At 33.9% G+C, this 72,089-nt stretch overlaps 4 protein-coding genes and 1 long non-coding RNA gene across 5 annotated transcripts; 4 read left to right on the forward strand and 1 right to left on the reverse strand.

The window, feature by feature from the left end:
* The first annotated feature begins 7,957 nt into the window (after positions 1–7,957).
* Positions 7,958–11,823, forward strand: LOC134271579 (mitochondrial glycine transporter-like). Its single transcript, XM_062753785.1, has 10 exons — positions 7,958–8,207; positions 9,085–9,206; positions 9,320–9,410; positions 9,517–9,587; positions 9,701–9,806; positions 9,943–10,012; positions 10,100–10,198; positions 10,989–11,155; positions 11,300–11,392; positions 11,491–11,823. Exons 1-10 carry the CDS (start codon positions 8,199–8,201, stop codon positions 11,515–11,517), a joined length of 855 nt encoding a protein of 284 aa, XP_062609769.1. The 5' UTR covers positions 7,958–8,198; the 3' UTR covers positions 11,518–11,823.
* Positions 11,824–22,183: 10,360 nt separating this feature from the next.
* LOC134271569 (methionine-R-sulfoxide reductase B1-like) lies at positions 22,184–27,715 on the forward strand. The gene is made up of 4 exons (XM_062753773.1): positions 22,184–22,297; positions 22,601–22,743; positions 27,244–27,361; positions 27,488–27,715. Exons 1-4 carry the CDS (start codon positions 22,243–22,245, stop codon positions 27,499–27,501), a joined length of 330 nt encoding a protein of 109 aa, XP_062609757.1. The 5' UTR covers positions 22,184–22,242; the 3' UTR covers positions 27,502–27,715.
* A 283-nt stretch (positions 27,716–27,998) lies between these two features.
* On the forward strand, positions 27,999–29,572 carry LOC134271570 (uncharacterized). Its single transcript, XR_009993052.1, has 2 exons — positions 27,999–28,292; positions 29,372–29,572. It is a non-coding gene; the product is annotated as an uncharacterized LOC134271570 (long non-coding RNA).
* A 152-nt stretch (positions 29,573–29,724) lies between these two features.
* Positions 29,725–33,019, reverse strand: LOC134271574 (uncharacterized; the record flags this gene model as incomplete). Its single annotated transcript, XM_062753777.1, has 3 exons — positions 29,725–29,962; positions 31,500–31,585; positions 32,895–33,019. Coding segments are annotated over 3 exons (345 nt in total), but the record flags the coding sequence as incomplete, so codon positions are not given.
* Positions 33,020–33,574: 555 nt separating this feature from the next.
* Positions 33,575–40,229, forward strand: LOC134271581 (protoheme IX farnesyltransferase, mitochondrial-like). The gene is made up of 6 exons (XM_062753786.1): positions 33,575–33,716; positions 37,315–37,777; positions 37,894–38,018; positions 38,272–38,342; positions 38,743–38,975; positions 39,630–40,229. The coding sequence occupies exons 1-6, from the start codon at positions 33,660–33,662 to the stop codon at positions 40,052–40,054; spliced, it is 1,374 nt and encodes a 457-aa protein (XP_062609770.1). The 5' UTR covers positions 33,575–33,659; the 3' UTR covers positions 40,055–40,229.
* Positions 40,230–72,089: the final 31,860 nt, after the last annotated feature.

Genomic DNA, 72,089 nt, shown 5'->3' on the forward strand with positions numbered 1-72,089 from the left:
TGCTGCTCTTCTTACATTTCAGACGTGTTGGGCAGAATAACACCAATAAGATACTTTTCTGCTTAAAATGTATATTACATTGCACTTAATGTTGGGGGTCTTTTTCAATCGAAATATAATTCAGTGCAAAATACAAGTGTTTTATCTTGTTTTATAAGTTATTTAACGTTTTACTATGTTTTTTACATAATTTATGGAGGATTTCAAATCGAGTTAATTTACGACGTGGGACAAAAATCCGCAGTTTAATTATATAAGTGTGCATGCACTAACTCGTTTCTTTTTATTTATTCACAAGTACTTGATTTTTTTCATACCAAAAGACCTTAAATTATTAATATACATGTCGCTTTCTTCCCTTATATTAAAATGAAGTGGATACCTCCATCTCTCCCATTCCGATTCTTTTTTTATATATACATATATAATCAATTGGCATACTAGTAAATTATTTTTTTTAATGAGTGGATCAAAATACATGTAAATCAAATAAAAACACAGAAAATACGATGCATATGTTACATTAAAAATTTAAATCTAGTTTAAATTTATCTATAAAAATTATCAAGATAAGTTTAAACTTTAGATTTAATCTTCGAATGTAACACATATATTATTTCATGAATGTATTCAATTAATCAATTCAATTGCTCTTCTCAATTAAGTGCATTATTTTAAGTAGTGTTACAATTCAGTTCATTGATATATGCATGTACAAACAAATAAACACTATTAACATGATTAAATAGAAACATATTGCCGATTCTGGGAAAGTTATACATGAGTACTGTAACTGATCCCCCCCCCCCCCCCGCTAGGAGTTAATCTGTATATAATCTTGATGGACAGCCGAGCGCAACAGGTCACGCAGTGGAAAATTATAGCATTTCTCTTTATATATATCGAGGTTTTGTTTATATATATATCGCATTTCCTTTATATATATATATATATCCAGGTTTCCTTTATATATATATATATATCGCATTTCCTATATATATATATCCAAGTTTTGTATATATATATCGCATTTCCTTTACATATATACAGGTTTTGTTTATATATATTGCATTTCCTTTACATATATACAGGTTTTGTTTATATATATTGCATTTCCTTTATATATCGAAGTTTGCTTTATATATATCGGTTTTTCTTTATATATAGAGGTTGGCACTAATGGGCTTCCGTAGATTTCAATACTCCTTTTACTGTTATACATACACTCGATTTTCGTGAACGCAGATCCCCATTAATTAAATATACGTGGCGTGACGGTAGCTATCACGAGCTTGTAGTCCGACCCAGGTTATTATATTATAGTGGATTCCCCATGTCTTAGCGAACTAAAAAAATGTTGGCGAACGTACGCACACATATACGTCTAGGAGTTTTATTTACTGTGAGTTTCATTATGTAATAAACTGGCAAACCTTTATGAGTCAGTTGTTATTGTTGATGAGCGTGACTTGTGTAAATAAGTATACACATGCATATCCTTACAATTGTTGTATAACAAGAAGTACTGGTATACCAGCTAGTGTAAATAATTGGTATCATGTCTTTGACATAGAGTTCAAACTTACATATTACAATATTAATTTTATCACTGATACATGTATGCGTGAGAGGAATATGTAACATACATAAAATTAATTTAACTATATTTCTAATTTTAATATTAGTAACTGTGTAGGAGGTTTGACGCGATCTATCGTTTACAATGTTAATGAACGAACATAGTTTACTTAATTAATAAGCTAACATTTTTAGAAGAACAGTTGGTGTTGACATAATATTTGGAAATATACAATATGCAATTTTCTTTCATTTCTTTAAAAACTTGTTTGTATTGTAAAATATAATTTATAGTAAAAGTTGCCTCTCTGTTTTCCACACAAACGGTATTTCCTGTTATCTCTAGTTCTCAGTTCCCCCTGACCCTTGTGACCTTTTCAAATGGTAGAATATAGTTTCTTTTTAATTAATTTTTGGTATATTTTAGGATGAATATACAGAACTCGATTGAAGAAGTTTCACAACTGCACAAACAGTCAAGCAATGAATTTGTGGTACTTTAGGGATCGTATATCTTTGTGGTGTTTAAAAGTGTTTTTTTTTTTTTTTTTCACAAAACATTCAAGAATTATCCCTGATCAGTTAGTTTCCATTACACAGAACCTATGTAAAAAATGTATGTAAAAAAAAAGCATGCATTATGAAATTTGATTTTAAAAACTTGGTATTTAGAGTAAATGAGTCACAACTGAACCCCATCATATTATATTCATTTGTAGGTAACCTGAATCAAGTCTCCATATGAGTGAAAAATTATTGAGAGGGACGTTAAACAACATACAGTTATTAAAATGAAACTTAAGACAAGTACTGTCTACATAAAATTGACATCCAAAACTTCCGGTGTAGATTAAAAGGTACATGTAAATCACATCTTTTGAATATTCAATATTTATTACACTTTGATTCTCAGTTTTATTGAAACTGTTCTACTGATTTTTGTTTAAAACTATATATATATATATGTATTAGCCTAGTACTACTTATTCAATAACTTAATTTGTCCCCAATAACATAAAATTCATTTCAATTTTTTTCTTCGTAGAAGTTCTATGATTCTTATTACCTTCACCCACCTTTCATTTTTCCTTGCTTCGGGTAAATAAAGCTACCATGGAATTAAAGCAAACCTGTTGTATTACAGAGAAATGTTAATGAGTATGTACAGTTTTGATTTTGTAGTGTGATTAAAGTAATTAAGACATGATGAAAAGACATTCCTCTTTTCAATTAAAAAGAAAACAAGTTGTGTTTGTGAAACACTACTCCACGCTGGTAACACAGTCCTGGAGTGGGAAGTAGACTGAAGTGGTATGTACATACACTTCCCCTTCGGCTTGACAGTGCAACAGTTGACAAACAGACAGACAAGACAAAAACAATATACTCTGGGATTTTTCGATCCAGGGGCATAAAAATATCCAAATTTCTCACTTATTATTTCAATGTCAATAAGAATTTCGGGGTCATGTGATATATATGTTGATCAGTGTCCTATCATGTGACGAGCCAACAGACTAATTCCTGGAATATTGTTTTGTCTTCTACGCGTGGCAAGGTAAGTTTGTTTTTGTTTTTCTAAAAAACCCCAACATTTTTCATAAAAATATAACGTATGCCAATATGATTATACCTATCCAGAATTTTCAATTAAATTGGCATTTTGCGTTTTTAAACTCGCCTTTTGTTTGTCTATTTGTTAGGCCACCGCGGGTTTAATACACATCTTTTTATGATACGAAAAATTTGGAAAAAAGTTCAAGAATCTGTATCATATCCTTCATAATGACGTGTATCACAATCATCCCTGACCTCCCAAAGTCAGCAGAACATTAAAGTATCATGTACGGGGAGGCTCATATGTCAGACTCGGAATTCTTCTGACATCAAAGAAACAAAAATAATAATAAAACAACAAGATGTGCATGTGAAATAATATGTCCCCGATGTTATCATAATTCTGGAGTGGGACGTCAAAGTGGTATACACTTACCCTTGACAGCGCAATAGTTATGGGTTTGGTTATAGTTGACAACAGACAGACAAACATACAGACAGGACAAAAACAATATACCTCCGGGATCTTTCGATCTAGGGGCATAAAAATAACAAGATTTGTTTTTGAAACACTGACGCCCAGCTCATGGTGAAATCTCTTGACCTTTGCATTTGAAAAACAATTTAACCTTCACTGCGAGCGGGGTATCAGTGTTTCACAAACATGTACATCTTGTTATATTTTGTAAAAACTTCATGCCCTCGTAATCGAAGATTTGCAGGCTTATTGTTTTGCCCTGTCCGTCCATCCTTCTGTCTGTCTGCCCACTAAAACTTTAATCCATATCTATTGATTGAATAAAACTTTGGCTTTGAATTTCTCAGGAATTTCTTCTTCTGGCATGACTTTTCTTTGGACACGAAGATATTTGACCTTTTAAACCTTGTAGATTTACCCATTTCTGCAAAGTTTGCCAGGTTTTAACCTTGGTCATGATTTTTAAACAGTTAGTGCTAGAGCTTTTATTTCACGGTTGTATCTCCTGTGGTAAGACAATTATGACTCTTTGATCTTGACCTTGCAGTTTGGCCCACTTTTGTAAAACTTTAACCTTGGCCATTTCTTTAAAATGGTTAGTGTGAATGACTTTTATATTTAACGGGTGTGTTCCTTGTCATAAGATCTTTCCTCAGGTATCTAAATATTGCCTTTTTACCTTGACCTTGGATTTTTGACCACTTTTGAAAACGTTTTTATCTTGACTAGAACTTTTGAGGGGTTGGTGCTTTCATATTTCGCCTGTGTATTTCTTTTGGAAAGACCCCCCTCCCCCCTTGGGTCCCAACTTATAACTTTTGCTTGATCTAAGAGTTTGACTCACTTTTGAAAAAATTTCATCCTGGCCGTATAAACTTTTCAACAGTCAAGGTACTAGGACTTCCAAATTTTACCTGCGTTTTTCTTATGATAAGACCACCATAATTTGTCCTTTGACCTTGGAAATCGACCTACCTTTTGCAGTATCATAACCTTGGTCTGAGTTGGTCATAACTTTTGAACGGTTTGTGCCATGGTTATCATTTTCACATGTTTATTTCCTGTGATAAGACCTTTCTTTGCATGTCGACAATATATTTGATCTATCAACCTTGTTCGACTTAAGTTTGACTTAATTGCATTTGAAATTTTTTAATCTTTGTCATGAGCTGTCATAGGAGGACACTTTTTTTTTTTTTACAAACGCATCTTGTTTTACTCTAAAAGTGTTTGAAGAATCTGACAAAGAAATACACATAAATGTTCGATATTATAGCAGAAGTACGTATACATACTACCAGTATATAGTGTGTCATAATACATATGAACCAATTAAATTATTTGGGACGATTTAAAAAAAATCAATTTTCGCTTTTCTGATCATTGTTTAAGAGAAATTGGATTCTCATAATTCCAGTTTGGTTTTGATCTAACAGTGAGTTCAGTGCTATAGTCTAGCATGATAAGGGGGGATGGTGTGACGGCTCTATCACGAGGTCTTAGGTGGCTGTTGCCGTTTATGGTAGCTAGACAGGTCAGCATGTTGTCAATGTTATCTGTTAAGTCTTCAGAACTCTAACAGGGCAGGAGAATTCGGGGCGTTACATGAAGAACACTTTACATTTATACTTTAGGGTCCACGTGTGGGCACTGCCTCTGGTAGCTGCTAGTCTGGGGGAATATGTCGTGGCTTGTCGTAAAATCAGAGGACGTCAAGGAATGGCTCGTCTCACGACCCGGCACCAGTGCTGCGCTCTCTAAGGTGATTAATAAGTGTTTAAAGCTAAAGTTTTCAGTTTTTCGTGGATGCAGAATGAAAGTATTGGTGCATGCAATTTATTAGTCCAAGACGACCGAGACATTTTGATTCAATGGTGTGAAACCGTTTTACCTCAGTGTATGCATAAAAAACCATTCATAGAACTTATAATTTGCATTATTTAAACTTTTAAATGAGCACTGCATCAGTAATATGAAAGAACAGCGTTGTGAGAAAGAAGTAAAGCTAAAATGTCAATATTTCTAATATACACTAAGCCGTTGTTGATGAGAATTTAATGCTGATGATAACATGTCACACAATCTTAAATTTCGCTTCAATATTGACTTTTTTTGGTAATGGGTCCCTGGAAGCCATATTTTATGCATACAAGTAATTTTGTATTAATGTAGACCTTTATTTAGACTGAAGTAGCTATAAAATATAATGAGTTATGGATATTTTTTCCCTCCTGAGAATACATGCAGACCTAGCTACATCTTGATTTCCCCATTTTTATGTAAATATTGTCGTTGTGGATGTTGACACTAAGTACTGAGAAAAATTCGCATTAAAGAGCAAAACCCACTTTGCGCCTTATTTGGCCCTGAGAATTTCTGAAAAATCAAAACCGCTCAGTTTATATTGCAAATGCAGTAGATATATTTGTCACTTGGAGCACAGGAGTTCGCGTACCTATCAATTTTGCCGAAATTTTCGGTAAATAAAAAAGATACGTAATACCTATAATTATTATACGTATTACGTATTTTTTTTATTTAATGAAAAATTCGGTATAATTGATAGGTAAGCGAACTCCTGTGCTTGGAGTGTTGGTGACCACGTATCTAAATCATGACGTAATTTTCCCTCTAGTCAGTATATTATGACGTCGTAAATGCGGCATGTTTTCCCCATATCCTGTAAATTCCTCTTAAAGTGGCCTAAAGTTGAAGTATTTTTTCAATTAGCCCCTTAAATTCACGATAACTGCGATACTACACATTTGTAGGGCAAAATAATAATGTTTGGCGGAGTTTTTGTTGACAGATAATTAAATAATTAAACAATTTCTTTTACGTCATATTTCACCAACTATATCATTTTGCCCTGCAAAAGTGCAGTACTGCAGTTACCGTGAAACGGTCTATATTTCAACCTCTGATCCAAAATATGCTAATACATGGTAAAAGATCTGTTTCTAAAGATCAGAAAACATGTATTTTTTTTAAATCATGGGCTGTGCTCACATTTCAATTCTTTGCTGAAGGTAGTCAAATACGCATGTTTTCTGCAAATTTCAAGAACATTGCAATTTCTCAAAGCCTGTTTTCCAATATCTGGATTCTCAAAAAGAAATTTTATTATATATGAAAGCACCAAAACTTTTAGTGTCTACTTTATTTTGATATTTAGAATGGGAAAGAGGGTGCTAGTTAATTGATTGATATAAGTACAGGGCCATATTATGCATAAATTAAGTGAACCTAGCTCTTTATTGATGCCATTTACTATAGAATAGAATAGAATAGAATAGAATAGAATAGAATAGAATTTATTACCAATCAGGGCCCATTAGGCATAAACATATAACATAAACATATATGTTATACTATTCATTAATGGCTTATTTTTTCCTTGTTATTGTAAGAATCTCATGCTTGTCTGTTCTGGGCACTAAATTATAGAACACAGACATTTGAGCGAATTGTATGGAAAATACAAATGTTCTGTTCTTTTCTATTTTTACAGAAATAAAGAATATTAAATTAATTTATATTTTGTGGAAAAATGAAACTGGGATTAAAAAATTGAGCTCTCTAAGTTTGACTAAATTAGGACCCCTGAGCAAGCGTCCTTTTCTTGGTAACTGTCTAGTCCCCATGAGCCCTGTGGCTGTGTAGCCAACTGTGCGCACATTAACCTATTTGATAACTAGATCTGTAGTTCAGTATAGGCTCAGTAAAAATAAAAGCCTGAAACATGGAATTAATCTTTTTAAAGAAGCGTCTTAACAAAAGCACCGTTGATGCGGCATCACCTGTACATACACCTGTACACTGCTGTCTGATTTTGTAATTTGTTTACAAATTTCAAGGTTAAAATAACTTGACCTGACTTCAGGTCACACTGGTACGGACAGGTCATTAAGGGGTGCACAGGGGGGCTCTAGATGTGAAGGTAACTATAGCCTAGTATCAAGATCCAGTTCAATGTTAGTAATTTATTCGAATACACAATAACTGCAGCTCATTAAAATATATATTGGCCATAATGAAAATGTAGGCCATTGCAGTCATAGGGTGGACCGCAAGTATCTGGTTGAAACTGGAATTTGTGTTTACTCCGCTGTGTCGAATATTGCCCTACCAAAAAATAGTGCACTGATTGTTTGTTATTGGTAGTTATGCTTTTGCTCTATCTTAAAAGAAAGTGACATAATTATCTCAACAACATTGCTCTCTTAGTCACTAAAATTATTTCTTGAGATATGAGGAATATAATGTACATTGGCTAAGTGCCATACCGGCGTAGGAATATCTGAGTATATAAGAAAAACGGGATCTCATTTCCGTTCATAACACAAGGCTTTTTGCATTTTAGAGAAGAGTTACGCCGACATTTTTCTTTTCGATATTTTGGAAGGTTTTCGATTTGAATAATATATCACTGGAATCACTAACTCTTTTTAACCATGTGTGTCTAAACGTTAGGGGTAGGTGCCCCTCGTTGTAAGCTGCACAAAAAAGCTTCAACATTCGAAGAACTGTTCCAATTAGGACCGATTCGACTACACGTTTTTGGAATTGAATATTTGTAAACAACATGGATTTAGTGAGTAAACAGAACTAAGTATAAGTGTTTTTTTTTTTAGTATTTTATTTAAGTATAATTTGGATTAGGATAAAGTGGATTAGATCTAGGCCTAATGTTTTCTTATGATGATCGCAAGATGGCCATATCATGTGATCATGTGATAACAGGTCCAGTACAATCAGTACATTTAGCTACGTAGGTAGAATTACCTACGTAGCTTTATTTACCTACCTCAGGTAGCTTTATTTAGCTATTTCAAAGTAATTTTTCTTTTTATGGGAAAGAGACAAAAAATCGCAGTTAAATGACTATTGATATTTATACTAAGGAGACTTTAAAAAACATTCCAAAGCAGAGATAGTTTAAACATCGCTGTGTTTGGTCAATATAGAGCAAAACATGTAATTCCATTGTTTGGTTATCTGTCCGTGCGGTGAGGCATGACTGAGTATGATTACTTCACATTGTGCTGAATAATTACCGACCTATTATCATGTTAACCAGAACTGGACTTCTTTGTCATTTCATTCAAGGAGTAACTGTTCTAACTGTCATACATAGCCCCAAAACTTTCAGAACTTTGATTGCAATTGTGCAGAAAAAGACATTTCTTCAAGAGGGAAATTTTTTATGAATTTTCAGATGAGTTCAAAGTTGAAAATGATCACTGCATCAAAATGATAGTTTTTAAACATCCTGAGAAAAATGCTTTTTCATAGAAATAAATTCATTTGGTAGCTAAATCAAGCTACCTGAGGTAGGTAAATAAAGCTACGTAGGTAATTCTACCTACGTAGCTAAATGCACTGATTGTACTGGACCTGGATAAATGAGAAATGTCACGGCACGGCGCACAGTTCGTAAATCGACAATTCATTGATGGTATCTTTTTCAGTCGCCAGTTGTCAAATCTTTTGTCGCTGGATGTTGTAGTGGGACATGCTCTACACTTCTGTTCCAGCCTCTGGATTTGGTGAAAACCAGAATCCAAATCCACGTCCCACTGGCATGTGCAAGGTATGTGATCGATCTTGTAAAAAAAAAAAAAAAAAAAAAAAAGAGGTAAATGTTCCATATGGCAACAATGTTTTGAGGGTAGTTAATAAAATATTACTGTATTTTTGTTGCAGTGGGGTGAGTGGAAGAATTGGGATGGTGTCTGTTGCAAATGCTGTGATCAGACAAGAGAATGTGTTGGCTTTGTGGAAGGGACTTGTACCAGTGAGTATCGCCTGAATGAGCATGAGAATGTGAATGATGAAATTTGAAACCCATTTAAAAATGAACTCTGGGTAACTGTATAATGAATCTTGTTTTTTCTTTTTAGTCTTTGTCCAGATGCGCCCCAGGAGTTGGAATTTATTTTTCATCTATTCAAATGCTGAAGTCAAAATTCCAGTAAGTTTTCAGTAAATTGAACTGTGAAATAAGATTTTTAATCATTCAAAAGCTTTAACGGTGTGGTCTGATAAACATTGTCTCAAATAATTCCCTGTGTTTTTACTTTGCAGGTCAAACCAACAACGTGCACTTGAATCAGTCATGATTGGAGCAGTTGCTCGGACAATTGCAGTTGTAACCCTTATCCCAATCACGGTTTTAAAAACGCGGTATGAGGTGGGTACAAAAAAAAAATAAATAAAATAAAGCCAAGTATTTAATCTCTAAAGTTCCCTATAGTTTGGTTGTAGTGTGGAATTTGTTGAATTTTTGACTGATAAAAATTCAAGTTAAATAATCATGTGTATTTCAGAGTGGATTGTTTGACTATAAAAGTATTTCAAGAGGACTTCTCCATATGTATAATACAGAGGGCTTGAGAGGTAAAACATTTTCTCCTGTCTGTAATATTCAGTATTGTAAAGCTTTGTTTATGATTGAAGACTGATTCACTGATTTTACTTTTGCAGCGCTCTGCAGTGGGATGGCACCGACATTGATAAGAGATGTTCCATTTTCAGGAATATACCTCATGTTTTACACCAGGTTTAAGCAGATGGTCAATGAAAGTAGGTTTACAATTTGATTTATAACTCCTTCAAATATTTTTGTAAAATTTTAAAGTTGTAAATACATATATGAGGTAACATTTTAATGCTTTGGGATTTGCTATGATAACTTTTTTGCAACTTGCAAATTGCTTGTTTTATTTTACAATTATATACTTTGAATTTGGTTATTCTTCTGATTTTGAATTGGTGATTATCATTTTGGTATCAATCAATGACATTTTTGTTATGTTTCTCAGATTTTAAAAATGATTATCATTTTGGTATTTTTCTCAGATTTAGAATGGTGATTATCATTTTGGTTTCAATCAATATGACATCTAGCCATAAATATATATATGATATAATGACTATTAATACTTGTTTGGGTTTCCACATTTAGATCAAAATGACATGAGCACTTTGGAAGTGCCGCTGAAAGTTATCAAGCTGTCCTTACTTTCTAGTCAGATCTGGTGTTCTGGTGACTAGATATTATGACTAACTGAACTTCTTTTTACAGATAGATTGTTAAAGTACCTCAAAAGTCCTCCGTAAATGTGAGGTAACGTTGGTTTTGATGTTTTCACAGAATCCTCAATCTTCATGACACTGCACACAAACAGTATGCTACAGTTAACTGTTGTGTCAACAATTGTAGAGCTGTTGTGGTAGTGTTGTGAAGACCTCATCTTGCCATGTTTTTGTTGCGTCATCGAAGATGGAGAAAAGTGCATGTAGTTTAAATGTTAGTTATGTAAATAAATTAGTTTACGGAGAAAGCTTAGCCTTGTTACGTTTTCCCTTCCAGGGGTGTATGATCAAGCCCTTCAAACACAAATGTACTTTGCCTGTGGCTTAGCTGCTGGAGGCATTGCAGCCATTGCAACTCAACCAGCTGATGTCATAAAGACCTACATGCAGACAGACTCCAAGAAATATCAGAGGGTCTTAACAACCATACTATACATCTATCAGGTAAAATTGCTTTCTTCCCCTTAACCTTGTAAGAAGTAAATAAAAAAAGGAAAGTTTTCCTCTTTTGAAGTAACCAAATATGAAAATTTAAAAAAAGAAGTAATGCTTTACAAAGTTAATAATATCCATTTTTTTTTACCACAGAAAAATGGCTTTAATGGATTTTTCAAGGGAATTGTTCCCAGGACACTTCGACGGACTTTAATGGCAGCCATGTCCTGGACTGTATATGAAACTGTAAGTTTCCAGTTCCTGAATCAAAAAAGTTCCAAATTTATTCTTAAATGCATGAATGATGATTTGTATTCATTTTTATTAATTTTCTTGTATTGCAGGTTTCCAGACAAGTAGGACTGAAGTAAAGATCAATGTTATATTATGAGCAATATACAATACATCTATGCTATAGTGTTGTCATGAACTTGCACCATATTGGTACCTCATGAAAAGTCTTTTAATAGAGAGAAAAATTTATATAGTGTTATATATGGAAGATTTACATGTTCTTCTTGAATTTTATGCATTGTGTGAAAGATTTTGTGATGTTGTGGAATATGTGAGCTCAGAAGACATTTCAATTGTTTTTTCAATTGTTTTACTTCAGATTGAATGTTAAATTCCCATGGAATACTTGAGAAAATGTGAAATAAAATTTGAATCATTTTAAATGTGTCTATGTTCAGTGGTTTGCAGAGGAAGTTTAGTTATATATATGTATTCCATGCCCAAACTGTAAGAGAAGAATCTTGCCTTTAGATACAAGGTCAAAAAGGAATTGGCAAATCATGAATTGGAGGAAAACGTGTGCTTGTATTATATACACGTTTGGATTATTGGTAATTTACTTGAGAATTACGGCGGAGCTCTATTACTTATTTAGAGAAAGTGCATATTAAATACAAAGTCTCTGTTCCTTGGAAATTCAGCAAAGTAAGGTTATACATGTAGTTATGAAGAGGCACCGTGCAAAAGCAGGTGCAAACGTAGTTACGGTGAGCGAAACTGCTTCCAAAATCGTAAGACTGTGGCTCAGAGGAGGTAGATCCTGTAATAGGACGTGACTTTATAAATCAGTTCTTCAACAAGAATTCCAAGGGCCTTAACGGTCACCCGAGTAAAATACAACAATATCCATAAATGATAAATGTGACACTTGCCTATTGTGTCATTCCAAGGGCCTTAACGGTCACCCGAGTAAAATACAACACTATCCATAAAGGATAAATGTGACACTTGCCTATTGTGTCATTCCAAGGGCCTTATCGGTCACCCGAGTAAAATACAACACTATCCATAAAGGATAAATGTGACACTTGCCTATTGTGTCGCATTGCATTTTCTGCATTTTCTCCTCTCCCGTTACACTTTTATTGTCCTTGAAAAAGGTATGGATCTTGTTCTGTCATACATTTGTTGATTAGATATCTTTTCAGCCAAGAAGTGTATATTTTAAGATCCTCCTAAGGCATTTCCGATGGAATGTGTCTAACTTTCTCTGTTGTTCTCCATAGTTCAGAACAACACAGCAACACAGATATTTGTGTTGAAGATCTAAGTTTGGTCTTAGTGCATATTGTGATGTCTTCCATGCTTTGGTCTGGGATGCAAAAGCGGTCCTGGTTACGCCTTGTCTTCTCCCTATGTCTGCCCCAGTTCTCGTCTTGTCCATTGTGACACCCAGGTAGAGAAATGTTTAAACATCTTCTATTTCTTCATCACTTAATCTGATGGCATCACTTTTCTGTCCATTCATTCTCATGCTTTTTGTCTTGTAAATAAATTTTTAGGCCTATATGCTAGTATTTAGCGACATCATGCAATCTCCTGGTCTTTTCTTGCATGTCGCTCTGTTCGCTGGAAATAAGTGCAAGGTCGTCTGCATAATCAAGGTCTTCTAAAGTGGGCATAAATTTCCAACGTATGCCTCTCTTTCTATTATGATACTTTTCATTATTCAGTCTTCCACAATTGTGAACACGAACCCAGACATAACACATCTTTGCCTCACTTCTGTCTTTACATTGTACATGTACTTTGAAACAGTTTGTTGTTCTTCTCTTAGCTATCTCCATGTATTTGACGAAAACACATTTTCCGTCGTATTATTTTTAAGGATGTTCACATATACTTCAGGAATCCCATATTACCTTAGTATGTCCCAAATTTCTCTCTTATCATGTAAAGGGCTTTTTTAAGACTATGAAGCTTATGTTCAGTGATACTTGCCCCCTATTGATTGTTCTAAGGTATTTCTTAGAATGGAAATCTGATTAATGTTCTCCTTTCTCTTCTATATGCAGCTTGCTCTGTCTTCTATTCCATCTTCAATTCTGTAATCACTATTCTGCAAAACACTTTAAAAATACGGCTCTGATAAGAGTGAGATTCCTCTATAGTTGTCAGATCTCCTTTCTACTCTCTTTTTTGGTCTGCCATTTTAACCTCCTCCCCTCTCTTATTGGTGTTGTGTCAATCTCGAAGTTGGGAAACTTCGCTCAGACGGTTTGTACATGTATTTAATTGCTGCATTCTCTGCTTGGTTAGCTATATCCTCCAAATGTTTTCTTTGATCAGTATTTGATCTTATGTTCTTTGTCTTTGGTCTTCTATTCCTTTCCCTTGATTTCCTTTACGTATTCTCATCGAATTTCATCTCCCTATTTCTTCTTTTAGCTTTCATCTTTCATCTATGGGTCTGTATGTTTCTGCTGTAAACCAGACCTTGTGTTTCTTTTTCTTCTGACTCAAGATTTTTTCTGCTGATTTATTATACTAGTACTTTTATTATACTAGTATTCTTTCACGAGGATCCTTTTTCATTGACTATGTTTTCCTCTTCAGAAAGTTGCTGAAATCTATGTCTTAATTAAATTTGGAGTTCTTTGCTTATGCTTGAATCTTTCAGCTTGTTGGTCAACATCTTACTCCTTCCTATTGTTCTCCTTCGGCTTCAAGTTTCTACAGAACTTCATCTTTACTTTAATTTACGGTGATCTGAACTGACATCAGCACCACGTACATATTTTGTAGAACCTTTAAATCGCTTACAGATTTCCTGCATCTTTCAATCACCATTACATGAACATCTCTTCCAATTGGATACTCCCATGTGATCTTGTGTATGTCAGTATGCTTAGAGAGAGTTCTGCAGATCATTATGTAAATATTTATTTACTAAATATTGTAAATACTTAGAGCCCACCTTCCGGCTAACGTCATGCCATTTTCATTCATATTCCAAGTATCCTTTTGTGCCATGACTCTCTCCCATCCTTTAGTTTGAAATAGGCCAACAGAAAGAAGCTTAAGGCATTTGCATCACCCATTATCATCACTATATCATGCTTTGGCGCTTTTATATAATCTCTCTTTGTAACTGTTCGTAGATGGTGTCTTTATCCGATTCGTCTGCTTCGTTTGTTGGACTGTATATATGTATTACTGTTATAACTAAGCAAACTGGGAGACAAAGCATTCCATTCCAGCAAGCTTTGTGAACTTTTCCTGCAAAGTACAATTTTTCATAACTCCTTCTCCTCTATGATGTTCCTAACCTCCGTAGTACAAGATGGTATCCCCAGAGTTCATCAAAGCCTGCACATCTTACTTCGCTCAGTCCCATTATGTCCTGCTTTAATATATTAAACTCTCTTACGATGTTAGCTGTTTTTCCTTAAGTTCCAACATCCGATCTTGGTGATGTTGTTATGTATGGAATCTCCGTTCCTTTCAGGCCGTAGGGGTCCTCTCAGCTTATCCCAAAGAAGGTAATCGTCATATAGAATCTCGCATGACGCGCCTGTCTCTCCTTCAGTGCTACTAATGCTAATTGTTGTAACTGTTTCCTCAGTCAATTGTTTGAAATGGAAGGGGGTAATTAATCTCAAGTCCAACCTCCGAGTTTATGGGGGGGGGGGGGCAACATTGTGGTTGCTAACAGTCTCCTATTTAATTCTGAAAGCGAGAGGTGACAAGCACAAAAACACCAACACACTATATATAAACTCAGTATATAGACGCATCACACCACATTTAGCATATTAAAACAAACAAATTAAAACTAGAGAATAAAAAATCAACAGCATGTATAAATTAATGAATTTTGCAATTTTTTACTATGCCGGTGATCAAAGATTCTGGTACATAGCTTTTGTCCTGTCTGTCCGTCTGACTGTTTGTCCACAAGAACTTAAACCTTGCCCATTAGTTTTGAATGGGTGGGGCTATGGCTGGTATATTTCACAGGTGTGTTCCTTGTGACAGCACCTTTCTTCGTGCACCATCAAATTTGACCTCTTGACTTTGGAGTCCAACAGAACATGACGGTCTTTCTTTACAGTTATTTGATAAGTATTAAAAATTGTTTATTCCCATGCAAGATGATGGCTTTTATTTACAGTTATTTCAGTTCAAAGACTAAGAGATGGCAGTTTTAGAGAATGTGATTGGTATACTTTTTATTTTGATGCCATTTTACGGGTAGTTAGTAACACATGTTAAAGTAATAACACTCAGGGAAGTGTAAGCCTGTAATTGATCTACTTTATGATCTGATACACAATACTGCATCATCATCCAGTATTTGTTCATCCCCGAGCATAATATTTCTTGCAATTGGCAACATTTTTATATTTATATTTAGTTTCATTTCAAAGTTCTATCGATCCTTTACAGTATAATTGTGAATTATCATTAGATGTCTTGACCTTTGGCAGTTACCAAACCTTTATAACCAATTTAACGATATCCCCTGATTTGACGTTTTTAGAATTTCATTTGTAGCGTTAGTGTTGAGGTCATTTAGTCTCGTGTAATATTATCAGAAAAACTGATATCGTCCAGTTTATCTCAATTTATTGGTGATTATTTGGCAAATTCTTTTGATAATCACTGTAAAGTAGATTAGATTATAAGCAAAGATCTATAATTCAGAATTATAGGGTATTGTATAATACCAAGACATTTTTACAATTACTAGGGACAGGCACAATGATGTTATCGAAATAATTATATATCAGTGTTAAGTAGCGAAATCGTTGGTTCATTTCAAAAGCTTATAGCTACATCATGTACATGTAAGATATCAAACAAAAATCCCTGTCGCCCGCGTTGCGCAGTGATAAGAAAGTCTGCTCTAAAGTCGCGGAGTGAAGAGTTATTAATATTTACGTCGCGGGCTCGAATCCCACTGTGGGAAGTGGAGACCGGATCGTATAAATCGAGGTCCCGAAAAATATCATTCACTGCTCAATAGTCCTAAGTGTCGATTATAGGACAAAATTTTTAGCTCCTCACCGGCAAGTGGTGGCGTCTTCATATGAGTGAAAAATTCTTGAGAGGGATGTTAAGCAACATACAGCGTCATGGACTATGACGGAAAAGACAGAGAGCACGGTAAACATACAAGCAAATTCAAAGAATTGTGGTCCCCCTCTTTCGGTGTCTTTGTGAGTGAGATGTCATTTTATGACAAATTGTCTCAAATATGAACGCCCTATCATATGTCATTTGGAAATTATCACTGAAGTAGATTTTTTTAATAAAATAAGGTTAATTGTGAAGCTCAAGGTCAATGAGTCAGAAATCATAGCATGCTCGGAAATATCTTGTCACAGGTAATGCGCATGTCAAATATGAAAGCCATATCTCTTTTCCAATTAAAGATCTTGTCACAAGAAATTAATGTATGCAGCATGAAAGCCCTAGCCCTAACCCTTCAAAATTTATGGTCAAGTTTTGTTTTTTGAAGTAGGTCAAACTCCAAGGTCAAGGTCAAAGGGTCAAAGTTCTTTGTATCCAGTGAAAGGTCTTCTCACAAGGATTACATATGTGAAGTATGAAAGCCCTACCCCTTACCGTTGAAAAGTTAAGGACAAGGTTGAAATTTTTCATAAGTACAAACATTTCTAAGGTCAAGGTCAAAAGGTCAAGATTGTTTTTATCCAAGGAAAGGTCTTGACACAAAGAATACATATGTGAAATATGATAGTCCTAGTATCTACCATTAAATAGTTATGGCGAAAGTGAAAGTTAGGAACTTTTGTGTAAAAGTGGGTCAAACTCCAAGGTCAAAGTCAAAATGTCAAAGTTGGTAGTACCCAAAGAAAGGTCTTGTCACAAGGAATACACACGTGAAATATGAAAGTCATAGCTCCACTAAATCAAAAGTTATGGGCAAGGTTAAAGTTTTTGTGACGGACAGACTGACAGACTGACGGACAGACGAATGAGATTTAATGTCCCCTCGCTTTTGCGAAAGCGAGGGACAAAAGGACAAGGTGTGTTTGTGAAACACTATTCACCCGGAGGCAACAAAGTTCGAAAAAGCTATTTTAGCAGATGGGTCACATTCAAGGTCACAAGGTCATTGACCTTCGTGTCATTTGAAAGAACTGAATTTGTGGAGTATGCTTACAAAATATTAAGTTTCTTTCTCTCATGGTTTGAATGTTATAGGTTCAAAAAGGACACTTTTAGCATAAAGATCAGTCAAGGTCACAGTCATTGACCTTGGTGCCATTTGAAAGAATTCAATCAGAGGAGTTTGCCTACCAAATATGCAGTCTCTCTCTCCTATGGTTCAAATGTAATGGCGTAGGTACGAAAAAGCTATTTTTTCATATTTGGATATTTTACTTGAAAAGGACGTTAATGGTAATTTAAAGACCAAGCTCTATATATGATAAACGTGATGAGTTTAACTTTTCTATCGTCAGCTTCCCTCTCTTATGCAGCAATACACCTTCATCACCTGCATACGGAGTTTATATCTCTCAGTTGATTCGATACGCAAGAGCATGCTCTACGTATGAACAAAGTTGATGAAACAATTTAGAATTTCAGCTGTCTCGTTTAGAGTTATCATTTCGTAATTTCTATGGACGATACAATGACCTTGTCAGCAAATACATTTTATCATTGAGTCAAATGCTGACTGAGGTTTTTTATCCTTATTGTTAGTCCATTATTTATACACTGAATTGACGATGGATTTTTTCGTCATTTCTCGATCATGACAAGGAGCACACGGCGGGTGTGGCCAGGCGGCAGGGGATGCGTCCTCCTCCATGGCACCTGATCCCACCTCCGATGTTTTGGAGGTCCTTGTTTGGTCTGCTCCTATTTTGTATTGTTTAATGGACTTTTGATCATGAATACTGTTCGTTATCTTGATCCATATATATTCCATTACTTTCCTTTCCGTTTGATATCTCATCGTTCTTGGAGACAATGAATTACATGCAGCAATGAATTTAAGCACCCCAGAAGAACTTGTTAGTTTGTTTTGCTCACAAATTAATTTATTACACTTCACTATCGTGTATACATACTATAAGATAAATGAAAAATCATGAAAAACGCATGAGAAATGTTATATAATGAAAAGGGAAAATTAAAGTTATTTTAAAAGTCTTTGACTAAAATACACGTGAAAACTGGACAGTTCGAAATTTCTTGGTTCCAGTGGTTTAATAATTAAGGATACACACCACAAACACATTCAGAGCTCCTCGGGTGACTCGGTCCTCGCACACTTACCTCGGACGTCAAAGGTGTTCTACCATCTTGCTTATTCAGTCACGTGTTCTTATTTGAATTTCATTCAAATCAGTGAACAAGTAGAGCTTTTTAAAAAAGCTTCCCGTCTTTAGCAACACTCTTAAACTGTAAACTGATCTACACCTATCAGGCCGTATAATTCTTTTGAATTTCTTGATTTTGTATTTCTACATTAGCTTTTTACTGGCATTAGCCCTACCACGGTTGTCGTTCGGTCATCTCCGTAAACTTTGACTCGCCGAGAGCTTTCGGCAAACCTCGGCTGATTCCATTTCCTTCTTCAAACAAGAAAGGGGAAAAGAATAATAACAAATTGTAAAGCCTGCAAGCAATAAAAATCAAATTTTATTTATAATGAAGTTAAAGAGATCTTTTTATTTTTTGCTGTACAAAAAATCATGTTATTAGGAATTAATTACTGCTGATTTTGTTGTTCGTTTTGTCATTTTTTTTTAAGATTGAAAATCTTGCAAAATTGTTAAGTCGTACGAAAATTAGATCATCAGAAAGTTATCTCCCTTGCCTTGAACAGCATTTCAACCAATGAAATAATTGAAAATTTTCTCATCATGCATTTTCTACCAATCACAAAAGAGAGGAAGTGCATAGTCCGAAGACTGTAAAAAACTTCAACTATACAATACCGTCTTCCAAGGAAGACGGTTATCACTCCTACTAATGTGTTCGGAACCTTTTATTTTTCGGTGTTCTGCAAATTATAAAGCCCGATGGGTTCAGAGTAGCTCTGGCCATGGCTCTGACGAGAGTTAGAGAGACTTTAGCGAGATAGGGTAAATTATTCACGGAAATGTGGCTAGGAAGTGCCTAGCACTTGGAAACGTGGTAAACAGAAAAAATTATGTTGCGTTTCAGTTTTCACCACTCTATAATATCTGTAGAAATGTGCTTAATCGATCTCTCTTGAATTTATTCAAACTTTGATAAGTATTCTCTATGATACAATTTTCTGCAGTCATGAATTAAAATTTCTTTTTGGACAAACATTTTTCCATGGGAACCGGGACTATTTTTTTTTTTTTTTTTGCGTCAGATTAGCAAATGAGGCACCAACATGACTTGAACTGACAGATCAGCTGAATGAGAATAACATTATCAATTACTATTAATTTTACGCTTGAAAAAAAAGGAAAATTGCATGGCGATCGGAAAGACACAAAGACCATTTTCCCACCCATTTCGTAAAAAAAAATGTTAAAAAATTTTCCGGTCCTTCGGAGGAAACCGTATAAACCGAGGTCCCGTGTTGCAGTAGGTGCTGGCACGAAAAAGATCCCTCCCTGCTCAATGGCCCTAAGTGCCGAGTATAGGAAAAAAATTTGCAGCTCTCCATCGACAAGTGGTGGCGTCTCCATATGAGTGAAAAATTCTTGAGAGGGACGTTAAACTATATACAATGAATCAATCAACACAGAATCTTTATTACATATTGCCATTGTGCACCTCCTATTTTAGTTTTTGACCCGACAAATATTTTGGGTTTCCCATAGCAGAACATGAACACTGACATTATATTCATGTGGGGGGCGGGTGTATCATTTAGTGAGCTCACTGCTCACAGTACCTATAGTTTACAAATTGTTGACAATAACTAATGATGTATATGTATATATACGTTGTCAAGATAGTTATTATAATGTTTTTTGATAAACATTCCTTGATTTAAAAAGTGGGAGATTCAATATACAGTGTATTTGATTGCATTCATTTCAAATAATTGGATTGTCTCCCTTTGATATTGATAAAGCTAAATACATATGGATTGTACATGTATATTGATTAATCAACTACCTGCATTTTGATGCTGAATATTTACAATTTGTTATTTATTAATATATTATTAAATTTTATAAAAGTCGTGTTATTTATCCATCACCATATTATCACACAAGTCTGTTAACATTTTGGCGCCCACGTTGTGAACCGGATATTATCTGGCGGGTGAGCTAAAGGTGATTACCCCCCAGAACTTCGCGCCACAGGCGTCGGCACTCCAAAAGAGATGATGACATCTCTTTCTCTGAAAATGGCGATATAGTAGTGTACGTAAGATACACGGCATCCTACTAGTTTGGGCTAGTGGGTAAATCATTTCTTTATATCAATTGGTAGAGCAATTGGTAAAGCATTTAGACAATAAAATGTTTCCGTTACAACAATTATTGTGTTGTGGGGGTGGGTGGGTTTAAATTTCCAAAGTCCTTTTGAGACGACATACAATATAGTATGCAGGTAACTGATATATCAATATTGTTGAACTCCTTTTGAGACGACATACTATATAGTGTGCAGGTAAATGAAATATGAAAGACTATTTATCAATATTGTTGAATTTTTTATATCAAATAAAATCCGCCCGAATTTCTGATATCACAATTTGTGATTTTATGATAACAGCAATTCGAATTTTTGATATTAAAAAAACTCGTTTATTTACTGAAATCAGTTTATTTTTCTGATATTAGAACATGATTTTTTGTAGCAAACAATCGAAGGAGATGGGTGAACTTAGCGTGCAGAAAGCCCAATAGCTTCAGATATATAATAATAATATTCAAATTGTGAATTTAGTATTTAGAGTTAAGTTCTCATAATTGATTTTTATGAAATCGTGAGAAACAAAAAGTTTTGAGGAAAATTTATCGTAAAAATTTATTCTTTTATAAAAACAAATAATAATGTGGTGGTATCCGTTGGGTTCGAACCCTGGCAATAAAAATCCTACGCTACATTCTCTTTTGAGACCAGCACGGTAACCACTACGCTACACATGTTCTAATAAAGTACATGCCATTTAAATCATGTTTGTGATATGACCATTGACTTAAGGGACTTCTAGTATTTCTCGAAGAGATACAAAAGTTATGTCATAAAATTATATTTTTAAGGTATAGTGGGTTTTTGCTCCATAATTTTGGAAACCAAAATATGTATGTTTTATGCAAACTTTGAGGATTTACCTTTCAAAAAAATGGAGAGAAGACCCACTCATAACGAAAAATAGTGTTATAATGTGAAAAAATGACTCGTTTTGTCCTCTTTCGTATGTGTATAATATTACACAGGCAAATAACTTCAATCTTCATGAGAATTGTGCAAGTTGTAGAGATTTTACATAAAAGTATACTTAAATGTTCCATGATGAAATATTAACTAAGGAAGATTTTGATATAATTGAGATTTAATTTTTCACCTTCATGTTTGTCGCGTTATGGGCTTATCTCTCGACATGTTCACCCATCTCCTTTCTGGTGTAAAAAAAAATTGAGAAAATCATTTTGTGATATCAGAAAATACCTTAAAAATATTAAAACGGCGCCCCATAGATTCTTACCGATGTCTGACAAAAGTTGAAAACTCTATACCGGCTCATATTACTGTCTGAGAGAGGAACGAACGACAACTCCTGCATGGGAGATTGGATGTCTGGATTGTATTTAAAATCGGGTTCGACATTCTGTGACATTAGTCACAAAAACAAGTGACCAGCAACTGAGTGAGCCAGGAAGATGTCATTCTGTGGTTGGTTTTCTGGGGAAAAATTTCGAGATCACTTTGAAAAAGGTACAAGAAATTTCAGACTCAATCTTAGGTATTTAAAATTAAATAATATATGTATATAACATGACTTCATAAACTTGAAAAAATCAAAGTTACGTAAGTCTTCAATCTTTGAATCTGACATCTATCATGTCTATAGATAGAATGTATTTTCAGATAGACATGTATCTTTACCTTTTCATTTGAAAAAAACATGTAGAATCTCTCAACATTTATCACAAATCATTTCAAGATAATGGTCTCTATTACATACTTGTTAAAAGAGGAGTTTGAGACAGTATTAAACAAGAAATATTTAACTTTCAGGAATATATGTTTGTTCCAATTGTGGAAATGAACTCTTCCATAGTCAGACAAAATATGAGCACTCTTCCCCCTGGCCGGCCTTTACTCATCTGATCAGGGAGGACTCAGTGTCTCGGGTCAGCGAGAGCCCAACAGCCATAAAGGTGTGTTTAATATAGAACACAATTCTAATCATGCTTTTTTAAAAGTGAAATAAAATTATGGAATCATTGTAATTTGTGGAGGTATATCACTTAAGGATGTACAACACACCTACCCCAAAAAATTCCTGTCGTTTAATTTTCGTAATTTTTGTATATTTAGTTCATGACTATATCTACTGCATGTATATGCATATTTTGGACAAAATCGTTCGAGTGGTTTTTGGACAGGAACTTCCGAAAGTTACCCCCCTTTAGTTGTTTACAAGGAGAGAAAATTTTTAATCAATGAACTTTTTAAACCTTGATTTTCAAAAAAACCAGGTTAGATATAAATGTCAAATTTCATTGGCTTATTCCTTTAACCATTTAATACAAAAACATAGTCATCTTTTTGATATAAATATCATCAAAACAATTTTTAAAGACCTTAAACTGAAAAACTATGAGTTTTCTAAGCCTTAAAAATAGCGTATTTTTCAAATTCAAATTTTTTTTTGTGAAAAATCCTGTCGTTTAATTTTTGGTAAGAAACTTTCTTTAGGTAGCTGGTAGTAAAAATAATCTTCATAATTTTTTGTATAATTTTTGTACGACCAGTTTTGATTTAATAGCGGAAAATTACCCCCTCCCCCTTTCTCAATAAATCACGTTCCCGCGCGTCTTTCAGACGGGGGTCGATCACTTTGTTGTATGAATCTACAAATACACATTAAAAAAATTAAATTAGAATATTGCTTTTGCTTGAAAAATATATTAACTTACAAATTTAAAAGTTCTCATATGTAAAGCGTATTTAAATGTAGATTTTAAGGCAATATTTGAATACCCCTATCACCCCCACCCCATCCTTTTTTGCGTCGCAGACCATTAGCGTTTGACGAAACGTCGTTTACAGTGCAAATATACTGGTATTTCGTCAAGAATCCCGGAGGTATGCATTAGTTTTTAAATTCATGAATGCAGAATAAATATTGACTACTCTTTTTATATGTATCAGGAAAATATTACTGAAAGATTTTAGTGTTTAGTCCATATAGGTATGCATTATGCATTCCATATCACATGAAACCTGGATACGAATTCGTTTTGTTGAACGTGAATATGTTTCTTTTTAATTTTATTTCTTTAATTTTATTCATTAAAAACATGAAAAATGGTGTATGTTCAACTCTCCTGTGATATAAATGGAATAATTGTAGTTTCTTTCATGTCATTATTTCAAACGAGACATTATGTGGCCGTGGGTATACATCGACATTTACATTAGATGTACAAACACCCCTCATGATATTGTACGCATTCTTTCAATGTCGTCGCTTCTAAAGTTAAATTGAAAATTCCGCATTCGTCCACATTAACTTCAAAATATCAAACATTAAACTCTTCATCTATTTCAATTTATATCAAATCGCACATTGATATTTTTAAAAATCTTATAGGATACATTTTGTTTTGATTCGAGGAAATGCGAACCGACATTGTTGACAGAAAGTCAAAGTTACGACTTGCTGCAATAGGATATTCATAAATGCAGATAATTTCAGTACAAGTGAACAATTCTTTTCAATTCTATACTTACATTGTGTATATGAGGTCTATAGTACTCAATTCTCGAATTTATCAGGTCTTGCTGTAAATGTACATCTGATTCTGTGGAAAACCGTGAATAAAGGGAGGAAAATAAACATCTCCTACATTTTCAGAGTTGTTCCTCTTTGATCAGTAAGAGTCTGAGAACAATATCGATTTCGCATTGTAAAAAGTTTTTTGTTTATTTATTGTTGTTTTATTTAATTAAAGAAGAAAAACAATACATGCATTTATATCGTGTATGCACAAATTGTAATGAAGATCATTAATCGGAATGTTATATAGCCAATTGTACATAATGAGAATTTCGGCAATGTAAAATAAAGTTTTCAGAATAAAAAAAAATGCTGCGCTTTGATAAAAAATACAATTTATTGTATATGAAATGAAATGAAATAAACATTAAGGGATGGTATTTTATGCCTTGCTTTTTACGGAGTTTAATTGGGTTAATTAAAGAAATACTAGTATTTATTGATTGAGTATGGTACGCACAATCACAGCTTAAAGCCCCATATCCCAATTTTCTTTCATGATTGATATACATCGGGATCGTTTTACTCGTCGTTTTGACGCTTTATTTTTGACGTTAAATTTGACGTCACGTCAAACGTTCAATTGAAATCGCAAGAGTTATCTCCCCCAGTGTGTTGTACGTCTTTAATAGCTGCAGAACTGTAGCTCTCTGTTTGAGAAAATTCAGACAGAGAGCTACAGATCCAAGCATTGTAATAATTTGGATTTATCATTTTATGCCTTTATGTTCATTACTTTGGGTATTATTTCTTGTATGGTATGTTTTCCCCTTTAAGAATCATAAAATATAAGAAATGAATTTAATTTTTGAAGATTCTTGAGGTATATGATTCAGAACTACAACGCTTCACGACGGTGTATTTCATGAAGCGCGTTAGCGCTTCATGAAATATGACGTCATGAAGCGTCCTAGTTCATAACCTCATGAATCTTCAAAAATTAAATTCATTTCTTAATTTAATCCTATTCTAGCTGCAGAACTGTATGGTTTTATATATATATATTGGGCCAAAATAAAAAATACCTTTGTTTCCCCTAACGCGACCGACCCAATTAAATCACGCCGACTGGAAAGATTTTTTAAATAAGATGATTCAAATATTTTTTTTATTGTTAACCAAGTTTCATAAAATATAATTTCATGAAAATCAGTTTTTATCAGAACGGCTGACATTGTTCTACTGTGATTTTCAAGCACTTGTTAAAATGGCGACCAGATGTGATTACAGAGAATTAGGTCTTCATAAAACAATGGTGAGGGGCCCACCTAGTGAACACATCATTCGATTTCACTGAATTTTATTTAATTTGAGGTTTGACCGAATAATGGGTTTAGCTATGTTCCTATGTTTACTATATGCCATTATGGAACTTTATATTAGGAGTTGTTGTAAATTTATCTGCATATTTTTCCTGATAAACAGTAGTAGATGTCCTTTCTTCATGCCTTTATTTATGGGTTAAACTTCGTGACTATGACATTGAATATAGCATATTTACCAATTGTAGATTGCGCTTGGTTTAATTAATTATTGTTTACATACTCTTTCCAAATAATTTTGAAATCATGATTCAACCTCCTGAGACGTCCAGTGTATTTTTCTTTAATTAGGCCATTGAATATTGGTTGTTTCTTTGCTTTAAATTCCTTCGAGATTTGTTGGGACGACATTTGAACATTTTTCTATTGCTCCAGACGTACTCAGCACTTTTTTGAGCCAACATTTTCTGCGACACAGGACATAAGTTTTTATAGTCCCTTTTGAGGGACCGTTTTAAACGTTCCTCTTTTGGGATTTGAACCTGCGACTTCAAATTAGCCACATACTTCTTAATCCAAAGCAAAATGCTCTAGAACCACTGTAAATCTCATGCCCCTCAAAAAAGCTAATTTATTGTCTATAAGCACTGGAGGCTGATGGAAGGTTTGAACAAATATACTCGGATGTTCGATCTTTGCGTATTTGAGAATATTGTCTTTTTTATTCGATTTATAGAAATGTACTCTGGCTTGAGATATTTCACAAGTTCAACTGAATAACAGTTTATCATGAATTTGCTTTTAAACGGCCTATGTATGATACATATGTACTTAGCATTTTGTTCACAAATCGCTTTCTTTCGTACTTTTCTTATTTAGAACGGTAAATTTCCATTAAATTTTAGAATATATTTTCAAAGCTGCTGTCAGAAAAAGAAAATTGTTTACCTACCTACCGACCCAACTTGAGAATTTGGGGTCGGGTTAGGGGAAACAAAGATATTTTTAATTCCGGCCTTAGTCTGTAATGCAAAAAATATGCATATGCTATCTACGGTGCAAGATTTTTTTTGCACTGTTTGGGAAATTTCTCCATTTTCTAACTTTGGTAAATCATCTAACAGTTTTGGGGATATCAGTCGAAAGAAATGCATTCTTACGTCCATGTTGACCTAACACAGGGACACCCAAAAAATATTTTTTACATACATAATGATAATGTCTTCTTGACATTTTCTCGGCAAGTGTATATGTACTTTACAAGACTTTTTTGTATGACCCTCATTATGGACTTCAGAATGGAAATATTTTTTTAAAAATTTTAACCAAAAATTCAAACTATATAGGTCTGTTTGGGACAGTTGAAAGGTAAACGTTTCTTATCAAAATAATTCACCTAAACACAGTCAAAACTGCATAAATTAATAGTACTTTCCTACCTTGTGAAAGTTAAATTGCAAAATTTTCCAACTGCAGAAATTTCCCTTTTATATACAGTGAGTGTTTTCACACTATTAATGAAAACATATAAAGCAGAACAACATGTTGATCAAAGTTTGCATTTCCAGCAGTTTAAATTCTTTGTTGTAAGCTAAATCATGTTTTGATTTTAGATATCATGTTCCAAATGTGGGAATGGACTTGGACATGAGTTTCTTGGAGATGGCCCAAAGAAAGGAATGAATAGATACTGAATATTCAGTGCTTCCCTCAAATTTCAAGCATTTGAAGGTAAATCTTATTTAAAAATATATATTCATATTGAAAATAAAGTGCATGTCAATACATCTGGAATGTAGATCTCTTTACAAGATACACAAATCATTCATTGGTTTTATTTTTTTGTTTTCTTTTTAGGGAAGCAGGGTTAAAAAGCAAGTCTTCCAGAACAAATGTTGAACTTTCCTCCCAGCAATTTGTGTCAGAATTTTGATTGTGATCATCAAGGTGAATGATGCTTTAAAACAAAGGCTTTTGAGCAGTTTTGGAGCTGATGTATTTCCTGATATCACATGACAATTTAATGCCAATCTTTAATTCATTGCGTAATTAACAAGTTTTAATAATTTAAATATCTGTACTGAACTGTTAAGAACTAAAAATCAAAGGTACATGTAATCTTGTTCCCGCAAAAGGTAAATGACCATGCCCTCACAAAATAGAAATGAAGTAGAGTTCATGGAAAAAATATATGTTTTGAATGTTTGGAGCTAGAGCTTTTATATTTTGCTTATATTAAAAGTTTACTTGCAAAAAATCTTTTACAACCAAAATTTTTACATCCTACTGCACAGAAAACATTAACCATGTCCTTGTTTTCTGATACATTGGTGTTAGGGCTACCCACGATTTAGGATATCCCAGTACTAACATTCTATAATACTAACATTTTAAAATTTTTAACCTTGACCTCCAATTGAAAAAAAAAACCTTTACCTTGACCTTAAACTGCAATAGGGGGTCATCAATATTTTTAAGTTAATTTACGAAATATTGGAATAGAACGAATGCATTACATTGTATATGTATGATTCATTCAACTGTTTAAATTAAAAGGAATGCAACTCAATACCATTGATGTTAATTTTAATATACTCTTTCATTTGAAAAACTTTTACATTGGCCTAATGGCCTTGCACTTCCATATGGGGGCATCAGTGTTGTACAAATACCAGTACAGACATGTACATTGTTTTTATAATTACTACTGTAATCAAATATTGGAACAGTGGGAATATTGAATACATTACATTGAACGGGTATAATTCATTTCATTTATTTATCAGGAGTAAACTCAATGCTGTTAATATTATTTTTAACATACATCTTTGTACAAATAAATTTCTGATTTCATACATTTTCATGATTGGATTTGTGCGATAAAATCAATAATAATAATTTTTAGACTAAAGAAACTCGCTTCTCTCCAGTCCACAATATAATGCATTATTAGTTATTTTAAATTAGATAGGATATCCATTAATTCTCAGCCTACGTTGTTTTTATGACTTTGTGTATTTCAAAATGTATTACCATATCTTATAATTCAGGTCATTAATGAAACGTCATTATACACTGGTCATAATGTGTACTAGCTTTAACATGCTGTGGGTACTAAGTATGAATAGGAAAATCTATTAGAACTTTTTCTGTGTATAAAGTAGACAACTTATGCATTTTTTACAAACTAATTTGCATAGAAACGCCTTTATTTCGCCTTAACTCACTTGCATATATGTTTTGAATGTTTGGAGCTAGGGCTTTTATATTTTGCTTATATGAAAAGTACTCCCTGTGAGAGTCCTGACCTTTTCTTTGGTACCAATATTTTTGACAGCCCAGTGAACTACTTACGAAAACATTAACCATGTCCTTATTTTCTGATTGGTTGGTGTTAGGGCTTTTAAGGACTAACATTCTATAATACTAACATTTTGAAATTCTTAACCTTGACCTCCATCTGAAAAACAATCCTTTACCTTGGCTTTAAGCTGCAGTAGGGGGTCATGAATATTTCACAAATACGATTTTTATAATTAATTTACTAAATATTGGAATGGAACGAATGCATTACATTGTATATGTATGATTCATTCAATTGTTTAAATTAAAAGGAATGCAACTCAATACCATTGATGTTAATTTTAATAGAAACATCAATCATTTGAAAAAATATAATGTACATTGGCCAAAAAGCATGTGTTATGCATTTTTATAACTGGAAGGCATCAATGTTGTGAGAGATAAAAACCAGTACATTTTTGTACATGTACATTGTTTTTTATAATTACTACCGTAATCAAATAATAGAACGAAAGGAATATTAAATACATTACATTGTATGGGTATAATTTATTTAATTTTTTTATCAGGAGTAAACTCAATGCTGTTGATATTTTTTTAACATACATCTTTGTACAAATAAATTTCTGATTTCATACATTTTAATGTATTTTTTTTTTGTGTTATATAAAATCAGCCTTGAATGAATGCAAATAGGCTTGACCTTAACTTCAAACAAACAGCAGTTGCAGACAAAGGTTTTCATTAATCTTAAAGTGACAGACTGAAAAGCCTACTAAATTTTCTGCTTCTCTCTTCAGTCCACACAGATTATGCTTCCCAATGTCTCATTATTAGTGGCCTTACAAGGAGAAGCACTTTCCATTAATTCTCAGCTACTTCTTCAATGGTAGTTTTATGACTTTGTGTTCATTTCTTCAGAGTTTTCGTATTTCTCTATCCATATCTTATAATTTGGGTCATTACATGGAAATTTCTTTACACTTTTACACTGGATACACTGCACTGTGACTGCTCTGTTTGGCTTCTCTACAACATGGACACAGTTAGTAGCAATGCAAAGAAGTATTATTAATATTAAAACATATCAACTCCTGCTAATTAACATCAAGGCTCAGCAGGATAAAATACCGGTATATACATGAATATATAATATGTATTAAATATTATATACATAAAACAAACATAATTATTCCTAGCTGCTGATGTATAAGGATGTTTTTGAATGCTAACTACAAGTTAAATGGCCCTGCGCTTGGTCACCTTTCCATCTAACAAGTACATATATGTTATGCATGACATTTAGTCCAACTGATGATTGTTCAGGGGTACGCCTGAAAAAATTATAAAATTAAGGCAAAGATTTACCCAAGTATGTAAAACAGATCATACCATCTATATGGGGTTTTCATCCACTACTTTTGGAAATACATGTACAGTAATGAAAACCCATACTTTCATTACTTTGCTAATGATGGTTTACATATTCTTGAGCTTTAAAAAATGAACTTGTTAAAAATGATACACAGAAAAGATCTCACTACTTGTTTGCTAGTACCACCAAAACTGAGTAGCATTTTGAAAGAATTTCACAGAAATTTCTATTATTTCCATATGATAGACTTCGGTCAATTAGTAGATAATGTTAACATTATTCCAATTTGCAATAGTTTCTGTTTGACAGGGTCCAAGTAATAGGTAAGCAGATTTTGAGACTGAAAATTTCAATTTTTGTGTTGCTGAAATTGTGTCCCCATCCTCACAATGCCTGGGGTCCTGTGTCAACTCACTGCCAATGGACCCCTGCCTGACAAATTTCATTTGACATCTTTGGGCTTGCTTCTCTCATTGAGAAGCATCAATCATATTGAAATAGACAGATATAATGTAAACAGAAAGGAATCAGTATTGACACCAAAAAGCATGTGTTATGCATTGTTTATTACTGGAAGGCTTAATCCAATTGGTTGAGCGATAAAAAAAAAATCAAGAATTGTAATTTTCGCAAAAGACATGGCTGCAGTCAGCCCACAAGATATGGAATGAAATTTGTCGGGTCCATAGGAATTAAATTCACCTAGGACCCCTGACATTCTGAGGTTATGTCTCTTGTCACATCAATTTTATGGTCACCCCTGACTTTGTGAGGTTATGTCTGTAAACTAGGACCCCTGACTCTGTGAGGTTATGTCTGTAAACTAGGACCCTTGACTTTGTGAGGTTATGTCTATAAACTAGGACCCCTGACTTTGTGAGGTTATGTCTGTTGTTACATCATTTTTCGTCAGTTTGCTAAACATATAGAATATATTCTGAGATCAATTATGGAGTTGTTTACAAGCTTTAAATTACAGTGACATCACAAAATGTGTAAATTTTCCTGATCTTTTTAAATTTCAATGATACTGATCTCATTGACTTTCTTAAATGGTTGAATATTTTACCCAGAGTCCTCAGAAATTTTCATATACCCCCTTATACTTACTGTAGAGTTAAACTATTGTAATATTCTCCCATGCTATACTTACTGGTAGTTTAACTTTTGTTAGATTCTAGCATGCTATACTTACTGGTAGTTTAACTTTTGCTGTAATTCCAGCATGCAGCAACATGTCACATTTCTTGCAAATTTTCCTCTTTATATTTGTGTGGCTGTTGAAAGAAAATAGTGTTAAAAAAGTAAATGTTTGTTCTGAATAGTCATTAGAAGGTTAGTTGAAATAGGTAATTTTATAGGAGACAAAGAGAGCTAGATTAACTTTAACCGTAAATAGTCTAATACCAAAGAGACTTTCTGAAATTTGCAATGTTCTTGAATTTGAAGAAAATAGGTGCATCTGAGTACCTTTAGCAAAGAAAAATAAAACATGGATAATCTTCTGAAACAATTCCTTTGTTATATAACTGAATATTTTGGAACAGAAGTTTTGGTCTTTGGAAAAAAATTGAAACAGAAATATAGAGTTTTTTTTGTACTCTTTTTTTTTTTTTTTTTTAATTTAGGATTTGAGGATAAAGACACAATTCATGATGTCATATGTCGACTGGCACTAGGTAGAAAATAAAATCGTTTTTAATAGACATGCAGTCATCAAAGGTCCATGTGAATGTATTTTGAATTAAAAACTGGGCAGTTTTGATTCTTCAGAATTTCTGACACAGAGTCATAAAAGGGTCCTAAGTGAACCTTGTTCTTTACATGAGAGAAGCAGGCCTAGAGCTCTACCTTTAGTCCGCAATCTCTGACGTTTTCCAGGCTTTTTAACAATTTGATTTTTTAAGTGCCAAGAAAACTTTTCCTGGCATGTAAAATATATATATCAGAATCACACTGCATGTGGACAGGAAAACTTTTCCTGGACATATTTAGAAAATATGAAAAATTAAAAAAAAAGCCTTGAAAATATAAGAGATTTTTAAATAAAACTTTTTTTTTGTTATTTTTTGGATTTTTCTTATGGAATACAATGTAAATGTGTACTAGAAGATAAATTTATGAAAACAGATGAATAAAAAAGATGAAACATAAAAAATTTCATGATTTTGGCCGGAAATTTTAAGTAACTTTTTTCAAATTCAAAACAAGAGTGCCTAATTTGAATTTTTATTAATTTAATATATTATTAGACAAGTTTTGATTAAAAAAATGACTTCTTAAAATGTGCATAAACATGCTGACTGAAGTACAGTTGTGATAAACATGTTGAATGTTTTACCAAAACTAGCAAAGATTAAATTTCATTTTCAATGTAATATTATTTCCATATTTCTTCAATGTTAATTAAAGAGTTACTCATTGGATGATGGTTATCATTTAATACCAAACTGACAAAGAGGAAATTGTTTTGTATAAAACATTAGCTGTATGGTGTCAATTTCTTTTATTACACTATATTCAGCATATTTTTCACTTAAATTAAGTATTATTACTTCTTGATGATTGAAAAAACTTGGTACATACAGCCTTATCACATTCTTCATTGCTATCTTCTTCAAAATTTTCACATGGTATCTGCACATTTCTTTATTCACATCTTTTGTTGTAATGCATTGATGAGCAAGCTGACAGAAATTCAAACAAAAGCTTTAAAGTTCATATACGGAAGGCAACAATCTAAGTCATGTTAGTTTATTATTACAGTTCTGCAAATATTGGTACAATTTACATTTCCAAAGTCACAGAAATGTATTCTCTATTGAAAAAGGTCAGTGCTAAACAAAACATAGTGTAAACAATTTTGAAGTTCATCAAAACTTGATTCATTATATTTACTTATATATATATTTCTTTTATAAAAATTTCTCACTCTTGATAGAGAAGAAAATTTATAAAATGTTTCTCTGAATTGATAGGACAACAAATGTGCAACTCTCTTTTTCTTCATTGTAAGACAAAGTGAAAATGAAAGTAAATTATTAAGTTGTACATTGATATAATTGGGAGAGGTGTTAAAACTGTTTCTTTTTTATGATTACAGTTTGTTGTTATCAGTTATTCAGTACTTTTTTTCACAAACATTAGATTGAAAGTTTAATAATACAAATAAATCATAGAATTTTCTGTACAAACTGACTTGTTTTTTTTTTGTTCAGGGTCTTTAAAGTGTTTAAGAAAGTTTTATTCTGAGGGATAACAAATGTTGATGAATGACATTGATCAATGTCAGAATGGACAAACATGTTTTCTTCTTTTTCACTTTTGTAAGAAAAATGCAAATTTCTAGCCATGTACAGACAATGCTATCGTCTGTGGGCGTGGCGAATCCCAGAACATAATAACTTGGTAAGAAAACGACGTAATTTTAAATTATCATTTTGCATGTTTCTAAACAACGCATTAGGTGTTTTATAACTTGATAAAAGGACTGGTACAACCACTAGCTTTTGCTACGCAGCTTCAATTATCTACGTAGCTTTATTTACATACCATGAGTAGCTTTATTTAGCTAATTAATCAATTTTATTTCTTAAATTAGCAATTTTTTTAAAGTATTCACAGAAAATTGCACTTTGTTACAGTTGTAACATTAATCCCTGTTGAGATTCTGCTAGGCTAGATATTTGGACTGACGCCATCGCAGAATCTCTGGACAACAATTAATAATTCATGTCTGAAAATTAGGCCCCAACTTCGGCCGACTATTGCAAGCATTATTTACCTAGACCACACTGACGTTCGCTTCAGTTAAGTCATTTAGTTGTTTATTTGACTCTCTGTCACTATTATTTCTACATAGCTTACCGTTTAGGCATGTAAATCCCAACATAAAAATATTCACTGAAATCTGCATTTAAGATATGGCTCCCGTGACAAAATTGTTTACCTCCTCGAATAAAAGAGTTCCTATAGTCTGTTTTTACACTATGTGCTTCTGAACCAAGTCTACTGTGGCTATTGAAATCACATAGGGTAAAAAACAGACAGTCAGCCGAAGTTGGGGCCTAATTTCCAGACGTGAATTATTAATTGTTGTCCAGAGATTCTGCGATGGCGTCAGTCCAAATATCTAGCCTAGCAGAATCTCAACAGGGATTATTGTAACATGGAAGGGGAAAATATGTGGCTGGACCCGGAATCGAACCCGGGATCCCTGCATCTCGAGTCAGGTTTTCTACCAACTGAGCTATGCAGGCTGTTATCCACAGCCCAAACCATTACACACTGATAATTTTCAATATTGAACTCATTTGAATTATTCACAACCAACAGGTTGGGCACATTGGTCATTTATCACCCATTTGAGTGACAATCTCCCATATCGGACACAACATTTACTGACCAAATGGTGGACTTTTTATATTCTATTCCAAATTTTATTAAAGTAAAGCAAAAGCGCATTTATTGAGGCATTGGGGAATTTACATATTCCTTCCACAATTAACATACAGGTAAACTTCTTTATCTCGACATCGGATATGTCCACAACCTGGGATATGTCGATGTTCGTCCGCGGGCCTGGCATTATTTACTATATAAATGATTTGCAAAAACTCTGATATGTCGACCTCTGTAATGTTGACTACCCAGCTTATCTCAACGTATATTCACAGTCCTAAGAGCAAAATTTACCTGGTATATATTGACAACGGGGGAATTTTCTGCTTTACTTAGCATAATTGTTTGTCAGCTGGTCGCTCGTCACGCACGGACGACTCCGTGTATCTCGATGTTGTCAGAAATTCACACTTTTAACATAAAATTCACACCTTTCACACCCATGTTTTGACTACACACTGTTTCTGTAGAAATGCGTTTTTAGAGAAACCCCAAGCCAGGTGTCTCTGAGACGTTAATTGTTTAATGTTCAGCTGGTTAACCTGTTCAGCTTGGGTAATACTGTATCATTAGCTCACCTGAGCCGAAGGCTCAAGTGAGCTTTTCTGATCACATTTTGTCCTTCGTCCGTCCGTCTGTCTGTCCGTCTGTAAACTTTTCATATTTTTGACTTCTTCTCAAGAACTACTGGGCCAATTTTGACCAAACTTGGTACAAAGCATCCTTATATGAAGGGGAATTTAAATTGTGAAAATGGAGGGCCAAGTCCCCTCACAAGGAGAGATAATCAAGAAAAGACAAAAATAGGGTGGGGTCATTAAAAAATCTTCTTCTCAAGAACCACTGGGCCAGAAAAGCTGAGAGAAGAACCACTGGGCCAGAAAAGCTGAAACTTATGTGGAAGCATCCTGGGGTAGTGTAGATTCTAAATTGTAAAAATCATGACCCCCATGGATAGGGCGGGGCCACAATGGGGAATCAAACTTTTACATTGAAATATATAGGAAAAATCTTTAAAAATCTTCTTCTCAAGAATCACTGGGCCAGAAAAGCTGAAACTTATGTGAAAGCATCCTTAGGTAGTGCAGATTCTAAATTGTTAAAATCATGACCCCCGGGGATAGGGCGGGGCCACAATGGGGAATCAAACTTTTACATAGAAATATATAGGAAAAATTTTTAAAAATCTTCTTCTCAAGAACCATTGGGCCAGAAAAGCTGAAATTTATGTGAAAGCATTTTGCGTTAGTGTAGATTTTAAATTGTTAAAATCATGACCCCCGGGGATAGGGCAGGGCCACAATGGGGAATCAAACTTTTACATAGAAATATATAGGAAAAATCTTTAAAAATCTTCTTCTCAAGAACCACTGGGCCAGAAAAGCTGAAACTTATGTGGAAGCATCCTGGGATAGCGTAGATTCTAAATTGTTAAAGTCATGACCCCCAGGGGTTGGGCAGGGCCACATTGGGGAATCAAAGTTTTACATAGAAATATATAGGAAAAATCTTTAAAAATCTTCTTCTCAAGAACCACTGGGCCAGAAAAGCAGAAACTTATGTGGAAGCATCCCAGGGTAGTGTAGATTCCAAATTGTTAAAGTCATGACCCCCAGGGGTTGGGCAGGGCCATAATGGGGGATCAAAGTTTTACATAGCAATATATAGGAAAAATCTTTGAAAATCTTTTTCTCAAGAACCACTGAGCCAGAAAAGCTGAAACTTATGTGGAAGCATCCAGGGGTAGTGTAGATTCTAAATTGTAAAAATCATGATCCCGGGGGGTTTGGCGGGGCCACAATGGGGAATCAAATTTTTACATAGATATATATAGGAAAAATCTTCTTTGCAAGAACCACTGGGCCAGAAAAGCAGAAACTTATGTGGAAGAATCTTGGGATAGTATAGATTCTAAATTATTCTAATCATGTCACCCCTGGGGGTAGGGTGGGGCCACAATGGGGAATCAAAGTCTTACTATGTTGAATCAAAGCATCCTATGGTAGTGTAGATTTCAAATTGTTTAAATTATCATCAGTTGGGTAGGGTGGGGTCACAACATGTATAACAAGGGGGAAATCTGGTAAAGAACGGAATGTTCAAAGCTTCTCAGGTGAGCGATGTGGCCCATGGGCCTCTTGTTGATAAATCTGCTCGATTCTGCGTAAATGTACAATCGTTTATTTATGTCGAAATCTAACATAAATTTAACATTTTGTAAAAAAAGTAGCTGAATTACAATGAATGATATACAAATTAAATTCAATTTAACTTGAAAATTGTGGTAAAGATGCATTCAACTGGAAACAATCCAAACTACGACATGCGCACGACTATCAGCCGTAATATTCATGTGTAACATCATTGAGTTTGTTTTAATACGCAAATCCTTTTAAATTTTGATTTGAAAATGAAATTCAAAATAATGATGAAATAAAAATGAAGTGATGTGAAAAAAATTTTTAAATAGGCATTTATTATTTTCCTGTATCACGGAAGTCCACTTTATACCGTTACGGTTCAAAATTTATAGAGTGCATTTCGTATCCTGTTCTGACAAAGAGAAAGAACTATCATCTTTAAAATATTTTGCTTTATGTGACAGAAAAACACCATCTTGATGAAGCATGGGCTGACAACAAATGCAAGATGTGTCTCCACAGACTCAAACTTAAAAACATCAGAGGAAGATGAGGAGATGAAGTTTTCTCACCAGGAGACAAGAATTAGATATGCATCTTCTGCCAATGGCAAAGACAAATTTCCACAAGGAAAATTCCGACCTGTGCCCCTAACACTATTCATAAAAAAATCACAGACACTTGTGATGTTAGACGAAATTAGCAACAGATTTACTGTGTCTTTTCCAAAGTCAGAAGACACATTGACTGTTGATGTAAATCCTAAAGACTTTGCAAAGCTCAAAGATATGTTGGAAAAAGACAGGAGAGATCGAAGTCCAGCCCATAATCCAGAATCTATTACAGAGTGTATATGGCAAGAAATGAGAACAGACTACAATAAACTGATTCAGTACTACTTCAGGCTATCAAAGATCAGGTTAACAGGTACCAACAAGCATTCATTTTAGTTTTACTGTTTAAAGTAATTTATTGCCTAGGGATATTTATTTAATATGTAAGTGCATGTGGCATGCAGTAAGAATGTTTTATCTTTTGAACAGGTCTAGTTGTGCTGACGGCTATGGCAGGTTATGCTATGGCTCCCGCAGTATTTGATCCCGTTGGTTTTACAATGGTGACCCTAGGTACGGGGCTGACATCTGCCTCAGCAAATGCCATTAATCAGGTCAGTGTTATATTTATAGCATTGAATGTAGATCCAAGTGTATGTTTTTCATTCAGACTGTTGGCGAAATTTAGCATAAAATGGAATAAAATTCTATTGATTAAAAGGCAAAACTTTAAAATTAAGCATATACTGTAATACAAAAAAATTTGGTACACACACACAATTTTTTTTAAGCTCACCTGAGTAAATTAAACTTTAATTAATTTGGAATCATAATCATTTTTTTTACGAAAATGATTTTATTTTTTAGTTTTTTGAAGTGCCATTTGATTCCCAGATGAACAGGACCAAAAATAGAGTGCTTGTTAGAGGATATCTAAGGTGAAATAGCATTTCTGTTTTTTTTTTAAAATCTTTTGCATGGAGATCAATTGATCAATGCAGAGAGAGAGAGATAGGTAATTTTCACCTAGTGTTATTTTCACTCTTTCACAGTTGCACACAATTTAACCCCATTTTAAATTTGCCCAGTCACCATTCTGTTTAAAAAATTAAACTTTGTTCCTTCCACTTGCTCAATTTGCCAAACTGTGAGTAGGGTGAAAGGGGCAAAGATAATAAGGGAGCAGAAATTTCACTGTAAACATTATAGATTTAGGGATGCACACTTACATGAAAAATTAGGTTGAGATTTGCCAGGTAGATTCATTCAGTGACATTTATCTTTTATGGGTTTGGTAGAACGATGGCTATAATTGTAAGACTGTTTTCTGTTTTCCAGCCCTTTGCATGCTGTGACATTTGCTGCCGTGTCTGGCAGTGTTGGACTAGTGATTCTGGCCCTGGGAGCTAATCCCCTCACAGCTGCTCTAGGGGCATTCAACCTTGGTCTCTACACTCTGGTGTATACTCCCATGAAGAGACTCAGTATTGTCAACACCTGGGTGGGCTCTGTGGTGGGAGCTGTTCCTCCTCTGATGGGATGGGCAGCCTGCACGGGCACACTGGACCCAGGTAAGTGTAATCACCTCCCCTAAAGCTGTCCGTTCTCTGATGGGCTGGGCAGCCTGCACAGGTACACTGGACCCAGGTAAGTGTAATCACCTCCTCTAAAGCTGTCAATCCTCTGATGGAATGGGCAGTCTGCATGGGCACATTGGAATAAGATTGTAAAATCTCCTCCCCTACAGCTTACAATCAACTTCATACAATATAAGTGGAAGTTTTAGCGAGATGCAAATTTAGTGATTTGACCTTAAAAATTATATATTATTTTTAATGAGATGTAATTTTAACGATTTTAAAATGCTCAATTAAGAAGCTTTTACAAATAAATCTCAATCATTTTTAGCAATTTTCAATTTTATTGATCTCAACACCCTTGCTAATACTGCCAAAATGAAATCCTTGTTAAAAATTCTGCTAAAAATTCTGCTTTCATGTTATAAACCTTTGATATTTATAAGTTTTATATTTCTTGTTTCTCGCACTATTTGTTTATCTAACTGGAAAACTAATATGAACAGACTTGTTTTGAATAATTTTAAATCATTTTATAAACAGTTTTAATTTTGAGATACAATTACACATATTACTTCTATAGTTATGTCTTTTAAATTCTCTGTGTTAAAGAAAGTGAAAAGCATTGAACATTCCCTTGTTTTGTAGGTGCATGGGTCATGGCAGCTATTATGTTTTGCTGGCAGTTTCCCCATTTTAATGCTCTAAGTTGGAATCTGAGACCAGATTACTCCAGGGCAGGGTACAGAATGATGTCAGTGGTGGATCCTAATCTTTGTAAACGTGTTGCTCTGCGTCACACAGCAGGAATAACGGGACTATGTTTCCTGGCCCCAGTGGTGGATCTAACCACCCCTCTGTTTCCTGTCATGTCTCTACCTCTCAATCTGTACTTTACATATCTCGGATGGAAGTTCTACCAGCAAGGAGACAGCAATTCGTCTCGGAAACTTTTTCGTTTTAGTTTAATACACATACCTTTACTTATTGTGCTTATGATTGTGAACAAACCAAGTAAGAAACAGGCTGCAAAAGACACTCAAGAACATTCTGTGGCAGTTATTCCTACATGATTGTACAGTTTGTACTAGATAGGTTTGTATTTTGTGAATTATTTGTGTATGGCAGTTGTAAAACATTGCTGAAGACAATTAAAACTGTGATAACTCATAATTGACTGAAGTACGGCTCATTCCAAGAATATCAAGACAGTGTATGTAAGAGATGAATATATTAATGATGATGTTACCAGTGAGGGTAATATAAGGGTATCTGTATTAAAGGGAGGACACTGCTCACAAAAAAAGATATTTTTTGTATTTTTGAAAGTTTTATAAAAAAAAATTAGATATTGCATGAAGCAAAATCAAACAAATAAATGCTGAAGATGATCCCTTTGCTGTAGAACTGAAAGTTCATATGAACCACCAGCCTTACACTAACATTGGAAGTGGGGGGGGGGCTAAGTGTAAGAGTGTAAAACTTCCAGGCTACAAAAAAAAACTTGACAAGCAAAAAAAGAAAATGTACCTTTTTTCCAAAGGGGGGAGGGGAGTGCAAAATTCTTTCAGTACTAAACTTTTTTCAAAACACCACCACTTACACTTTTTGGATCTAATCTGCTACGTGCTTGTTGAAAGTGTTTGTATATGTGTGTGTGTGTGGGGGGGGGGGGGGGTGGACTAAACCTAAGTCCAAATGTGCAATGTCTATGTTATGTTTATCTCTGCAAAAAAGGTGAGGGGGCTAAGCCCCCCTTAGCCCCCTTGTTCTGAAGCCTATGCCTCAGAAATACAGTTAACAAAAACCGCTTACTGCATAAGCGTAACTTGCATGAGCCACAAGATTTAGAACTGCAGTTCATGTGAACCAGTACCTGTATAACTACATCACATGAACCACCTGTAAAAGCGAATGTTCACAGGAACCACATGCTTTATAATCATAGCCCCCAAAAACCACTAGCTGTAGAACTTAAGCTCATATTTAACACCAGCTGTATAACTTAAAGGTGAACACTTCTCATAAATAGGCACCGTCAGACGAGTATATAAACCGTTCTATTTCGTTACACCCGATTGCACACTCGAAACTCGTGGCAGCCGACATGTAGTACTCCTTTCGTGGTCTTAGGTTTTTTGCATTTATTCCTTGTTTTCATTTGCATTTTCTGTTTGTAAATAATGTATTGAACTGTATTTTTCATGATACTTATGTCCTGTTTTGGAAAAATACGAAAAATTTGAATATTTCATCGCCACAGGAGAACAGGAAATATGGTGGACTATGGCTATTTACGAGTTGTTCAGCTTAAGCTCACATGAACCACTAGCTGTAGAACTTTAGCTCACATGAACCACTAACTGTAGAACTTTAGCTCACATGAACCACTAACTGTAGAACTTAAGCTCACATGAACCACTAACTGTAGAACTTTAGCTCACATGGAGCACTAACTGCAGAACTTTGGCTCACATAAGTAACAGCTTTTCAAAAAGCTTGCCTGACTAATGCCATCAATATCTAGAGAACCTATAAGCATGATAAGTTATAAACGTTTACATTGGGGGAGGGGGGTTGTTAAATTATTTCACTAGACTGAGTAAATTATGAAGATGTTGCACAAAATATGAGTCATGCATTCATTTTAGCAGCTATTTATTTCATGATATTTATATTTATATGATAACTACAAGAAATTGGAAATCGTAACGGTTAAGACTGACATGCAGAATATGTTTAATAGTTTCTTGGGTATGCCAGAGCATCAAAGATTGTTGGAAACGTGGGATAAATAAAGCCCTATATACTTAAATGATCCAACAAACTTGACGGCTATATATGAATGGCGACAGGCGCGGATTCAGGAAGTTTTTCCCAGGGATGAGCTTGGGGTCCATTCTGAATTGTGAGAGGACTCTTTCATAAGTCTATGCTCTGTTTTTGTAGGAGGAAACCCCCTGGAGGGGGTGGGTGGGGGGTTATGACCAGCTGTATATTTGGCCAGTACATCCTATTAATTCTTTTGTATTATTTTAAATGATGTAACTTTTTACTCACTTAACAATATCACCGATATGTTTTTTTTCCAAAGTTCAACCAGGATTCCGACAAAAAAGAACATACTTTATATCATGCATGCAGTTTTCATTTCCATTCAATAGAATAGTCCAGGAAAAGGACGCAAAAACTTACACGTGACTTTTTGGCGCGAAATGATTGTGGCACCCCAATCGGCAATCCTCGGCTGACTCCGCTCCGCTCCATTCAAACCTCGGATGTGATTGGTGGAGGAATACGCAACAGATCCTTACATTTCTCCGCCGGAAACTGCCTTATCACTCATTTCATATTTCGCTCTGCATAACGTTCTTCGAAAATGTTTCTTAATTTATGCAATTCTTTATCGTAAACAGGTTTTGATTACATCCTCATGTTAACAGGCTTTGAAAGCAAGAAAAAATTGTTGAGTGTGCCACAAAATAACTCCGATTTCAAATGTATGACATTTGAAAGAAATTCAAATAAGATCACATGACTGAATCAGCAAGATGGTAGATCACCGTTGACGGCCGAGGTTATGTGCGAGGTACGAGTCATCCGAGGAACTCCGAGTGGTGGCACCCCTTACCTAGAAGAAAATTGGACCAATCCAGTAGTATAGAAAAGCAGAAAAAAGGTCAAACGGATGTGTCCGTATAAGAACTCGCATGAAATAAATAGCTGCTAGCAAAAAGCTAAAGGAAATAAATACATCACAAAATGTTTCTCAATTTTCAAAATTCACAAAAAAGTTATATTTTTCTAAAATCATGTTCTCAGTAATTTCATCTTCAAAATATTTTATAATTTTATTTTACTGAACGACTTATAATTTGATAATCTTTATTTTAAAGTTGACAGTTAAGCATATTTGGTGGAAAATGGGTTTAACAGAGCTATAAAAAACGAATTTTGAACATGAATGGGTCAAGTCTCCATTCTTCGTGAACGCTTAAATGATGGAAATGTAAATGTGAAATCCATTTCATTTGTCCAAAAAATGGAATCTGAACCCATTCTATATGAAAATCGAACTTTTCTGAAAAAAATTTCGCTTCAACAAACCCGTCCATTTAATTCACATTGAAAGACGTTGATAGTGCATATACTTCGTAGCGTAGTGGCTAAAGCGGTTGGTCTTGGACCAGTGCTACGCTATGGAGAGAGTACGAATCATACATGAAGCTTTTTCTTTTTTTTTCAAATGTCTTAAAAACATGAATAAAAATAAATTATTCATAAATTATCAAAACAATGAAATATAGAATTTTATATGTAAAAGATGATATAAACCATAAAATTTTGAAAAAAATACTACTTTTTGAATTGAGAAATGTCTTTTTTTCAGAGCGGGGGATTTTCCCCGCCTTGTACGCCTCCATTCTTTGCTGGCTAACTGTGACCTCTTAGCTTCGCACCTAGGAAATATTGATCCTTAGTAGTGCCTGACGCCGTGGCGTCAGGCAATGAACTTGCTGTATTTTTTAAGGCTTACGTCTTTGGCAAGAACTGATTTTTGCCGGAAAAGAAACTTTTTTTCTTTATTTTTTTTTTAACTAAGAAGTGATGTTCCATTAAGAATGAATCTGTAACAAACACTCGTGTCTTTACGAAAGCCTACAAGGGTCAAATTAGAAAATGAAGAAAAAAAAATTAAGTCGTAATAACGACTTTTTATCTCGTAATAACGACTTTTTATCTCGTTATTACGACTTTCTTAAGTCGTAATAACGACTTTTTATCTCGTAATAACGACTTTTTATCTCGTTATTACGACTTTCTTAAGTCGTAATAACGACTTTTTATCTCGTAATAACGACTTTCTTAAGTCGTAATAACGACTTTTTATCTCATTATTACGACTTTTTATCTCGTAATAACGACTTTCTTAAGTGGTAATAACGACGTTTTATCTCGTAATAACGACTTTTTATCTCGTAATAACGACTTTCTTAAGTCGTAATAACGACTCTTTATCTCGTAATTACGACTTTTTATCTCGTAATAACGACTTTCTTAAGTCGTAATAACGACTTTTTATCTCGTAATAACGACTTTCTTAAGTCGTAATAACGACTTTTTATCTCGTAATAACGACTTTTTATCTTAAGAAAGTCGTAATAACGACTTTTTATCTCGTTATTACGACTTTCTTAAGTCGTAATAACGACTTTTTATTTATCTTTTTTTCATTTGAAATATTTTTTTTTAACTTGATCCCTCTAGGAGAGAAAACGGAAACGTGCCCGGTATAACGGTGTCGTGTAGCTGAAAACGCGATGATTGTTTAGTTATAAGTTGCACCAGAGTTTGACAATTTATTTATGACAAAAATCTGTAATTATTGACAATATTTGGACGTGTTTTGTTTACACACTTATAATCTAAATCAATATGCCGCTAAATTGAAGACATTAGTGTTGCACATCGCAGAAATCATTTCAAAATATTACTAGTATATATGATACATAAGCGCGTGTCGAAAGCAAACTAAAGTGGAGGGGGGGGGGGGCTAAACCAACAAAAATATTTGGGGGCTACTCAGTAAGCCCCAATTATCAATGCCTATGTAGACTATATAATGTATTTATTTACAAAAAAGGGGTTTAAATTGTTGTTCAAATGTTCTTCGTTCACAGACAAAAACTTTGAAAATATCAACGTGAAAGTCTATGTTATATATAACCAAATTACCATATATATAGTTATGTTTAAGAAAATAATAGGGAAGCCTCCACCCCCGCCCTGCCTAACGTGCCTAATAAGCAGATGATACTCATTTTATTTTGTCAGTTTGATGTATAAATCAACTTCAAGAGGCAGTCATAACTTTCCGGAATACGGAAAGGTCAAAAATAGCAAACCATTGAAAAACCATTGAAAATAGACTTAAAAAAGAAAGTCGTAATAACGAGATAAAAAGTCGTTATTACGACTTACGAAAGTCGTTATTTCGAGATAAAAAGTCGTTATTACGACTTGAGAAAGTCGTAATAACGAGATAAAAAGTCGTTATTATGAGATAAAAAGTCGTTATTACGACTTTAAAAAGTCGTTATTACGAGATAAAAAGTCGTTATTACGACTTAAGTAAGTCGTTATTACGAGATAAAAAGTCGTAATAACGAGATAAAAAGTCGTTATTACGAGATAAAAAGTCGTTATTACGACTTAAGAAAGTCGTTATTACGAGATAAAAAGTCGTAATAACGAGATAAAAAGTCGTAATAAAGAGATAAAAAGTCGTAATAAAGAGATAAAAAGTCGTTATTACGACTTAAGAAAGTCGTTATTACGAGATAAAAAGTCGTAATAACGAGAAAAAAAGTCGTTATTACGAGATAAAAAGTCGTTATTACGAGATAAAAAGTCGTTATTACGACTTAAGAAAGTCGTTTTTACGAGATAAAAAGTCGTAATAACGAGATAAAAAGTCGTTATTACGAGATAAAAAGTCGTTATTACGACTTAATTTTTTTTTCTTCATTTTCTAATTTGACCCTTGTAGGCTTTCGTATGTCTTGGAAAAAATATCTGTAAATATTATAATCTCTCTCTCTCTCTCTCTCTCTCTCAACCATTCTGCCATGTTTTGCGATTTCTACGATTCCTTTTTTTCAGATTTTTTTTTAGAAGGAGAGGACACTACCGACTGTAACTTGATTTAAGCTCCGTGTGGCCGCGGTGCTTAATCAGGATGATATCCGTTGGACGAGCCAACCCTAACTTCTCGGGTCTTTCCGACTAGCGGAAAAAATTTTTTTCCGACCGCTGACGGAAAGACCCGAGATGATGCGATTATAGGATGAGCCCGTAAGAAGGTTTCGAAAATTAAATAAATCCGAAAAGGAGTTACTGCGCTTGTCATGTATGTGAAACTGTAAGTTTTTACTGCAAACTCTATATTCCAACTTTGACTGCATGAGGGGTCGATTTGGAATTTACTGCCATTAAGTGAAATCGCCTATTCGAATCGCTGATAACACCTATTTAGTTGATGTTATCACCTGATCAAAATTGTGATACATGAATCACCTTTCACTTTTGAATACCGGTAGGTGCTATAAATCAATAGTATTCGAATAAGTTCTATCATATACACTGTATTCAGATCATATTCCAATTAATGATACATGTATCATCATTTCGAATTGGTGTATCACCAATGTATCATGTATAAAGACTAAAGAGCAGACAGTGGGTGAGACCAATTGCCAAGGAGTGTCTTCTCTTCCATGGCACCTGATCTCTTAGGCGCTTGGTTTCCGGATGGTGCATTTTGTGTATTGCGTGTTTTTATACTTGTGTCTGAATAAACCCATTAAAATGAAAATTTAAAAATTGCTGAAATTATCACGTTTTAAAAACGCTACTGTATATAAAAAGAGTTTGTCTTTTTATATACAGCAAAAATATTTTAATCAATTAAGTCATAAGTATACTATTGCAAAAATCCAAAGGAAATAGGTCAATGTGCTTCCATGGCTTTCATATGCATAATATTGTATATTTAACAAAATAATAATATAATAATTATTAAGCATATAGTTATAATAAACTACCTTGTTGCCTTTGAATTAACTTCAATTTTACATTGCACAGGTATGTCCCTGCGTAAAAATTGAAACTGAAATGGTGATATTGTATGTTTAATTAAATACAATTTTAATAGGAATTATACGCTTTGAGATAACCGTTTGTTACAAATCGTCAAAGTAATCAAAGATAGTTATTCGGAATTGTCAATCAAAGACAGTTATTCTCAATCATCAATGAAGGACAGTTATTCCGAATTGTCGACAGGATCGGTTTTGATTTTCCCACAAAAATTTCTCAATTGTAGGTAGTTTCCTGCGACAATACCACCATTAATTAAAGAATTCATTTCTTAAACAGCTCAGTTAATACTTAAACAATACCCCCCCCCAGAAAATAATACAGATGAATAAAGAAGTATATAGATCATAATCAGTTTTCTATAGATCATAGTCATTTTAATCATTAAACAATGGTTATACTGACTTTATATACCCCGAAAGCTTTATTTATGAATTCCTTTCCAGAATATCTTGAGGAAACTGTATTTAAAGCTCCCCAGGCTTGCGCCAGTTTAATGCTAAACACGGAAGTCGCTTCTCTAAAATTGCAGGAAATGAAACCCATTTCAGCATTTATTTCGCACAATGTCCTGTATTATTTTTTTTCTATCGTGTAAAATCTAGATCTTCAAATAATTTTTTTCTTCAAATTCTGACACACTAAGGCGACATTAAAATGATTAATTCATGCAATGTCTAATGCAATAACCGACATAACTTGGTTAATGTGTGTTTAGATGAAATACTACCTAGATAAAAGTAATATTCGGGTCATGCGAAAACAATTTTGTGACATATATATTTCAATTAATTAGAAATCCTAATAAGATATTAAATTTACAGAAATTTATACCACCTATCCAAAACAGAATTATTTTTTTTTACAGTCATGAAATTTGTCAGGCTTGATGGTGCCATGTGGGTATTTCCTTAAGTCATGCACATAGATCTACCTAACATATTACCTTTGGGAGAAGGGAGGGAAAAGAAATTCTAATTGACATACACTTGATTGTTTCATTTAATTTTTTAATAATATTTTAACTGGCAAACTTTACAATATTTTTCATTATAGGTAGATAAAATCAGCAGCTATGCTTTATTAGTTTTCTACTTTCGTTTTCAAAAAACGATCTCTCTGGATTCCGTTTTTATTGTTTGATTTGCATTTTATTGTCTTTAATTTATATTTTTAATAAAATGACAAACAACTATCTTGTTAATCTATGTGTTTCACCTTGCATACCCTTTAAAACTAACAAGATAATCCCCTAATTGCCCCAAGCTATAAGCTTCTTGCACCAGTGGACAACTTCGTGCGTTCAAGCGTGAAGTGATTTCCTGTGTTTAGGCCTAATTAACATCTGGTTAAATAAACAATGAAACTTATCTGTGTGCATTGAATAAACAAGTCTGACATTGTTATCCCGATTGTCAAAATTCAGCGGTAGGGAAACTTTTAAAATCGGAAATTTTGGTGATTTTTTTTTCAAATCGGGAAATAAGGGCAATTTTGCTTTCCCGATCGGGAAGGCGGGATGAAAGGGTAAAATCGGGAGGATCCCGCCTAAATCGGGAAAGTTGGCATGTATGGTAACTTACATGTATCCATTACCAAATTCAATTTGACTTTATAAAATGAAAATAAATATCCCAGTGAGCTTGAAATAAAATATATACAGAGTCTGCATATCTGTTTGGATAATTTAAAAATCCTTACAAAGATACATAGCGGGTTCCAGTAAATGTTCAACCAAGTGTCTTCCTTTACTCCTCACTAAAATTTTAACAGTAGTGAAGAAGACACTTCACGAATACTCTGCAACAATGTATTCAAGAAGTGGTGTAAATCAGATGTGGATACTCAAAAATTCCAAGGAACTTTTGAACAATTTGAAATTACAACATTTTACCAAAATCAACAGCTTAAAACCGTACAACTTTTCAACTTTGTACACAACCATTTCCCACGATAAATTAAAGTCCAGGGGCGCGTTTTACAAAAGAACTTTCAACTAAGACAAGAAACTTCAGATTATTGCAAAATTAATAGTTCTCTTTGAAATTATTTGTGTAAAAAATATCTTACCACATTCCTTTTCATAAGTTTAAATTAATTTTCGATATAATGTTACATGTAATTAAAAAGTTATATGAAGAATTGCTAGTAAATTTGATCCTAAGTCACAAGTCCTTTTATGAATCGGGCCCCGGGATTTTTGATATCATTGACATCTGCTTTTTCAACAAAAATGGAACTCGTAAATTTACTTACTTTGTCAATAGCCATTTGCAAAATTAATTTGATAAAAAGCATTCTGGTTGTACACACACGTACTCTGAAGTCGACATCAAAAGATATTTAAGTTTCTGATTGACAATATCGATGTTGTTTTTGGAGACCAGGTCTTCCAACAATCTATTGAAATTCCCATGGGTGCCAATTGCGCCCCGTTATTAGCAGATTTGTTTTGTATTCATATGAAGCAGATTTTGTGCAAAATCTTATGCTTATTAAGAAAAAAACACTTGTGGTGGCCTTCAACTCGGCATTTAGATATATCGACGACGTATTGCCAATTAACAATGGTAATTTCCATTTGTATGTCGATACAATATTTCCTGGTGAGCTTGAGATAAAAGGAAAGTTGAGGATTGAAAAGTTAAAGTCATCATAGAGTTTGGTTGTTAGATTACCATTAACGTATTTTTCAAGTAAAATATCCAAATAGGAAACAGCTGTGTCAGACTTAGACTCAGATGTGGTTTCTTTTATCTCAAGCTCTATATATTATATATGCAGCAATGTACCTTCATCACCTGCATACGGAGTATATATCTCTTAATTATCTCGATGCGGAAGAGCATGCTCTACGTATGAACAATTTCTAAAACGAAATTTTAGACAAGCAAGTTGATGAAACAAGAATATCAGCAGTCTCTTTTAAAGTCATCATTTCGTAAGTTCTATGGTTGATACAATGACCTTGTCAGCGAATACAATTTATCATTGAGTCAAATGCTGACTGACGTTTTTCATACTAATTGTTAGTCCATTATTTATGAACCGAATTGACGACGGATACGACTAACCGGTTAATCTGTCGGAACGTCTTGCGGTTAACCGATTAGCAATTCTGTAATCGATTGCCATCCCTACTGAAAATGCACCACTTCTTTGAAAATCTTCTATTGTGCTCCAGAGTATGAAACAAACTACTAACATTATTCTTTATTGCTTAATACATACGTATTATCACAATATTATTACAAATATAATTAAGAGGAAAAAAACCCAGACTGGTATGGTATGGTATCATTACATGAAAAAGCAGCGCCTAGTTTATATAATGAAGTCACTTGGTATGGCGCGTCTATACATTAGATATAAAAACTTTGAATCACATAATAAATGTAAATAAATATACTGATATAATGATTGGACAAACGAAGAATGAATCACATTTTTTTCATCTCTTAACTTAAAAGCTAAATGCAGAAATTTACCTCACTTACAAAGCTCAGAAAAATTTTGTTCACTCAATAATTGGACTAGTTTGAATGCGGATGGGTTTTTTCAGTAATAACTTTTAATATATTTACTTCTCAAGTCCTTGTATAGGGGACAAATTAAAACAAAATGAAATTCGTCTTCTATGATATTTTTACAAAATTCACAAAATCTAAATTCCTTTACAATATTTCTATGCCTGCCAGTTTCAATTGCAAGGTTATGGGAAGACATTCTTATTCTACTTATTTGTTTTTTAGAAATATTAGGTATTGACTTTCTTAAATAATATTGCAAGGTTAAATAATCTACAATGTATCTGTAAAAAATACATTTTTTTTGAACAATTAATTTCTGCCATGAGATTTTGTATGAAATTATCTGTTATTCTATGTTTGATTACAGGAAATTGTTTATAAATCATTTCTTTGTCTTGTTCAAGCCAGATAAATCCGAGTCCATTTTCATAAAGTTTTTGTTTGATATTTACAACCCAATTATCAGAGTGTCTGCCGGAATAATCACATTCATTGAACAAATATTCATAACACATTTTCAAAATACAATTATCAGTTTTTAACAGCTTGAACCAAAATTTAAGAATGCGAAAAATGCGAACAATTTTCATAGGCAGTCTACCAGTTTCAACATAGATCATGGCAGTATTTGTGCTCCTTCTAACACCTAAAACATATTTGATAAAGTCCAAGTGCACTTTTTCAATATCACTAGCATTGCGTCCTCCCCATATTTCACAACAATAATTCAATATGCTTACAATATGCTTGCAACATAAGTATCAAAAAGTGAAAACATTGTCTCAGTATTTAGACACATTTGGTTGATTTTTGATTTCATCGAAAACATTGCTTACTATTAACTACATACGTAGTTATGATGAGTAAGGCTGCCTTTTCGAAAATTGTGAATGTCATGACCCCAGAGTCAGGGGTCCTGGTATAAGGACCAGGCTATATTGATTATATAGTGAAAATACATAAATTCTTTAAAAATCTTATAGGTGTTAAATAAACTAACTATATATAATTATATATATAGTTATGATAAGGAAGGGTGTATTTCCGCCATTTCACGTGTATCTTGTTTTTTGTATATATTGTACATTTATCAAAGACCTATATATAATAAACAAATGCTAAGTATTTAGGTTTAATGTTTTATTCGAGTTGGCAGGTATTGTCCACAGTGGTCTACACAACAGTGGGGCAGCCGGCAAAATGGCATACCCCCAACATCAACATAAGTTGTGCCCTCCCTGACGGGAAAAGTAGCACGCTGGGTTGACCTCAATCGTGCTACGGACACATTTCAACACAAATTGTCTTTTAATTATATTATTTTGCTTTAGATTTACATTATATAAGATATAATTTTCAAAGTCAACATCACATATATCAACATCAACCATCCCATATATCAACATCAACCACAAAAAGTCAACAAAATCAACAGTTCAATGGTTAAATTGAAGGTGACGATTTCGCCAATACGACCACTGTGAAGTATAGAATACTGTCTTTCCCCGAACTCCTTGAAATCATGGATAATTCGCCAAGTTGACACTTGTCACGCATGGTATTCGGCCAGAGATCATTCCAAAGGTCCTAGAATACGGAAATAGCAGGCAATTCTGATCAGCACCGTTAGTCTCCTTCAACGAAATCTCTAATACCTGAAAAGACAAAAACAAAACCCCACAGCAGAAAAAGATTCTCAATGACATTTCCATAACTTTAATAAATTGGATATACCTAACCCATGTAAAACAATGTAAACGTAATTTAAACAAACAAAAGGAGAAAGAGTATATACTTAACACCTAGCTCAAGGGTTGAGGTGGGAGGGTATTTCATAATACAGAAAAATAAATCGGATACTTTCATCACCCACCTTTCACTTTCATTGATGCATAGAAAAGGGGAGATAACCCGTAAACCTAGTGACTAAGTACTGACACTGTATGGATGGATAAATAAATTCCGGCTTATCTCATTTATTCGATTTTTCACTAAAAGGAGGTGAATGATGGCATATAATTAAAGGATAGAGCTTTGATAACGACGCATATTGTGAGATGAACTCAAATATGCGGAATTATCAAAGACCTATATATAATAAACAAATGTTAAGTATTTAGGTTTAATGTTTTATTCGAGTTGGCAGGTATTGTCCACAGTGGTCTACACAACAGTGGGGCAGCCGGCAAAATGGCATACCCCCAACATCAACATAAGTTGTGCCCTCCCTGACGGGAAAAGTAGCACGCTGGGTTGACCTCAATCGTGCTACGGACACATTTCAACACAAATTGTCTTTTAATTATATTATTTTGCTTTAGATTTACATTATATAAGATATAATTTTCAAAGTCAACATCACATATATCAACACAAACCATCACATCTATCAAAATCAACCACAAAAAGTCAACAAAATCAACAGTTCAATGGTTAAATTGAAGGTGACGATTTCGCCACATGGGCACCGTAGGTGCCCACCGCCACCTGGTGGGGGTAGGCAACTTCAATTTAACCACCCACCATGGACTCCTAGCCTACTCAAATCCCTCAGCAACCCATCCATCGTGGACATCACTCTCTCTCATTTCCAACCCACTGTAGATTTATGCTGCATTAAAATAAATCTGGTTACCCTTCAAATTAATCGTGCCTTACCCCCCCCCCCCCCTTTCCCTGATTTTTTATCTTTCGAAGTTGTATTGCTTTGAGTCTCTATTTCTATTACTAATATCCAGATATTTTACTCAGTCAGAAAGAAAGAACTAACTGGACTAATGTAAGAAAATAAAGTAGAAAATATGTCTTATCTAGATTCATCCCCCCCCCCCCCCCCTTTTTTTTATTTATTGGTTTATTCATTTGATTTTTATTTCTTTTTCATTTTTAGGTCATTTGAAAGAAAAATTTGTAATATACTTTCCTGCAAAGATTACAAACAAGATGAATGAGCACCTATACTCTCTAACCCCCCACCCCCTTTCAGCATGATTATGCTGTTCCTGTATTGTAGACAATAATTTTAAGTGTTCACATTCCCACTCTGTAAACTGCAGAACATGGTTTGTGATATTTTGTAATGTATCTTGCCAGTTCTGAAAAAATGAGGTTATCTAAGTACCACTTATTTTTTAAACCAAACTCTTCCGAAGACCATGTAAAATTGATTAAATCTTGTATATACTATTTACCTTTCAAGCCAAGAAACACAATAGGGTACTTTGTATTTACCCCTAAGCATTTGTAAATGTAGATAGACTGCACCAGACATGTAAGGCACATATGACTAAAACCTTTATTCTAAATCCCTTTCCAGCTGATACTCTATCAAAAAGGCATGATCTTACTATATCTTAAGCTTCCTACTTTGGGAAATTTGGGGAGGGACCCCCCCCCCCTTTCCTCCTGCAAAAATATGCTATGGAATGGGTTATTAAAAATATAGACTTCAAAATTCTTTTTAAGGCTGTAAAAAATGGATTTATGATAGAGAGCATGAAAATTAATATGCTAAGTCAGTGTAAACCTATCCTTTCTCTAATACCCTAAAATGCTGTCGAAGTTTATCTAATCTTAGCACTATGAAACGTTAACTCCTACTCACTTGTGGGTTTGTATTTGTATCCCCTAGCTAACCTATATTTTACTCCAGCATGCTAGAGGTTCACGACGAGATACTTTTGACTTGGCTCCGAGGTACATAAGGAGCGTAGGGACGTTAACCGAGGCTCTTATACATGTAGGAATAACCTGTATTTATACCCATTAACTAATGCATGGATGTAAACTACATGTACATATGCAATTATGTACCGACTAATGCATCTTAATCCCATATGAGATTAATGTGTAAACAGGAAATAATTCAGCTAACTGCTCACATGAGGGATAAACACATACCATATTACCTGCGAATGGCAACTGGGTTTGACCCTAAGATATGCATATGTGTAAGCTAACAGTAAGTGCCTACTATTAAAAAGAAAATATTGTAGGAAATGGATCAGATTATAATCTAGCCCGTGGTACAATATGTATCTAACACCCCCCCCACCCCCCCCCCTGAATATGTATCTCTATGCTGTTAGGAAATCTCGCCTTATGCGGTTCTTTCATTTTATTTATTCATTTATTTTTTAAATCTTATAATTCCACATAAATAAAACCAGTTACCTAAACAATTTATCCTTTGTGAATTTAAAATCTGTGAATATAGAATTTATAACTGAAGCAAGTTTTATCTGTGTGAAAATAGCAAATCTTTTGTATCTAATAACTTAGAGACACAGCAGAAACCAACACTGACAAAAATTTAAGCCCCATTTTAAACCTTATACTGGAAGTCTCATTATAACCCTCTTTATTTTATTTATTTGTTGATTTATTTATTATTATTTCGTGACCATTCATACAGCATATGCCATGAGGAAAATACATGGAAAGACCAGCACTGCGAGCCTTATTCAAATGAGCCTGCATTGACTTTAGCACCTGAAGAACTCTGTAATTTGTCCCTAATCCCTTTGTGAAACTGAATTACTTGATTAAAACTGGTAAAAGTTCAGGGACTTGAAGTTGCATTTCCTATTTTGAGGTTCACTTTCCCTGATGAGAAAGATAACTCAAAGGAATAAATGTTAATTTTTTTTTTTTTTTTTTTTTTTTTTTTTTACAGTGCTTCAATTAGCCTATAAATTATTATTTATTTTATAGTCTTTTATTTGTAGAATTATATTTAAATACCAAAAGATTTTCTTCTTGTATAAGTCTTAAAGAACATTGTCGGGAAATAAAAGCCCGTGCTGAAATTAATCTCTGTGTGAATTATCGACATTTGTGAAATAATCTATATAATATAGTAAAATAAGTTTACCTGATTTTTCTTGTTAACTTAAGATGGTACAAAACTTTTCATTTACTAAACACAACTATATAAAATACAAGGCCTTTGTGCAGTTAAGGGGTGAGAAGACATTAAATGTATGTGTCTTTATTGTGTTATCATAATATCATCAAACCTACTCAAATAAGGTACAGGCCCTGTTAGAAAAATTCATAATTATGTTCATATACACTGAAGACGGCTTCCAAATGAACAAACAGCCTGACCTTCATTTATTTCCTTTATTTATAACTTTAACCAAACCAAAATGTCAACACAGAATATATATGTGAAACAAGCCTTTGACCCCCTCTTACTTAATCTGAACACTTATATATACATATATTAACCAGCAAAATAATAGCTAGACTTGCTAGATAATAGATATCTACATGTACTTAATTAAAATAAAATTCGGGAATCCTATCTATATCAACTAGTGAACCATTGAGGCCCTAAATTACTATGCACACATTGTTATTGTTCTGGTTGAGTCTGAAGTTGTCCTCCTTGTCAAGCCCCCTAAGAGAGGAGATATCCGAATAGATGAGGATGCTGCTGGTCCTAATATATATCTATTAATATGTAGATTTGACAGACAATGTACAATTCAACTCGGGTGCATAGAACCTACGCCCCCAGCTTTTACAGCCTGAATTGTTCATTGCAATGCTTCCATCCAACTGAAATTTTTTTAACTCCAAATCTATTTAGTCATCATTCGTATTTACTTACCTTGAGTTTTGTCATGGCATGTGTACATGTACAACTGTAAATATGTATAAACCAATACACATCTTATTTCATGTTAAATTCATATACATAAAAATGCATTAATTGTAAGACAACATTCAAAAGCACCACATCTTGTTCTTTATTTTAATTTACTTCGAATTATTCTATTTCACAATTGATTACTGCCTTTGTTGCAATTCCATACCTTTCATGCCTCTCTTTGGACCATTGTTAAAGTTGAATGGCCTTTATTGAAAATTTATATCCTTTAATTAGAGTTCTGTTCCTAAGTGAATCGGGGTAAATAACATTTCTAAAGACATGATACAATAGCTTTATCAAACTTTAATTAATTCTCAATCTGTATGTTTTCTATTTATTCACTGTTTTAAGGAAAAGGTTTTTTTTTTTTTTCAAATGTCACAAAATGTTTTGAATAAACTGATAAACACAACAAGCCCAAAGTTACAAAACCATACTCATATTGTAAGAATTATAACTATGTATATTTCCATTTCTAAAGCCCCTAAAGATAGGCCAAGGGACCTAAGTATCTAAATATAGGCCACCATGTGTACGGATGTTTGACCAATGACCTTGAATAACATGGACCGAATAAAGTTGAAGTTCAGAAGTATTTTTAGATTAGTCTTTTTAGATTAGCTCATTTTGTTTAAATAATATTTCACTAAGTACGCTTTTCTTCATTCAAAATATACTGATGAAGTTGGTTATTATTACCATATTTGTATATCTTGTACCATGTGCCAGTGTTTAAAGTATGGACGGGAGGCAAATCGATCTGTTTCAATCCAATGAAATATTTGCCATCGAGCAATATCAATGTTGATAAGATAATCCATGTTAATTCTTTGAGTGAAACTTAACTTTAAAAAACTGGAAATTATGATAAAATATTTCATAATACAGAAAAATAAATCGGATACTTTCATCACCCACCTTTCACTTTCATTGATGCATAGAAAAGGGGAGATAACCCGTAAACCTAGTGACTAAGTACTGACACTGTATGGATGGATAAATAAATTCCGGCTTATCTCATTTATTCGATTTTTCACTAAAAGGAGGTGAATGATGGCATATAATTAAAGGATAGAGCTTTGATAACGACGCATATTGTGAGATGAACTCAAATATGCGGAAATATTGTAGAACCTCATTTACCATTAATTGCATGGTTTGAGTGAATAAATTGTATAGTGAAAATGAGTCTTTGAAAAGTTCCTCTGCTCCTGGGTATTAAGTAGATAAGCTCTCTATATAGCTATGATGAGCAACGAATCTTCTTCCAGAATTGTAAATTTCAAGGTCCCTGGATAAGGGATACCATTGGGGGTTGGGGATGGGGTGGGGGGGGGGGTACTTTAATTATATTCTGAAAATGAATTAATGCTTTGAAATCTTCTATATGGCATAAGTCAAACATTTATCATGAGCAAGTGTGCCTTTTCCAACTTTGTAAAATGTGTGGCCCTGGAGTCAGGGGTTCTTGTAGGATGGGGACACTTACTGATTATTGCTGAATATTACTGATAAATTGAAATGCATCATTTTGTTCCCCTACTCTGCCTATGGCTATTAAATTACCAAAGTAAGCATGCTTAATGTATTAGCTCTGATGAGCAATGGTGCCTCTTTCAAAATTGTGAATGTCATGGCCTCTAGTTTAAAAATGAACCAAATTTAGTGGTTGGAAAATTGTTGCAACTTGTTGAACGTTAGGCTTAATTAAACACAAGGCTGCTCTATAATGTATATACTATAGACTTGTGTCTTTCACTTATAAACGATTTTCAATTGCCAATAGATACGTGACTAATTAATTAGTCATGTACTCACTGGCAATTGAAAATTGTTAATTAGTAAAAGACACTAGTATATTAAACATCACTGAATGAAAGATGCTACGATATAATATGTACTCTTTTTTCCTCTTCTATATACTGAAAGGAAAAAGAAACGCATAAGAACATAATATGGGAAAATTTTTTGACTATGTAGCTGACAATTATGAAAATTGGTCAGATGTGAATTTTGGTTACTTTGCACTATAATCTCTAGTCAAAACTACTCAACCATGAAATGTATGGTGTCACGTAGGGGCAATGATAAAAAGTCAAAAAAACGTGCATGTTGATGATGATAATTTTGTGATAAAATTTTGTAGTGCCATACGATGCATTAAAGTTATAGACATCGTTTTTGCATTTTTGCAGTCAGTATAAATTTCTTGCAATCGTTGTATGGCTGACGGAAACTACTTTGAGTAATTGAATTCAATATTGCATAAGTGAGTAAAAAAGCAAAAACATGCTGCTGTACAGATTGTTTTCAACTTTTCAACTAAATAAAAGGGTTTTTTTTGGTTGTCAGAGAGTTTACTTAAAATGTCTCCAACCAACCATGACGGTGACTTTGGCGCGTAATAGCGTCCTTTTCATCAAACCACCTCGATTATTGTCAAGGCATTATCACTTAAACTGATATTTATACAGCAGACAATCATTTTTTTCACCCTAAACTGACAGAAACTCTCCGCACTAATTTGGGCCGCGAGCTTGGCAACTTTACCGTCGATTTTACTCTCAAACGTGCGCGTCGTTTGCGTGATTTTTTAAAGCATGTTTACACTGGAGAAATGTAGCTAGTGTTTGTCGAGACTTTTTTACAAACATTCACGTGTACCAAACCTGCTGGGTTCTGTACATTCTATCCTAAATCGAAAGTTCGTGGGATTCGATTGGGCGGGGGGATTTGTTGGCTTTGGAATAATACAGCTAATCTCAGCCATTAAGACTACCGTCGCAAGGGTTGAATAATAATGCTATAATATGGCAAGCCCTTTTACTATTTATTCGTAAAATATCATGAATATGTCGAAATTTAAGAAATACTTTAATGTTCCGTGAATAAAAAGCTTACTTCCGGTAAAGGGAGAAGTCATTTCAAATGGAAATTAAATAAAAATAATGAAGAGAGATATCTCTTTGCAATAAAGAGATATCTCTTTTTGCTTGAGAGATATCTCTTTCACTTTTAGAGATATCTCTTAAGATAAACTTAGAGAGATAACTCTTTTACTTTAAGAGATATCTCTTTAACTTGGAAAGATATCTCTCTAGGTGAAAGAGATATCTCTCTGGGTGAAAGAGATATCTCTCTGGGTAAAAGAGATATCTCTTTAACATTCAGAGATATCTCTTTAACGTTCAGAGATATCTCTTTAACGTTCAAAGATATCTCTTTTCACGAAAGAGATATCTCTCAAGGAGAAAGAGATATCTCTTAAGGAAAAGAGATATCTCTTTAAGTATAAGAGATATCTCTCTAACTCTAAGAGATATCTCTTTTTTATAGAGATATCTCTTAAGAATAAGAGATATCTCTTTAAGTTGAGAGATATCTCCATTTTTTAAGAGATATCTCTCTAAAATGAGAGATATCTCTGTAATTTTAAGATAAAATTTATTTTCCGAATAAATAGCAAAAGGGCTTGCCATACAGGTTAGATTTTTTGGAGCAGAATTCGTTGTAAGGAAATCTATGCCCCATCTTAATGAGGGATGCTTGATCAATGTTTTAGCTGGTTTCTTTGTATACCAATTCTTTTTCTAGATGTTGCAGTTTTAACCAAAAAATTACAAGATCAATGTTTTTGTAGCAGGTTAAAGTTTTTGAAGGTCTCTCTACCAACAACAACAACAACAACAACAAAAAACAAAAAAACTATAAGCCCTATATTGACCAAACTTGAGTGCATTAAGGTGAACACTACCAGACTTCATTTGGATTCTGGTGTACACTGTGTATATACATGTACCTATATTGTCCAGATGATTGACCAGATTTTTGGGAGCAGATTCATTCTACAATAACTATAAATATATTTTAAGCAACTTGCATGGATTATATTATATATCTATATCAAAGGAGGCACATTACTAGCCTTTCATCAGATAGTGGATTTAACGTTATTTTCGAGAATCGTTTTATATTTTTTTAAGAAGGTACATTCTTAAGTAACTACATATATAAACATTATGTTGTAATGAAATGAATTCGAAGGTACATTTTTTTGGATTTGATCACATTGACTTGGTGAGTGACCAGACTAAAACTAGAACAGTTCTCCCTAAACCAAACTAGCATGGATGATGTATCAAGGCTTGAGCACAATAAGACTTGCTTTGGATGCTGGATTTGACCTATAATTTTAGGTCACCCGAATCACAACGTAATGAGTTCATTTGTTTGATACCTATATATCGAGGTATCGTTTCCCAGTAGGTGCTATCACAAAAAGGATCCCCCATTGCCTAAGTGTCGAGGATAAGTCTAAAGAACTATATGCGGTATTAACCAACATTTGCCCCCCAAAATCAAACTTTGATGGAGTAATATTTAATTAAGTCCTTAAACAGGGGAGTATATGCTGACTTCAAAGCACTGAATAATTTCATAAGTAATGACGTCATATGTACGTAATGACGTCACAAATATGACGTAAATTTCAGTTTTTTATGAATTTTGCAGAAAAATGTACATATTTCGTCGATATTTTAAATAAAAGTCACCGAGCGCATGTGTGTTCAGGATAAATATTTTGATATAATGTGTAGAATGATAATATCAATGAAATATGTCAATATTGTTCCTGAACACACATGCGCTCTATAAATTTTAAAGCTTAAATTGTTGAAATTTTGTCCATTTTGTCCTCTTTCTGAAAAAGGATATAAAATCGGACTAGTTTATGACGTCATAAAAACAGAAATTGTGAATACACTGCTCTGGAACTATAATATTTTTTGTTAACTTATATTTCTCGTACAATTTATTGAATTCAGCACATTTCAGGAAGTTTTCAAAATTTGACTTTTGTGGGGGCAAACATATGCAATATACCGCATATAGTTCTTTGCAGCCCTCCACCGATAAGATGCGGCATCTCAATATGAATGAAATATTTGCGAAGGACGTTAAATATCAAACAAACAAATAAGTAAACAAGTTATTTTCCAATTTACGTGGATGAAGTCTATTGATAATTTAAAAACAGTTTTGTTGCACTCTAGATCATCAGTACATGTAAATATGTTTTTTTTTTTATTTCTGAACAAGAAGAAACATGAAGATTTGAAAGTATTACTGATTCTAATTTGACTTGTTTTGATGATTGTTAAAGGAGTAGGAAAAAGTATCAACAGGTATCCCTTACCAATTTATTAAATTCTTCAAAATACATTTCAGTAATAACTACCTTCCGTCATGAAATTAAAATGCACTTTCCATACTCTAACTGTTTTGTCATGCTGTGAATTTTGATTTATTGAGTGGGAGTAAATACTAAATTTACAACATGACAACTTGTGATTTTTTTATTTCCTGCCACTCGGTAAATTCAAGATATACAACATGACAGTATTCTGCAACTTCATTTACTAAAAACATGTATTGTATATCAGGATCTAGCTGCAATAATGTAGCCCTCTCCGATTTTTTTTTTTTTTTTTTTTTTTTTTTTTTGGGAGAGGGCTACAACTCCTTAGGATCTCTGTAATGGTGCAAGATGCGGCAGTGGATCACTCCCGCACGGATTTCGGCTCAAATTATCAGTAAACGGCTAATTCACTATCATCTCTTACCTGGAATCCAAAAATGTAATTATGCAAAGCATAAATCGATCCAAAAATATTCACAACGATCCTGCATCATCCATATATCGGTTATTTTTCGTGTATGTCAACAGCACAACTTGAATTTATCCGCCATGTTTACTGACCTTGATGGATTGTATTTTGGGACAGCCAATGAGAATTTAGGTTCTATAGGAGCGGATCTACTAGGAATTCCCTTATTTTAAGCATACGTATCGCTGTTTGCGCAAAAATAACACTTGAAATGGTTTTATTTATCGATGTTTTTATGATATATTTCAGCACAGTCGTTTATAAACTTCAACATTTGCTTTATTTAGTTGTTCTATATTTCAAGCGAAAGTCTCAGTACGTCTCGCGTGAACTGTCATGGCTGCTGAATAATGCAGCTGGGTAAGACCCCAGATAGCATGACTATGTTGGGCCAACTTTCGGTAAAGGTTGTATGGTTGGCGTTGGGGGAACAACGTTGGGCCAACGTTGGACCAATGTTACAAAGTCAACCTTCTCGACCATGACGGAATTCCTATGTTGGCCCAACGTTGGTCCAACGTAAGCAACTTCCATTCAATTTAGTTTCCAAGGAAGGAAGGATCCTGGCGTTGGTCCAACGTTGGACCAATGATTATAATACACCCTTAAAGAAAATGTATTTACAAGTAGGTAGTAGTATGTTGGCCCAATGTTGGCCCGATGTTTGTAATACACCCTTAAAGAATGTGTCTTATCAAGTTGGTAGTATTATGTTGGCCCAACGTTGGCCCATTGTTTGTAATATAACCTTAAAGAACGTGTCCTATCAAGTTGGTAGTAGTATGTTGGCCCAACATTGGCACAATGTTTGTTATACATCCTTAAAGAAAGTGCCTTATCAAGTTGGAAGTAAATTTTCCCCCAACGTTGGCCCGATGTTTCTAATACACCCTTAAAGAAAATGTCTAATTAAGTTGGTAGTATTATGTTGGCCGAACGTTGGCCCATTGTTTGTAATACACCCTTAAAGAATGTGTCCTATCAAGTCGGTAGTAGTATGTTGGCCCAACGTTGTCCCATTGTTTGTAATACACCCTTAAAGAACGTGTCCTATCAAGTTGGTAGTAGTATGTTGGCCCAACGTTGGCACAATGTTTGTAATGCACCCTTAAAGAACGTGTCCTATCAAGTTGGTAGTAGTATGTTGGCCCAACGTTGGCACAATGTTTGTAATACACACAAGTGTTATTTTGTTTAGGTGTTTCAAAGATGGGATATTTATATTGGGCCAAAGCTGGCCCAGTTATTATACTGCCAACTAATTGATGTCAATTTTATAATTAGCTGCTGAGCTTTACGTTGTGACAACGTTGGCACATTCTGAAATAATTAAGAGGACTTTCTATGTCCATGCTTATCATTGGATGACTGCTTTTGTTTAGATATGATATTTTCAACATTTTAGCTTTGCACTTAAGTGATCACAGCACAAAAGAGTGTTTGTTCTATTTTTTAAATTGTATTTATGCTTATTTATTTGTAATAACCCAGATAGCAGGACATCGATGGCCAATCTTAAATTATGGTTTTATTATCTATGTTGGGTTACCTTGATTGAGCCAACAATGGCCCAACATGGAATATTGATCGTTGGTCATGTATAATGGTGCGCAAATGTTGGGCTAACTATTGGCATTATATCATAAAACTATTATCATGAGAGAAAATATTTGTTTGGGGATTGGTATCGGCCCTACGTTGGCCCAATATACCATGAATCTGACCGAGCATCATGGGTAGACAACAACCGGGCTACTTGTAATATTCGCGCCATTTTTAATCTGACACGAGCGAGCGTAACGAGACTGATACCTTGCATATCTGCATCCACTTTGTAAGTATTAATAATATGTTTGCCTCGGCACAGCTGAATTAACGTTTAGTTTTTAAACAATATCATGTACAAATCTGTGTACAGCAGACACGGGGAAGTGCAGAGGCCAGGTGCTGTTGAGTCAACACTGTACGATAGCATGCTAACATTGGACCAACGTTGGGCCAATGTAATCGGTTACATCGGGCCAATGTTGGCAAATGACAATGAACCAATTTAAGTTTGCTCATCGGCCTAATGTTGGCCTGATATGTTTGGCCAACGTTGGCCCAATGTAGAGTGTTATTTCTACAGATATTGGCCCAACGTTGCGCCAACATTGGCCCAATGAATGCGACAATGTTGGCGAAACGTCAACAAGAACACTGGGCCGATGTTGGCAAATGACGTTGGCCCAGTGTCATTTTGCTCCTTGGCCCAATGTTGGCCCGATATATTGGACCAACATTGGGCCAATGTGTATAAACATTTAATTGTTACAAATCTGTATATTAACAAATCTGATCGTCTCTACAATAAGAAATAAATCTACAACCAATCCTACTTGAAAATACAAGCTAGCTAAAATAAATTTAAAATTCTTATAATTTATCAAAACAAAATAAATTATCAGTGATTAAATTTTTTGTTTCTATACAAGAAAAATAAATGAAAGTATAGAAAACAATAAATAATCTGCCCCTTATTTAGATTGAAATTTGTGTCTAGTAGAATAAATTTCCGATGTCTACCACTTAATTTACTTAATATATAAACTTAACGTCGAGTACATGATCAAACATTTTGAAAATGTTGAACTTGTTGAAGTTAAAACAAAATTTATTCAGTGCTAAACATAAATTGGGTTCTTTCATTTAAAATTTGTTCAGTGTAACGACAAATTTTCAATACATGTATTTTATATGGGGCAACATTGAATCAAAATCGTTGTGATGATGATGATCAAGCGTATAAATGCATAAATGCCTTCATCACGCAAGCTAATCACTTAATCACACCATGAAACAAAAAAGACGGTTATTCCTTAATTGACAGCTTAAACATATAGTGATATACTTGTAAATTTAATCGTATGTTTACTCTTTACTGAGAAAAGTAACAAATGTATTAAGTACCAAATACTACAATTTTAGTGCTACTGGAGATTCTAAAAAGACATTGAGAACACAATCAAAGAATAACTAAGGTGTGCCAAGGACAGGGATGGGGAGGAAGAAACGGACAGAGAGGAAAAGAAGGGGAAGGAGGAGACTTGGGAGAGAGAAGAGGAGACTTAGTAAAGGGATCAGATGGAAAGTGACAGTGCCTAACTTTTTCTGTAATATAGTGTGACATACCTGTAGTTCTACCCTTTTCTGTGTCTGTTTGTCGGTTACAAACACGATGCAGATGCCAGAAACATTTTTTGTGTAAGTAAACAAAATGACGGGATTCATTTTAGTATTATTTTAAGGACAGAAGGGCTTTGTTTATTTGTTAGACGTGCTTATTGATACCTGTAATTTACTGAACTTACAAGTGCATAAATTTACATCAGAGAGGGAGTATAGGTCATGTAACCCTACATGTATCGCTTGAAGTGAGCATCAACTTTTAGTTCTTTATTAATGTTTTCTTCATGCACTGAGCAATTAAATTATAGTATGTTATAATTTAATTATATATTTTGATTTAATTAATGTAGCGCTACTTACAATGCAATACTTGTTGATAGCAAGTCTATGAGATATTGAGAATATGTATTAAACTATTAATCTAGCATATATAGCATATAGAGATACAGAAGTATTAAAAGGCTTTTACCATTAAACTGTACACAAAACTAGTATAACCTTATTGTATATATTTGTTTGTCAATTTTGAGGACAAATGGCCAACCAGTGAAGAGCAAATGAGTTGTCATGATGGAGAGCCAATAAGATACAAACCAACGTTGGCCCAAAAATGACGTTTGCCTAATATTTAAAGAATAAGTGGCCCAACAATGGCTCAATAATATCCGTTCGTTGGTCCAACAATAAGCCAACAAGTTGGTCTGATTAAGGGCCGATGAGCAAATTACCGTTGGCCCAACATTAATTGCTTACAATGGCCCAACTGTACAAAAATGACGTATGCCCAACATTGAAAAAATACATTGGCCCAACAGTGGCCCAATATTAACTGTAACATTGGCCCAACAATAAGCCGACAAGTTGGGTTGATTAAGGGCCGATGAGCAAATTACCGTTGGCCCAACATTAATTGCTTACAATGGCCCAATTGTACAAAAATGACGTTTGCCCAATATTGAAATAATACATTGGCCCAACAGTGGCCCAATATTAACTGTTACATTGGCCCAACAATAAGCCAACAAGTTGGTTTGATTAAGGGCCGATGAGCAAATTACCGATGGCCCAATGTTGAATGCAAACGGTGGCCCAACATAAGGAGCATTGTTGGCCCAACAAAGGTCCAATAACATCCTGCTATCTGGGACACAGATTTATTTTACATGGTTTTCGAGTTTAACAGGCTATGTTGTTGACAGTGAATAAAAAATCCGTCTTATAAGAAGTAAGTTTAATGTAAAAATAATAAATTTTGCCTTCAATCGCCCGTATCAAAAAAATATATTTGCACCATTACGGAGATGCGATGGAATTGTAGCCCTCTCCAGAAAATATCAGATACAAAAAATCGGAGAGGGCTACATTATTGCAGCTAATCAGGATCTAGTAATCACTATATAGCGAGTCCTTTTCTTCACTCCTTTTAAAATGTATGTTTTTATATAAGGTTTCAGGAGAATTATGAAATGCATCCCATGTCGACGGTTCACACCTTTAGCCCTATGACTCCAGAGGTGGGATCAGGTTTTATTAGGAGTATGAAATGTATCCCATGTCAACTGGTCACACTTGTAGTCTTATGCAAGAGGAACTTGAGATGCACTGTTCTACCGAATATTTAAGGTTTAGGCAAATGGAAATCAGATTCATGAAAAGTCTAAAGAATTTTAAGAAGAAAATGTGTAATCACATTTTTTTTCGTAGATCTTTAATATTCAGACTTTATCCTGAATTCTATACAATGAAATATATAGAAATAACGAAGAGTATTCAAGCCTAAAAGTCCATTAAACAATATAAAATTAAAGCAAGCACACACGAACGTCAAAAAATCAGAGATGGAATCAGGTGCCATGGAGGAATGAGCATCTCCTGCCGACCGGTCACACCCGCCGTGCTCTTTGTCATGCTCAGGGAATAACGAAAAAATTCGTCGACAAGTCACATTGTATATAATGGCCGAACATTAGGTATGAAAAATGACAGTCAGCATTCGATTTAACGATAAATTATATTTTCTGACAAGGTCATTGTGTCGACCAAAGAACTTCAAAATGATTTTAAACTTTAAATTTATTCACGGGTATAGGAGGAGTTGCGGATAAGAGATGAGTACCTCTCAATATTACAGAAAGAAATGACCGTGTACATGTTTTGCTGCGGTAAACCTAAAATATATGCCCGATCCAAAAGGAAAATAGGATATGCACAACGACACTATATAAAAAAACTCTCTGATAGTCTCATTAAATTTCCTTCTGTAGTATAAGAGAAGTTGCGGACAAGAGATGGATAGCCCAAAGCGTAACAGACGGACGGACATCCTGATCACTATACATGTATACCCTACCTTCAAGTGGGTTGTATAATAATAGAGACTCTGGAGAATACCACACTTACTTCAGATTTGGATATATTAAATATACTTTCATAAAAATTAGTAAGGAGCTAGCAATTATATATTACATATATTACAAACTGAACGACTCCATACTTATTTTGTAACAATCAAATTTCACCTGCATAAAGTGTTAATGTCTCCAAACTGAATCGACAAACAAGAGCATGTTCACAGATTAAAATGACCACTGAGTCCTTTTTTCTATTATTAAATTGACCACATGTGATAAACAGAGGGCTCACGGTGGGCGTTACCTATCGACAGGGGATGCTTGGTCCTCCTAGGCACCCGATCCGACCTCTGCAGTTTCCAGATGTCCGTGATTTTGTCGTGTTCATGTTAACAGTTTTAAGAGATTTCTCACAATTCGTTGTCTTCTTTCTTTTTTTCATAAAATATAATATAGTCTTGAAATGAAAAAAAAAACAAAAAAAAAAACAAAAAAAAACAAAACAAAACAGCAATACGCTTGGCACTTAAAGATTAATTTTATTTTTGAAAATAGGAATTATTTGAGATAAAGTACGATTAATTTAAAAGAATATACAGAACGTTTTCTCCGACAATTCGTTATTATTATTTTTTTTATTTAATTGAGTCATTCTTGTTTTAATGGATTTATAATCAATAATGTTCTTTAATGTTTTCTAAAATTTTGGTGATATTAATTTAACTGTCAGTTCATTTGCTTTCTTTAATTGATTCAATAAATATTTATTACTCGTTATATAAGCGTCTAATTTATTGAATTACATACTGTTGATAGCACATGTATAGTATCAAGATCCTATGATCTTATTCAAGCAATAGAAAAAAAATCCGATTTACAATAATAACTTGCGATGGCATTCGAATACGAAATTACTGCAGACAGAATGATGTGCTAATCGTAAAAAAATACTCAATGATAGTTGGTGGTAATATTTTGTCAAGTAAGCGCTATTTATATATATAAAGAGGTCAGTAATCCTCTATTTATGTAAAATTAAACTGCATAAAAAAAATTAATCAAAAATATTTGAAAAAAAAATTGAAACATGCTTGAGTTATATGTATATCAAACATAAATAATATCTAATAATACATGCAGGTTGCTTTAAAATATAATTTGATTGACGACTTTAGAGGACAGAAGGGATAAAAAACACAATGAAAATAGCTACACAATAACCTTACTTCTCTATAGCTACACAATAACCTTAACAGTGCTCAAATATGAAATATGGAGATAACAAACAGAATTCAAGCTAAAACAATGCCAACCAAAAGTAGACCAAAAACGGACCGTTAAACTTCAGAGATGGGATCAAGTGCCATGGAGGAGTCAGCATCCCTTGTCGACCGTTACACAAGCTGTGTATCCTTGTCATAATAAAGGCAAATTGAAAGATCCGTAGACAATTTAGTGTGTAGAAATGTTCTAACAGTAGGTATACAAAGAGCTAACAACCAAGCTCTATGATAAACGTCAACTTTCCTTACTTGTGCAGCAATATACCTTTATCACCTGCATACAGAGTATATATATCTCTCAGTTGATTCGATACGCAATAGGATGTGCTCTACGTACGTACAATTTCTAAAACGATGTGATTTTTGGACAAACAAGTTATGAAACAAGAATATCTGCAGTCTCGTCATCATTTCGTAAGTTCTATGGTCGATAAAATGACCTTGTCAGCAAATACAATTTACCATTGAGTCAAATGCTGACAGACGTTTTTGTTACTTATTTTAGTCTATAATTTATACACTGAATTGACTGCGGATTTTTCCGTTATTTCCCGATCATGACAAGGAGCACGCGGCGGATGTTACCGGTCAGCAGGGGATGCTCACTCCTCCATGGCACCTGATCCCACCTCTGATGTTTTGAAGATCCGTGTTTTCTCTGTTCCTTTTTTGTATTTTTTAATGGACTTTTGATCTTGAATACTGTTCCTTATCTTCATATGTTTCATTAGCCAGTATTGAAGTAAATGATATAATCATGCATATACTGATTATTATTTTCCGACCGAGTAACCAGCTAACCGGTTACCAACTGCTATCACTAATAAGAATACTATGGATATCTCTTTTCCTGAATATCCTTGAATATTTTCAAGTCATAGTCAGCTACATCGTCACAAACTACGGCCAGAAATTATAACATTCATTTTTAGTCATTTTTCTCTCTATTCTCAAGTAATTGTTCGTCTGTGCATCGAGTTAAATTTACTTTAATTAATATAGTGGTCTACTGTTTTTTTTAGTACAAGACGAAAAAAATAAAACTCTCAGCTTAATAAATACCAACTTTTGATCTAAAGGGTCTGCTATAGAGCGTTTTTATTAATGATAAAAACGACTGCACAAACAATAAAAGGAATGGATTCTATTATATCTTTACAAAACATGATTAGATGTGCTACCAAGTCTTACAAATTCCATGTACAGATATAGATATGCGTATAATTGTCATGAATGCGGAATTGTAAAAGATAGAAAGGGTAAATTTAAGAGATAATTTAATAGGAAACAAGGGACTCATTTCGTTTTAAATATCATTCCAGGCGTACAGATGCTGTGCAACAGATTCCGTGGCAGGAATTATAACTGACAGACGAACATTTCTGGCTAGCGATTTCTTGTCTGAAACATTGTGTAAGATTATGTCTTTGGGGACGTTTAAGATAAAGAAACATGATACTGACTGGCAAATTAAAACCAATAGATTTTCTCAGACCGCATTTCCAACTTCCTGCATGAGATGTGTGATACATAGTCTTACATCAGTTGGTAATTCAATATTCGTAGCTTGCTCGTATATGTCGTTGTGCAATTCGTTGTGGAATTAAAAAACCCCTCTATTTCCGCAAAACTGCTTCAGTGGGTTAAAAAAGGATGTCAGCTGGAAGTCAGAAGTATTGCTTTATAATTTGACCTATTGGTAAATGTTTCCATAGATTTTAAAACCCTTTTAAATCTAAGTGTCAAGCTAAATATTTCGTTGAAACCTCAATGCCTCTGTTCAGGTTCTTCTCTTGAAAGTTTTATAGTTTACTGTGGGCGTCTGATCATTATATGTCATTCCGGGAGAGGCTCAGCACTTTGTGAAATGATTGCACTTCCGAGTACAGCTGGTTCTTGAAATCTGAAATATTCAGAGATAACGAGCAACTTCCAGTAAAACAATACAATTCAGGAGAAGAGCAAACACAAACGTCCCTTATATCAATGGTGGGATCAGGTGCCATGAAGAAGCAAGACTACCCCCCGACGACGACATTCCCTTGATGTTTGCTCCTTGTAATGATCGGGAAAACCAGTAGATAAGATTATGTTTTCATGTATCGAATGAATGTGAGATATAAACCCTTTATGCACGTGATAAGGGGTTTTTTTTAATTGCATAAGCAAGGGAAGTTAACGATAGAAAAGATAATCATCAGTTTTTCATAAAATTTTGTTGTTAGGTTACCATTAACGTCTTTTTTCTTTAAAATAAATATCTAATCTAAAATCTAAACCATATAAGCTTAAAGAGGCTGGGGGTTGCAGCCATTTTCAGTTTAAAAGAAGAGCTCCATATAAAGAGATACAAAAATGATCAAAGAGGCTGGGGGTGGCAGCCATTTCAGTTTAAAAGAAGAGCTCCATATAAAGAGATACAAAAATGATCAAATTTTAAAACTTAAATGTATGAATTTTTTCTTTGCCAAATGATAGTTGACAGCTTAAGATACCATGTCTAAAAAATTAGATTAATCTGGTGGTTAATTTGTGGTTAATTTGTTGACCCCCCAGCCTCCTTAATATCCAAATATGATAAATACGTTAGTATCAGACTCTGTGGTAACGTAAGTTCACGCTCAATGAGATATATTGAGACGACTTATGATTAATACATGTAAAACTTCGTTGATTGAAATTGTTTCAAATGTCGAGTTAATACCAATGTTTTTTTTTATATCTAAGGTTTTGAATACATTCTGCTTCATGTAAATACAAATATAGCTTAGAACTGCTAATAATGGAGTAAGTAGCTATGAACATTTTACTGGATTGTTAAAAGATCCGAAACTCGTGTATCGTTTTAGTACTGTGTTCCCACAAATTTTATTAAAATAGAAAATTTGGTGTTATGACTATTAATAGCCATAACACCAAATTTTCTATTTTAATAAAAATTTGTGGGAAGACAGTACTTCTGTGTACAATCAGAATGTTTTTTTAACCCAATGTCAATGTACGTTAATTTACGACGTCCATTTTTATTGAAAAAAGCTGTCTATGATGTCAAAAAGCTGGACTTAAATTTTTTGTGGAAAATGGTTGTACGTTTTGATGTTTCAAATGTTTAGGTAAAATTTGTATATAAAGTGTTTAAAATATAAAGGATATATACCCTGTCTATTCTCTTTGTGATGAGTTGCAATACATATCATATTTAATTTCATTCGAGCCAACAAGCGAATGTTACCATATGTATAAAATAAAATGGCAAACAATAACATTTTGAATATATACTTGTACCTTTCTTTTGTATTCATATGAAGCAGAATTTGTCCAAAATCTTATGCGTGAAAATAAGAAAACACCTGCTGTGGCCTTCAACTCGACATTTAGATATATCGACGATGTTGTCAATTAACAATTGTAATTTCGATTCTTATGTCGATACGATATATCCTGGTGAACTAAAAAATACCACAGAGTGTGGCACATCTGTTTTATATTTAGATATTTTACTTTAAAAAGACGCTAATGGTAATCTAACAACCAAGCTCTATGATAAACGTGATGACTTTAACTTTTCTATCGTCAACTTCCCTTACTTATGCAGCAATAAACCTTCATCACCTGCACACGGAGTTTACATATCTCAGTTGGTTAGATACGCAAGAGCATGCTCTTCGTATGAACAATTTCTACAACGAGTCAAATTATTGACAAACAAGTTGATGAAACAAGAATTTTAGCAGTCTCGTTTAAAGTCATCATTTCTTAAGTTCTATGGTCGATACAATATCCTTGTCA

Source organism: Saccostrea cucullata, unplaced genomic scaffold (genome assembly GCF_032062105.1).
Source record: "Saccostrea cucullata isolate Sc308-1 unplaced genomic scaffold, CSIRO_AGI_Scuc_v1 ctg187, whole genome shotgun sequence".
In the NCBI taxonomy this organism is placed as follows: domain Eukaryota; kingdom Metazoa; phylum Mollusca; class Bivalvia; order Ostreida; family Ostreidae; genus Saccostrea; species Saccostrea cuccullata.

What these genes read in the sequence shown, in the direction of transcription:
- LOC134271579 (XM_062753785.1), top strand. An exon ending in GTCCCACTGGCATGTGCAAG is followed by an intron (nt 9,207 to 9,319) that starts GTATGTGATCGA and finishes TTTTTGTTGCAG; the next exon opens with TGGGGTGAGTGGAAGAATTG. An exon ending in ATGCTGAAGTCAAAATTCCA is followed by an intron (nt 9,588 to 9,700) that starts GTAAGTTTTCAG and finishes TTTACTTTGCAG; the next exon opens with GTCAAACCAACAACGTGCAC.
- LOC134271581 (XM_062753786.1), top strand. Translation starts at nt 33,660, where the DNA reads ATGTACAGACAATGCTATCGTCTGTGGGCGTGGCGAATCCCAGAACAT. An exon ending in CTTGTTAGAGGATATCTAAG is followed by an intron (nt 38,343 to 38,742) that starts GTGAAATAGCAT and finishes TCTGTTTTCCAG; the next exon opens with CCCTTTGCATGCTGTGACAT. An exon ending in CACGGGCACACTGGACCCAG is followed by an intron (nt 38,976 to 39,629) that starts GTAAGTGTAATC and finishes CTTGTTTTGTAG; the next exon opens with GTGCATGGGTCATGGCAGCT.